General features: G+C 40.2%; 1 protein-coding gene across 1 annotated transcript; it reads right to left on the reverse strand.

Moving 5' to 3' along the window:
• Positions 1-7,454: 7,454 nt before the first annotated feature.
• Positions 7,455-60,637, reverse strand: MDFIC2 (MyoD family inhibitor domain containing 2). The gene is made up of 4 exons (XM_050957567.1): positions 60,550-60,637; positions 28,895-28,933; positions 13,568-13,789; positions 7,455-7,714 (listed from the first exon to the last, which is right to left on the reverse strand). Exons 1-4 carry the CDS (start codon positions 60,635-60,637, stop codon positions 7,455-7,457), a joined length of 609 nt encoding a protein of 202 aa, XP_050813524.1.
• Between the last annotated feature and the right edge of the window lie 8,623 nt (positions 60,638-69,260).

Genomic DNA, 69,260 nt, shown 5'->3' on the forward strand with positions numbered 1-69,260 from the left:
GGGAGCTTGGGGCTCAATTCCTGGCTCATCCCAGATTCCAGGCAAGTACCTTCGGGTGGAGTTCTCAAGTGCTCTGCGCATGTCTACACTGACCGGGGATCGATGCTGTGGTGATCGATGCACTGGGGGTTGATTTAGCGGGTCTAGTGAAGACCTGCTAAATTGACAGCAGGTTGCTCTCCCATGGACTCCCCCAGAAAAAGAATCATAAGGGAAGTTGACAGGAGACACACCCAACGTGGTGCAGACACCGCAGTAAGTCGACCTAAGTTACTAAGTTATTAACGTAGCTGCAGTTGCATAACTTTAAGTTGATTTAGCCCTGTAGTGTAGACAAGGCCTTAGTCTCATATTTTCATCTGTAAACTAAGAATAATAATTTATCCTTTGTCTATTTAGATGGTAAGTTCTTCAGGGCCGGGACAGTCTCTTCCTAGGTGTATATACGCTGCCTAGCACAATGGGGCCCTGATCTGTGTCGGAGCCTCCAGGTGCTACTGCAATACCAATAAGTAATAATAGTAAAGCAGCTTCTTAAAGTTATCAAATGACACTTATCTTGGCTCTGCCTGATTTCAACAGTTTCCTCATGCATAACCTTTATATGTGCCTTGGCTTCCAATCATTTCTTACAGGATTGACCCACTCAAAAGGAAAAATATGTAGCTCTTTAGTAAGAAAATACATTTTTCTGGCCCGACTAGGCAATCAAGGTGAAGCATCAAAGGTTAATTTATTTCCACCTGGAATATGTAAGGAGCAAGTTATATTTGACTTTACTGTGCCATGATAAACTTTGTGTAGTATAACTTTTATAAAGGTAAAACTCATTTTCCATGACTTAAACCTTTGTGGATCGGTGCTATGCTATGGGCAATTAGATTTAACTTCTCTGGAAGCTCTAAAGGCATTTTAAAGGACTCAGTCTTTTGTTCCAACTCTAGCTCTCAAAGAGACTGAGACATTTTTGGAATGAGTTTTGATGGACTTATATGAAAATTTATATAACTAAGAATTGGATTTGTTCCTCTGGAATATTATGGATTATTTTTTATGTTGGAATTATACAAGTGTTCAGAGCTGCATAGAGTTGGCTTAATGTAGCTAAAAATATGCCCTGTGCTTTCCAACTGGATGTTTCCAGTTTTCCCTCTTATATAATGACTTTATGGGTATGTATGGGTTATAGGCTATATGAAACTCTGATTTTTATATTAAAAGTGAGGGTTTGGAAATGGATTAATTGTTGGTTATTATATTTTTGAAAAGACGAATCTTGATGTGTGCCTCTGATTTTAAGCTCTGCTGAAATTAAATATTTAGAAAACTGTTAAAAACCGTAGCTACATGTAAACTCAGAAATGATTGAGCAGGTCATAAAATAAGATAGTGAGAGAAGAAAGTGAAAACTACAGGGGATAGTGAATAGTACATATCCACAGAATAAGACGTCTTTGCAAATTCTTCTCCAGCATATAGCATTGCACATTTGTCTCCAATATAGCAGAAAAGAGTGGAGATTATACCAGCAAGAGAATTCCAGGAAAATTAAAGATCACTTGCCATTTTTGTTACTGGCTAATATCCATCTATCTATCTGTCTGTCTAATGTGTTTGTGTATGTATATTTAGGAGAGTTGGCCAATACTTCGTTAACAATTTTTTTTGTCAAAATGTGGTGTTTTGGTAAAGGCAACATATTTTGCAGAGGCATTTTGATTTTAACAAAGTTTTTGACAAGAAAGTTCCTAAGGTTCAGGGTGGACTGTCCAGTCACTTCCAGAAAGAAAACCTGACCTTTTAAATCTGAAAAACAGATATTTTGATAGAATTTCATTTTGTGAAAACATTGGAAAAGTTTTGTTTTCATTCCAGTGCAGAAATAAAACAAAATTCAAAACCTGTAATTGTCATTCTCCAGCCAGCTATAATATTTAGAGACAGAGAGTGTGTGTGTGTATAATTACTTTATCTACTGATAAAGAATACTAAAACTTTGGGGAGATAGATGATACCCATTTACTGGAGTAAAGATGAACAAAGGATGTTCCTGTAACTTAGCTGTGCACTTATTACATAGCTACAGCAGGTACAGTATAAAATAGTAGCATTAACAGGACGTTCAAGCCAGGGAGTTGTAAATACTGTACAAGACAAAACATACATTTTAACAATATAAAACTAAATTCTCAGCTGTCTTCTTACTCCTTTCTCTGTGCTCTGTCTTTTCTAAACAGGACATGTCACTTCAGTTGTATAATTTTCTCGTATTTATATTAGACTTAAATCTTGTCCTTTCTCAACTGTGCCGTGCTAATGGAAGCCATTCATGCTTTTTATACGGTTGATCTAATAAAATCTCCCTCTCTTCTTTGCTGTTATTTTTATTTCATAGAAAAACATGGCAAAGTTGGCAATATATATTGTGTATACAGTTTAATGACATTGATGATCATTTTCTTGTGCACTCATATGATTCTTTTTCCTTTTGTGCCATGTTCGTTTTAGTATAATGCTGTCTGGGGATGAACATAACTATGTTTCAGTTGCAAGATTGTCTAAGACAGAAGCATAGTTTTTCAATATTATTTTGTCATTTAACACATTCTGTTCTGGCATGCCGTCCCTAGAATGTCTGTGAACATCTTTTTTTTTCCTTTCAATTTTATAAGGAGGCAGCATAATCCACCGGGTAGTGAACTGGCCTGAAAGTCAAAAGAACTGGGTTCTGTTTCCAGGCCTGGTGCCTGTGCAAATCACAATAACAGTTGTGCCTCAGTTTCCCCATCTGTAAAATTGGGATAATAATGGATGCTCAAGCATTTTGAGAGCTAGATGAATGCTGATGCATAAGTCCTAAATTATGTTCCCATTTGCCCCCAATCTATCCCATTCACTTTAGAGAGGAGGCAGAATTTGATCCCTAGATTTCAGAATTATATTATTACCCTTATTTTAAAGTGGACATCAGACACCAACTGATGTTTCTGGAGAATAAAGCCCTTTATTAAGGGAGCTGATGCACCACAGGCACTGCTCTTTACATTGTGCCTTGACCCAGGGCACAGAGGAGCTTCCGTAAGGGCCAGGAAGGGCTCTGCGTACACTCAATCCTTGGCATCTTTGCTCAGGGTGCCTATTATATTGGTGGTGCTTATGATGTAGGCATATGTCCATTAGAAGTTGGCCCAGGTCCACCAACTCATTTTATACAGGCCATGGAACACAGATCAGATGCCAATGTTTCTTACTCACATGCAAGATTTAGAAAATCCAGGTCATTATGTGGGGTCCATTATTTTGCTGTACTTGTTAGGCTGTACAATTTATATGCTGTATGATTAAAATAATGTGCAGTTTCTCAAAGAAACCTTATTTAAAAAAACAACACAGGAATGATATAATAATAATTAATAGTAATTTATCTATATTACAGCAGTGCCTAAGGATCCTAATTAGAGTCACGCCACCACTGTCAGCTTGAAAGACATTGGTCATCCTGGTTAAGCTGAGATTGTGTCAGAAGGTAAAAATCAGCCCTGGAGCTCTCAGAAGCTGGAGGATATTGAAGGGGGCCATATGCAGCCTGCTCTCCTCTCTATACCTGGCCATTTTCTTGGGTTGAGGATACTGGTCGTGGGTTCCTCTCCTGCACATCTTAAGGGATTCAGATTGCCATGGAGAAGCAGATGTCAGGCCTCTGGTCGGTGGGAACAGAACTTAGTTTCAGTGCAATTTTATTGTTTAACATTTATATTGCAGCAGCAGTGAGAGACCAATCCCGTCAGGACCAAACTGTGCTAGGAGCTGTAAAAATATATAGTGAATAGCAATCTCTGCCTTTAAAGTGATTACAAGCCTGATCCACGTTGTGCCCTAGGAGCCTTCTGTGAAGTGCAAGGCAATTTTCTCCAGGGTAGGGTAGGGGAGAGGAGGATGCAGAGGAACCTTCATGAGGAGACTTTCAGAAAGTTTGCAATGGATGTTATCCTTTTCTGTAGAAGGGGAACAAGTGGCTCATTGTGATTGGCTCTCTCCTCTACCCAATCTGTCAGTGTTCTATGGATTAAAAATAAAGTTGCTGAAGGAAGGCAGAGTATCAGGGAGATGTTCCCATTTACAAAATAGTGATATTTTATTCCTTGTCTTAAAGAGTTGAGGTTTCACACATTGCAGAGCTGACATTCACTTTGGCAGCACAGCTGATTCTGACAGCATGGACCAGTGATGCCACCCAAATGCCTCCCACTTGGGTGAGTAGGCCTTTCTCTAAGGTAAACAAAAAATGCAGCTCTGAATTGCTTCTAGTACGTGTGCTTAACCTGTCTGTACAATGTCTGTCTAAGTCTGAGCCTGATGAATGGTTTTTGTCTGACTTGTGAAAGTCAGGTATGTGTGGGAATAAGATGGATCTCTAAATAGAAAAGCTAATTTCTGGAATATTTTTTGGGGAAATTATTCTAGCCCACTTGCTCTGCTATCTGATCTCAATGTGCTAAATAGTTCCTCTGTGTCATGCACATGCAGTATGCTGTATTTTACAATTAACTGTTTTATGAGGGAAGACATGAGCTATTAGTCCTTTTGATGATTAAGGTAACATAAGGATGAAGAATATTTTCCAAGGTTTCTTAGTTCATGCTGTAGAGCACAAAAATATCCATCTGCATTATAAAACAAGAAACAAAATAGCATGCCCCCATAACCATTAGGTGAGGAGACACTTCTGTACTATTTAAAAGACCATCATTGATTGCTGCAGTGGTTCTCAACTTTTTCCACTTGCTGATCTGATGTAACAGCGGAAAGAAGTGTTGGGAGACCTGACCCACCTAGCCATTGTTGTGGTTGTGACTCTCCTGGTCCTCTTCTTGCCATTTCTCCACTTCCCCACCCACAGGTTGAGAACCTATGGATTCCAATATGAAGAAAAGCTGCCTTTGAAAGGTAATAGGAAATATGGGCCCAATTCTACAAAGGTTTAGTCAAATAAACCCCAATCTTGCTAGGCAATGCACGTGGACAGACCTCTTTGCTCCTGATGAATCTGACTGATGCCAACTGTGCAAAGGTCCTCTTGTATGCATCACATTGCAGTGTTAGGGTCATGAGTAGTCTTCCTTACCTTTTCACATATGTGCATTGAAATCAATGAATCTATTTGCATGAATAAGGAAAGGAGAACTAATGTGAATAAAGGTTTGAAGGATGCATAACTCTGTGTCCAGTTCTCCATACTGAAAATTTACTCCCAGTAGGACATCTGGCACAGGATAGACAATTTGGAAACACATATTTTAATCCTTAAACTGGCTGAAGTTGAGAAAAGCTTGACAATGTATGGCATGTAATACTACAACAAAATGTAAACAGACCTATTCTACTCCACCCCACATCCCCCAGCTCAACAAGAAGCACAGAAATCAGGTACAGTTGAGTCTACTGTGCCTTTTGCCAGATGCAATATATTTTTTATTATAATAAAAAGTGTTGAATTTGCAAAGGAGACTAAAAGGTCTTAAAATATTTATAAGAGTATTACAATCTAACATTTTTACTGTATGGTCTTTTTTTAAGAAAAGAAATATAGGTCTGTCGCATCGATTTCAGCTTTACATGGTTAGCAAAAACAAAAAAAAGATAAAATAACAATTTAAATGCTGTTTCTGTAGTGCAGGCGATTCCATTACACTCAATGTAATTTTGACCATACGTGATTTTTGCTTTACGCGCCAACTGCAGAACGTAACCCCAGCGTAAGATGAGACAGACCTGTACACGAGTAGTTGTTGCATCTTTTTGAATCTTTTATAAATTTCAGGGTTGATGCTCACATGGTATAAATCAAGGTATGTCTATATTGTAATCCCAGGTGGTATCTGTACTGCCATGGGTGTGATCGCAGCTCTAGTTGACCTACCCAAATTAGCTTTTACTGGAATGGAACCCGGGGTAATTATTTGTGGAGCTAGCCTCCACGGAAGCATGTGCTTCCAGAGCATCACTGCTCTGGGATCTGAGCTAGCTAGATTAAAGCTAGTTAGGATACGTCTACTTGAGTTGCAATCACAACCCCTGTAGTACAGACATACTGTGCATTATAGCCGCACTGTTTTCAAGAACTATGTTGATTTGTACCCGATGAGGGTCTGATCTTGTACACTTGCCACAAGGATGCCTGTTTTGGACCCTATAGGCACTGTATTTCTTCTGTACTGAAATCAGTGGGCCTGCTTGGAAATCTGTGAGCGCACATAGAAGGCAAATGCTGCCACAGAGCAGGCCAGCTTCAGTATGTAAACCTCCCACACGAACGAGGAACTGATTGTATTTTCCTTTTTGCTCAATATGCAGATTCTCCACCCCTTGGTAGCTGAATTTCCATCCTTTTGTAGTCACACGTGTAATGTATAATGTTCATTTCATTTTTATTAATCAGACCCATTATCAGAAAAGAATAATACAGAGAGTGTTACAGACTATAGTAAGTGCCTCCAAGTTGGATACTGTCATTTTTTATCTTTTGTGCATTTTTTTTTATCTTTTGTGCACTTATGTCTGTTTTCCAACACTGTTATTGCTTACAGTATTCTGCTCTTTACAAAAAATCACACAAACAAAAATTGGGAAAAAGCGTTACTGGCTATCCGTAGGGAAATTCTCCTCTAGAAGTGTGCATTCAATTTCTATTAATGTTAATTAGAATGAAGGAGCTCTTTCCTATAACTAATGAACAAAAGAAATAACCTGATATTACATAATGATAAGCACACACATTAATACACCTTTGAATTGCAGTACCTGTTAAAATGCATCATCTTACCCTGTTAAAATGCATCCTTTTCAACATTCACTGGAGATTTTTTAGAGACCTTTATTGTAATTACATCTAGCATGGTTTCTAATTCACTTAATTTTCTTTTCTACCTAAACTGAGCATATAAGTGTGTTTTAAGAGATTGTATAAATACATTTTTATTTATAAAATGATGTTATAGCATACATTATTAATAATACCCAACAATGTGTAATACATGTTTATATATGAATCCATTAGGAAGATGACTTAATATATATAATACCTAAAAGAATATCCTAATTTGTCTTATGTTTGTGGATGGAGGGAAATCCATGTTGAATGCAATAGAGAGATTTATAAAAGCATGAGACTGACCCTGGGAAAAGCAATTATCACAGCTGGTATTTAGGAATTTTGTTTTCATCTGTTGCAAGGTAGGAAACAGGTTTTCATTCTTTATTGGCTGCAGCGGCATGTGAAATCATACAAACAGAATTTTCTTTGGTAATGCTACACAGTTCTTCCAAAGGGACATGAGAGAATACACACAGCCCTGGTTAGCAAACACTCCAATTATTTCAAAAAATCTTATATCCTTTTTACTGTGTCAGTTTCCATTCAGACAGTTTGTGGGAATTCTGTCAATTGTTTCCCATTAGCGATAACAGACTTCAGAAATCTCCAAGGCAAGTTCCAGACAGTCACTGGTTTCATGACAAGATTCCAAAATGCTGCAATCAATGTCGCAGTCACAGGTACAGTCATTGTTGGAGTGGTTTTCACTGGAGGTATGGTGATATCTATAGGATGGACAGCACATGTTTATCAACCAATTTTCACAGGTATTAGGCAGCATTATAAGAAAGTCCCAAAATTGGCAGAACAAGCAGGCCAGGATAAGAGATGCACATTCATCTAAGAAAAAAAAACAAGAGTGAGATACAGGAAAGAGAGACGGCTTGATTCACTACCATAGCACTCCAAATTTAGGCAGCGTGACTACATTTAAATGAGACCCAGAAGTCAGAGATCCCTGCAGACAACAAACTAAGCTTAAAATATAATTTTGAAAAATGACAACAGTAAAACATATTACATAAAATGATGTCCTGTGTTGTTTGGTCTGAATAGAAAAAACTCCACCGTCTTTTGGATGAAAGTATTCCATATGAGTGAAACTCACCTTTGTACAGAGGGGTTTTAGTAGGGTTGATGCCCTGGGCTGGTCCTCTGCATAGACGTGAATTTCACTCAGTGAGGATACTCTCCATTGTGCTACATTATTACAAAAAAGCACAATCATATCTCTAGTGTGATGCCAGTAATTCCACTCAAACACAGCATCTGCCATAGGCTACATAGCAGATTTTCATTTTTTCAGATAGGAATTTGTAATTCAATGTAGAAATCCTCAGTCCCAATCTTGTACCCCTTCTGCAGGCAAAACTTCCAGTGGAGATTTTGCCTGCATGTAAAGATTTCAGGATTGGGCTCTTGGAGTTGAAATAATATTTTTCTGGGCTGTCAGCCCATCAGAGCATTTTAGGGCCTTAACTAATGCTCACTAAAGCCGACAGAAAGAGTTCCACTGACTTCAGTGAGAGTTGGATCAGGCCCTTAAAGTCTACTAAATGCTTAATTATTAGTTGTTGATATGGAAAGGATCAATTAGGATGCATACGGTGATGTATAGCTGAATCACAGAATTAGACATGGCAGATGGATGAGGATTTCGATGAATTTATGCGAGAGAGCAGAACTCACTTGTGGAGTGGTGTAAAACAGCACAGATTAATCACGTGCTTCTAGGCTGATTTTTAGAAGGAGTCTGATTTAATAGATTCACAGATTCTAAGACTAGAAGGAACCATTGTGATCATCTAGTCTGACTTCCTGTATAAAACAGGCCAGAGAACTTCCCCAGAATAACTTTCTCTAGCAGATCTTTTGGAAAAACATCCAGTTTTGATTTAACAATTGTCAGTGATGCAGACACCAGTACAACCCTTGGTAAGTTGTTCCAATGGTTAATTATGCTTACTGTTAACAAATTATGCCTTTATTTCCAGTCTGCATTTGCCTAGCCTTCAACATTCAGTGAATACTAGTTTGCAACACTTACCAAAAAGGGGGCAGAAAAGGAACAGTACAGAGTAGAGTTAACACATTGCAGTTTGGTGTTCTATGCTCTGCCCAGCGTCACAGTTCACCTCTCTCTTAAATAGGCTTTTCACCTTCTAATTCACATGCTTGTTAATTTCTAAAAGGGGGAAACATGTGGAAAAAGAGTACCAAGTAGGAAAGATACATTTTAAAGGGAAATCTTTTTCTTTCCAGCATTGTGTAAGGAAGTAATTCTTGCATATCAGCAAGCATCAGCCCCAGAAGGACAAGCTCATGACTAGAGTAATTGTCCTGTAATGTTGCAGGTGCTTTAGCAGTCACTTCATATTTACAATATATATAAATGCCCTAGAAGGTTTCCTTAATGTGCTCACCCAGGCTTTGATTTCCCTGTGCTCGGCCCCTACAATTGGAGCCAGATTTTCCAAACAGCTCAGCTCCCATTTGTCAGTGTTGAAGCAAGATAAGGTGTTCAGAGGCAAATCTGAACTATTTTGAAATTGGCAGAGATGCAGTTTGAGGTGTGGTGGATTCTGCCAATGATTTGCTCTTCCAGTGCATTCACTTATTTCAGAAACCATAACCTGACCTTTTCCCTTGGGCATTCACCTTTTTGTTTCTCTTTCTCTGTTGGCTCTTATTCCTAAACTATACTTGTGGTGATACCATGTCAGAATCCACACTTGACCAGGGCCGCCCGGAGGATTCAGGGAACCTGGGGTGTTCAGTGGCGGGGGTCTCCTGCTGCCGAATTGCTGCCAAAGACCCAGGAAGGACCCCCCCCGCCGCTGAATTGCCACTGACAACCTGTCCCGGGACCCGCTGCCAAAGTGCGGGAAGAACCCTCTGCCACGGGTCTTAGGGGCACTTTGGCAGCGGGTCCCGGAGCGGAAGGACCCCCCCCCCCCCGCCGCTGAATTGCTGACGATGACCCGGAGCAGAAACTCTGGGAGCCCCCACAAGAGTTTTCCAGGGCCCCCGGAGTGAGTGAAGGACCCTGCTCCAAGGCCCAAAAAAAATCCCATGGGGGCCCCTGCGGGGTCCAGGGCCTGGGGCAAATTGCCCCTCTTGCCCCACCCCCCCGGGCAGCCCTGCACTTGACTGCACCCTGTAATGCCTAGCAACAAAGTTTTTTTTTCCTCCTGAAGGATCAACACAAGTAATTATCATGGCCCAAATCTTTTCAACTGTTTTTTTTTCCTTTATTTTTTTATGGAAAATATTTCTCAGTAGTGAGAATTGTTTTCACTGGTACTTTCAGGAAAAAATATTGAATGTTATCACATTTCTTGCTCTAGTATGACAAACTGTCAGATCTTATTCAGCTGCATTTGTTCTGTTGTGGCATGATATATATCATGTAACATAATGCAACGTGACCAGTGAAGTTAACTGAGAAGTTCACAGCCAGAAAGTTTCCAGAAGATTATTTTTAAAAGCTTTCTTAATAAAAAAAAGAACCATTCCAACTTCTTTATTTTTTTAAAAAAAGTCTATTCAGCAGGTAGAATAAAGAATAAATAGCATGTGATTGAAATTCTTTCCATAAGTAGCATATCATTGGCAATGTTATCAATTTTAATACTTATTTCAATATGTCAAGATCTATTTAAGTTCAGACAAGCACAACTAACTTCCCAGTCAGTTCTGGAGAATGAGAATGACTAGATTTTGGTGATACTTAGTAAATTCATGCTTATATTTTTTTCTGAGCAAATGAACTGAAATAATTAGAAAATTGAAACATTTTATAAGGTGACACTGCTGCATTTAATTGTATGAAATTTGCAGTGTAGAAAATGTAATCATTTTATCCAGTAGTCCATGGTGTAATTAAGACTATTCTTTTTAGGTATCTTATATTTATGAAATTTCCCCCTTGCACCTTGATAAGATATATCAAATTCAAAATAATACAGCAATTAGGGATCTTTTCAGCTTTTTCTAAAATAAAAAAATAAGATCTGTTTTCTAATAACACAGATTTTCCTGAATTTATTAACCTTACTGGTGATCACATAATCTTCTGAGAATAGATATAGTTCTTAAGGGTCTACCCAGGAAAGGGACCACACAAAAAGCACAAGACTTTAATAATAAAGTAATGTTTCAGCACAAAGTCTGTGATGTGCAGTAAAGATGCTTTTAAATTCCCATCAGAGCACACACCATGAACTGTGCTAATGGATGTAACACATCTTCCAAATTCTGCATGTGTGAGGCTTTTTTGTTCTGTTTTAAGTGGGGTAATGTATATAAATAATAGATATTAGCAATTAAGCATACATTCCTATGCATTCATTTATATATTTGAAAATAAATTAGCCACAAACTGCACAAAAGAAGATGCAATCTCCTGTTTTCTCTTCTGTTTTCCCTGATGCTTGTGAAAGGCATTATTGCATTTATCTCAGTGAGAACAATGACCTCAGCTCTCAATTTCTACATTACTAAATTAATTACCACAAAAGAACTATTTTGAATAGTGTTCCGGGTCTGCCTTTGCTCTACATTTTCTTGCTCTTCATGGCTTGTGGATGTCAATCCATCCTTAATTCGCACTGCTGAGTCTTGGTATGGGCCTGATCCAAATCTCATTGAAGTCATGGGCGTCTTCTCCATTGACATCAGTGGACTATGGATCAGACTCTCCTAGAGCAGTTTCTGCAAAGTCAGCCAAATTCTTCTCTCAGTTATAGCCAGGTAACACTGCTGGCTTCAGTGGGGTTCACTGGCTTTAGGGTGTTTCCATGGCTGTATCAGAGAATAGGAATTGGCCATATGTGTGCCTAATAATCAGCTACAATAACTAGTCAGAATAGATTGAATGAAGTGTTCAGTGACAAACACAAATCTTGAGTTTCCTTGGTTTTCTTGGCTTAGGTCCAGTTCTTAACATTCTTAATTGAGCACAGATTGTTTTCGTTAATTTCCTTTGCTTTTCATTTTTTAACTGTGTGAAATCTGTTATTTACTTCACATATGTACCACTCCTGTGTACCAGTAACAATTTACGAGACCTTTCCTGTAATCACTACACAGGTAAAGCACTCATTTGTGTTGGAACTGCTGGATCAGTCCCCCTTAATGGAATAACTACTTCACCTCTTTAAAGAAGATTGAATGCACTCCAATATCGCTAGAAGTATATGAAGCACTACAATTATTACAGAATCAGCAATACAATATATCATAATGGTTCCTTTGGAGCATTGTGGTTTATTGTGTTGATCTGTACTTAGTAGTTCTTAATTCAAGGATCATTAATGTGATACAGCTGACACGTTTCATTTATATTGAATAAAATCCTCCCCAACGCTTTATTATAAAATGTCCACATAAGGATCTTTAGTCTATGGAACAAGAGCATCACAGATATTTCATTGGGGTGTATCATGTCTATGAGCATATTTAGGACTAGAACCTCAGCTGCTGTAAATCAGCGTAACTTCATTGACTTCAATGTCGTTATGCTGGTTTACACAAGGTGTAGTCTGTACTAAGTCTACAGACCCTGGGTGTTCTGCTTTGGTGCCTGAATACATAAAGGATAGTGAAATTCTTATGAAAACCAATGATTGTGTTGGCACATTAATGACTTGTGTAATAATGAAAAAGAAAGAAATAATTTGTTTTCTTCATGTAAAAGAAAAACAACCCCAAATAATAGCCACATGCACATTTTGGACTAGCAGCCACATACATTTCCTTTTAGAAAATGTGAACATTTCTTTGGGTTAGAGGTGCACTCACAAAGTACGCAAAAACCAGGCAAGTTCTGTATTTTAACAGCCTTATATAGCATTTTGCTTTCATGTTGGGAGAAAACAAGTTTTTAAAAACCCAGTCATGTGACATACTGAGATAAACATTAGTATTTTGCATATATAGGGTCATATTGGTTAGCAAAGGCAGGCCAGAATCAAAAGCCTTAAGGCCATGCTTCACTTAGGTTCAGTAGCACATGCCTATATTGAAGCACATTGAAGTCAGTGGTGCTACTACCAGCCTTAGTTAGGCAAATGTCTAAACACCATGTCGAATCAGGGCTCAAAAGCAGCATAAGCAGGAGGCTGGATTCTGCATAAGTAGGGGCAGAATACGAAAAGGCCTCTTCACTGAGATCCTCTGTGAGTCTTTGCAGCAGGCTCACAGCAGCAGAATTGGGACTGGGTGGGGGGAAAGGAAGGGAGAAGGAATGGACCCACAACTATATGTATCCAGTAGGCAAGCCACTGTGCATAAGGGGTGTTCTGTGCTCATAGGTGCAGCTGCAGTAGCAATAACAATGCCATTCTGCTGCCTGGGGAGAAGGAGTCTGTTCCTCAAATGCCTACTGAGCATCCTTATGCAAAGACTATTTCCTAAGACCCACGCACAGGCACAGACATGTCCCCACTGGACTTAAATTCTTGTATTATGACCTGGCAATAAGAACCCTCATGTCATGGCCATTTTAAAGCAATCTTCCTTAGATTCCCAACTCTACTGTAAACAATCTCTAGGACATCTCATGATTGCTTTGTTTCAATTCTTGAACTTCCTGGCCAATGTTTAAGCAGGTGTTTCAACTGAAATAGGGCACTCTTTAAATGGATATTATCTAGAAATCTGCTTACACTTAATCTGTTTTACAAAACATACCATCACTGTCTCTCTGATGAACTGATGCATCATTTTCGATATAGGTGAACTGTGTCCTGCACTTCTCAAGGGAAGATAATGATGATGTACTACAGTCTGACAATTTCTTCTCATTTTTGGTGTCCTTGGATGGAGCATCTGTGGTGCTGAATTCCGACACTGAACTCATAATGCCTTTCATAGGTTTCTTGTCTTTATGTTTTTCACTTGTAAGCTGGATATCTGGGGGAAGGGAATAGAAGGTCTATATGTAGTGCTAAGACAATGGACCAAAGGAATGACATTTTCAGATTTTCCCAACCTGTGGACCCAATCCTATGAACCCTTATTCCCCAGCCTTGGCCTTACTCATCATAGTTGTCCCAATGACTTCAATGGGAGTATTTGCCTGGGAAAAGTGTATTAAAAAATTAAGGGTTTGCAGGCTTACAGTTTAAGGTATCCTCTTACATCCAGAGAATTCACTGGAAAAACGATCATGGACTTCAATGGGGCATGATCAAACTAGGCTATACAGACTTTTATTCAAATGGAATCAAATTGGAGTGGTAAGCTAGCCGTTGCAACTATGATTCTTGGTAGTAGACTAGGAGGCACAAAAGTTATCTTAGTACTTTTCAACTGCATCACTGTTTTCTTTAGACTGGCAGCCAGCTACATGATGTACAATGGCATGTAGGTGGTACCTTTGTGCAGCTGGGACAGCATGGATTGTTCTTTTGCCATGACTCATAATTTTGTTGCAAAGAGAGCCAGGTGGTTTCTGATTAGAACTCTTACGCTGTGTTTCAGGACTTCATTTTCATTTGTGCCTTGGATGTTCTAGTTCTGGGGACTAAAAGATGGGTTAATTCACATGCTACAATAATGTGAGAGATGCAGCTTAAAAACCAGGGGGAAAATTATGACTTTCCAAATAGGTCTTAATTTTAAGGACCAATTAGGGAATGGTTTAAGATAATTTTGAGCTCAGTCTAACCTTGAGGAATGTCTTGGGCACTAGTAAACTTGCTCTGATATCTGCTTTCTACTTGCTCTCCAAAATGACCGAAAGGCCAAGAAACATAACTAATAGTCAGTCTCACTGGTACTGGAATGATAAAACCTCATCAACTCTTATCTCCAGTCGATTAACACAGGCACCTCACATCACACAGATCCTTACTTTTTATCTAACCTAAATCTCATGATATGCTTCCTCTTAAGCTATATACAGAAAATCAATCTCTACAAACAGCTCAGTTTTGCAACATTTAATTCTAAGAAGAGCTGTAAAGGTTTTTGAGTAGCTGGGCTGCCTTCTGTGGCAAGGGTCCAGAAAGAGATCCTGCATATCATTTTCCCCCCACGTGCTTTTGCTCCGTACTGTATAATAAAGAGCAGCTAAGAAAAAGGTTGATAGCTAGAGAAACCTTGATGATTATAGAGATTGCAGTAGCTATTTACTTACAGAATTAATTAACAATCAGTTTAAATTATCACACATAGTCAGCCTGCATGTAATTTAAATTGCCTGTACATGAAGTAATTCGCAGAGACCAAAAAGTTGGCTAGAGGTTGGTGAAGTATAAGAACATGGGGAGAATATAAAGTTGAAGTACGGGGCTGTATATTTGACTTTTTAACTTTGATCCCTTTTTTAAAGTTTTTTTTTTTTTTAAAAAAGAAGACAAGGTACACTACGAAGGAACTCTGGAGTGAAAATCCCTCCTTTGTCCACATAGGCTTCTAAGGGAGCAGAGCTGTTGTTGATAAAACTATTTTCATTATTACCAAGGGGTGCACACTCCATAGCTTCGGTAGCTCCTTGCCTCCCTTCATTCCCTCCACCAAGTTTCCAGTATGCCACCCTCCTATCCCCTGCCATTTCAGGAACTTCCTGCAACTCTCCCCCCATCCTCTCTGCCAGAGGTTCTGTGTGCCCCTCATTGCCCCCTCCTGACATACCCAGGGTCCCCCATTTCCCCCCATACTAGCTGCTCTATGTATACCCCATTCCCACTTCACTCCATGGCAGGGGCTGTGTGCCTCCATGCCATGGGTTCTGTATGCCCCCCTTTCCCCATACCATGTCCCCCCAATCTCCTTCCCCCCAGAGGTTCTTCGTTCCCCTCATTCTCTCCTCCACCCTTTCCCGGGACCTCATTTCCCCGCATGACTTCATGTTAGCCCCATTCCCCTCTTTCCTGCTGTGCACCCCATTCCATCATGCTAGGCACTGTAGAAACAGAACAAAAACACGGTCTTGGCTCCAAAGGGCTTACAATTCAAGCAAACAACAAAAGACAACAGGCAAACAAAGGAGCACAAGGAAACAATAAGGCAGTATTGATCAGCATACTAGACAGTGCTCGCAGCACACCCACTGCTTAGCTGTTGTCAAGTTTTTTGCGAGCATCAGGGCAAAAGAAAACTTTAAGGAAGGACAATGAGGGAGCTTGGCAGGTGTTTAGGGGGGAGCTCCTCCCGAAGTTTGAGGGGCGGCTCAGGGGAGGGCTTGTTTGAAAATTTAACAAGTGGACAATGAAGACTGCATCATTGGCAGAGCAGAAACGGGATTTTGCTAGTTTAATAATATACTCTTCCTGAAGGTAACATCTCTTTCACATCACCTGCATAAAATCGAACATTTATCGATTCATTGTCCAGCCTGGGCAGTCTAGAATGCAGTAAAATTGACTATCTTGGAGTGTATTTATAAGTGCATGAACTGGCATTTTCCACTTTACACAGATGAGAGACTAATCAAAAATTTCTCTGCCATTTTTATTTGATGACACTGCACTATGCAGTATCTTCAAGTAGGAAAGGCTTTTAAAAAAAAAGAGGATGCACGAATAGCGCTATCAGATCTCGGGAGGAAGCAATTCATTTTTAATGTATTGGTAAACTTTTCTCCGACACGGGTTTTAGTGCATAGTCCACACCATAGTTATCTGACAAAGCAAGTAAAAGATGTGAGCCTCAATATTAGTCGATAAGTACTGTGATAAGTACTCTCTGGTATCCAGTGTGTTGACTTAAACTGGAGTTGCACAGGTGTATCTGAGCAGAATTTAGTTTTCTGTGGGTTACAGAAATGTTCTGAAATGTTAGAACATTCAGGAAAGTGAAAATGTTACAGGCAAATATGGAAGTCTCTACACCAGCAGCCTGATGGTGCTTCCATAAAAGTTAAAGGCAACGCTCCCATTGATTCCAGTCAAACTTAGAATCAGTGACTTTTCCCCTCAGTTCATATTTTGTTTCAACTGATGTGTTAATCCCAGTTACAAGTATTTCAAGAAGCAGGTTGGTTTACTACCATATACATCTTGTTCAAACTATAATGTAGATGTGCAGATATAGATACAGATATAGATATGGAAATGTGGAAGTAGGTACATATGCGTGTGAATCTATTTTGATGAGTTGCTGATGATAGACCCACCTACAAATGAAGAAATATTGGCTCTCTTACATTAAATTACATTTTGTTTCATTTGAATCTATAGCATCTTCTAAAATAAATTCTCATTTGAAAGCCTGGTTTTCAAAAAAGACCAGTAATCAGACACCATCAATGTTTCCCCCTCAGTTGATGGTCATGACCAATTGCAGTCACAAGGGATAGAATTTAGACAATTATCTGTATTGTGGGTGCAAAAGACATTCACTCTCACAGGTCACTCAGGCCCCAATCTTGCAAACAGATCCATATGGGCAGACCCCTCCATATCCACTCTGAGACCCACTGATTTCAGAATGTGCAGATCCAGAAGTCCATCCTATGCAGAGCTGCTTGCAAGACTGAGCCTAGTTAGAATTTTGATTTCTATCATTTGCACCAGCATTTGTTGGTGATTACAAATGAGTGTTTGACTGCAAATAATGCACTCACCCTCACAATACACTTATTCCTTCAATGGAACTAGACTGAAAAATCAGATGGAAATAGTCAATAAGTGCCAGTCTGACATTTATTGCATCCACAGATGGCTAGTATTCATGCTTCAAGTTTTATCCTTGAAGTGCGTTTGAGGAAAAATCAAAACCAGAAATATAAATGCATAGACACAACCTGAATTTCTCAGTACAGCACCATCAAACAAAAGAGTAACAAAAGATGCCACTCAAGGACTTCTCTGTTTTTTGAAGAATACGACATCTTTGAAAATACAGTACATTTTTGGTGTCAGTCTCTCCTCCTAAGTAATATTATACTTGTCTTGGACAGCTAGATCAAGTCATGATGCAATCACCATAGCAAGCAACTTGCTATGGCAAGCAGGATCCTTGCTTCCAGAAAACAGTGCAATGGGGGAGAATGCAGTGTACCATTATAGGTCTCCATTTCATTTTTATGTAATTACCTTAAGTCCATCTGTGGCTCTATCTGCATTATGTCTTTTATCAATTTAATGTTTGCACAAAGTGTCTAAAGAAATAAAGATTATGCTAGACCAGCATAAAAAAGTGGTTAGCATTTTTTTAATAGTTTGATACTATAATGGTCAGTAATGGGTTTAGTGCTTGGAAAAATAAATGAAGCCAAATAATCTTTAAAATATATTATGTGCAGTTGATATTATTTATTATCAATTTGAAATGTGAATATAAAATATAACTTACAATTAGAGATTGTCAGGAGGGCAAACCCCATTGCCACCTTCTAAATATGTGTGTAGCACAGCTATCATATACCCATATATGCCTGTGTTTTTAACAGTCAAATCAACTTCAACAAACTATCCACTAAAACAAATCAAGAGGGGGTGGGGAAAGAAACGCACCCTGATGAAGTCGTCTCTGTACCATATACCTCCTCCGGTCAATCTGTGCAGCCATAGACTGTACCAGAAGCTTCAGAGGAAAGTGTTAACCACCCCCACTACCAATGTGCAATCTTGCAATAACATCCCTATGGAGCAAGTTTCTTCCTAAGCCCAGGAAGTTAGTGGTTGGCCTCAGTCCTGAAGCATAAGGGTTGAAATCTCTCATACATTTTTAATATTAAAGCCGATGTTGTTTTTAATATCCCTATGGATGTCCAATCCTTTTTAGAATCAGACTAAGATCTTTGTCTTAATATCATGTGGCAAAGAGTTCCACTGGTTAATTATGTATTAGGTGAAAATTTTCCATCAATTTTAAATATTTTACTTTTTTATTTTATCAAGAGTCACCATGTTCTTGTATCAGGAGAAAAGGTAAAAAAGGGAATGCCTGGCTGATCTTCTTTATCCCAATTTGCATTACCTCTGTCATTCTGTCTATCTAATTTATCATTCACCCATCACTGTAGTAGCTATGTGCCATGTCCATTCAATCCCTAGATGAAGTAGGCAGGACTACATTGGACCTGAAGGAAAATAACTCTTGTATTTTTAATGTTTTGAACTGAGCTCAGTTGGCTTGAATAGAGTCACAGCAAAAGTAAAACCAAAAGCCAAGGTTTGTGTTGCCATGTGAAAAGGTGGAACTTTCTAGCTATTTTAACTGACTTCAGTTTGGTCTGTTTTCCCACCAGCCACTGCCTTACAGAGGTACAGGGAATTTGAAGGCTAGGAAAGGAGGGGAGTCTGCAGGATTACAATGAGAATATGGGAAGGCTATGGAGTCTTACCAAGAATCTAAACATATACATCCTCAGTACCAAACACTAGGTGAACTTCACTTGAAGTTCTGAAATGTTCAGCAAAGAAGCCTTTCAGAGGAGATGGGGGAGGTCCTGCAATTCTGCCACCAAGCCCCCTGCCTCCATATCTTACCTGCTGTGGCAGGTCTTCTGGGGGACTAGAGGAGCAGGCCCATTATCTCTGATGTCTTCCAGGGGCCAGTCACTGCAGGGGCAGCTGTATGGAACTCCTCCCACTCTGTGCTGGATTGTCATCATCTCCCACAGTGCAGTCTAAAGGCTGACTAGCGAGCATACTCCTCCCAGAGCAACAAGATCTTAGGTGAGGAGGTCCTGCTGTTATGGTCCTTTAAATCTCACTGTATTTTGGTGCATTAAGAACTCTGAAATTCCATATCTTCCACAAGATCATTCCCTGTTCCCTCAAAGTATTCACAGTGGCAATGAGTAAACACACCTTAATAGAACTGTTCTGATTAATTTCAAAGAAAGTGAGAGAGAGAGAGAGAGAGAGCTGCAACTGTTCTAAACCCAACTGTTAAAGAAAAGTATATTCTTGGCCATTTTTACTGTCTCATGCTGACCATATTTTACTGGGCTCAGGCTTTAGGATACAAGGGATTTAGAAACTGCTTATTTTTGCAGCATGGAAGCAAGGCTGAAAATACATGTTGGGCTTCTCATGATATCATGAAATTGTGAGAGCTCCTCTCTTCTGATTTATGATGATGGATTAGTAATTCACAGAACTTTGGGTTTACTGGTTTTTGCTGTGGGAAGGGTAAAGCTAATGGTGTGATCTCTGTAGGAGGGATTTTTGACCCCATCACATAAATTCTTGGTTCATGAATCAGTGACCTGATAGACTCTGAAGTCTTCTATTGACTCATTATAAGTCTATCACAGGGCTGGCCAAATATTTTGGCCCAGATCCTAAAGTCTGACAGGAATGTGTTGATTAACCTTATCCCATCCACTTCCATTAATACTACTTACAAATGATACAGATATTCTAAAAATTAATTAAGCCTATATATATATAGAACTTTAACTGGTTTTAACATCCCCCTCCCCCTCCCCAAAAAAACCCAGCAACAACATTTTTCCACCTTCAACATTTTTTATTCATTTTGAATTTTAATGTGATGAATGAAAATGAGGTTTGGGGGTTTTTTAAATATTGAAATCTGTTCAAAGAATGGTTTAATTTACTTCCCTTTACTAACCTAGATTCAGGAAGTGAGAACAGCTGGGCACAGAAACAGGAGGGAGGCAAATGTGGAATGCAAGAAATGTGTGAGGAATAGATGATATAGGAGGAAAATATAGAGGAAAGTCAATTGGGTTAGTACCAAAGCCTTCTCACCTAGTGAGATAAAAATACTTGTGCACCATGGGTCAGATGGATCACTCTTTATAATATATCCTTTTCCCCTCTCCCTGGCCTTTATTTTGCAGAGGCTTATTATGCATGTGCTTAACTTTATGCAGTGTGATTTGATGACAATGTCTTTGCAGGACTCCACCACCTCGCTGCAAGGCAGAGGCCCTGAGCTTCTCCTCCATCTGGTAGGTGGAGAATGGGGGTGTGGGGAAGGCTCTGTGAGATTCACTTTAATGGTAAAAGAGCTGAATATGGCTTGAAAGCCACACTTTGGCCACCTGCATTATATACCTTCATGGCTATCCACACTATATGAATATTTATACTGCCATCCTTACAGCGAGTAGTGCCTCTCTTCTGGAGCAATCCCCATTGAAGTCAATGGGACTACTCAAGGAATAAAGTATAACTCTCAGTGAGTAAAGGTGGCAGAAGCTGGTCCAAAGAGTGAAATTCACTAATTGGCACACCCTGCTACGATACAACAGGGGACTACTGCACTGTACTCCACACTAGCCCTGCCTATGCTGGCATGGTGGCATATACAGTTCCAATGGGCAGAAGGAGCCAGTTAATAGGGGTTTGGCAGGGCTCCCAAGCCAGTTCAGATATTGGAACTAATAGCCATGAAGGTACTTCCCTGCACCTTACTCTTGTATTGGGAATAGATTCTATGGCCAAGATCTTCAAAGTGGTTAGTGATTTTGAGTGTCCAAAATGAAACATGGAAGGGGTCTGATTTTCAGAAAGTGCTGCACACCCACCCTCTGAGATTTCTCAAGTTGGGCACCCAAAATCACTAGTCACTTTGAAAATCCTATTCTATGTCCCTAACTCCTTTAAATTGCCTGTGTTTAGCCTATTTACTCTGGCTCTGTGCAGGCTTAAAGATGGAAGAGGTGAAGGTCAAACTCTGGTCATGTGCGCAACTCCCTTTGAAGTAAATGGGAGCCATATGCATATATCTAAGCATAAAATTAGGCCCAAACTATAATTTTACAGCTGGCTCCCAGCTTCATGAATGCCAAGACAGTAAAAGGCTCCATCCGAGTGATCTAATCAACACTATATTTTTATTCTTAATTTAAGGCACACATGCAGTGGGAGCAGACTTTGTTTTCCTCACTCTCAAAATCACCCTCCTCCCCGGAGTTGATAACATCAGCATAAAATGTTGCTCTCATCCCACAAACGAGAGAGACAGCTGAAAATATATGTCAAATAAAATACACAACCTTATGTCTTTCTGACTCTTCAGTGGCTGTTTTTTAAAAATAGATTTGTTAATTTTGACTGAATAAAAGGTTCCTTTTAGGAATTTCAGTAGGTGACATGAAAAATGTTAATGCAAGTGATCAAGACAATGGAGGTTAAAACTGTTTTGAAAATATGTTTCTTTTATAGATCTCAGCTGTTGGAAGAGTTACAGAATAAATATATGGTAGTGCTGACATTCAGTGCTGTTTCATCTTAGCAAACGAGTTTTTTCATAAAGCAATTTCTTTTCAAGGAACATATTCTGCAGCCAGTCAAAAAAAAAAAAAAGGCGAGAGCGCGTTTCCCCCCATCTAGTTTAATAAAATTAAAGTAATTTATGTCATATTGATATGTCGATATGTTTTTCAATAAACTTTTTCACAGAGTTTTTTTAATTCTCTTCACTTTAAAAATTATAATTATACATCTTCCTCCCACTTTGAAAATGGCATAAGGTGCTCATTTGCCAAGTTCTACTGTTCAAATCTTCCCTGAGAATAGAAATGTCATGACTCAGTTAACAATGCTTTATTATTCACATTGATCTTTTTTTGTAGTGTTCTTTATCTCAAAAACATTGTAAATTAGATATCTTCCTCCCACTCTTTTGTTCATTTGCAAATTTTTATTATTCTAGTTTAAGAAAGCAATGGAGTGTCAAGAGTCAGTGTATATTGTTTATGTTCTTTTTTGCTTTAAAATTACTTTTAACTATAAAAAGTAAGGCTGTAAAGCCTGGAAAGAAAAAAAGCTGAATTTAAAGATGCTTCGAACCATGCTTTGAAGGAACAGTGTGTTTCTATTTTGTTTTCTTACACAAACGATAACTGTAGTTGTAACAGACCTTGAAAGAAGGTTGACCAAGCATTTTATAGAATATTTTTGGATGTGTTAATCCAAAAACACCCCTGTTTCATTACCTATCTTATCCACTTCAGTTCTTAGATGTAATTTGTCCTCAAAATATAGTTCTCAGCAAAACCGTCAAATGCATTTACAGTGTGTGAATCTGTCTACATGCATGTGTGTATTCAGAAGGCCACATTTTGAAATACTCAGCACTCACAATATGGGTCAGATTTTCAAAGTATTTAGTTCCCCGTCTGGCACCAAAATAAGTGCCAGATATTCATTCAATCAGAGAAATGGCTTGTGCAGACAATCATTCAATGGTGTTTGCCAATTTGGGGGTGGGGTGGAGGTTGAAAACACATCAGTGGTGATCATGTTTGAAAAGTTGGTCCTTTGAGTCCAACATTATGTACTTCACATGTACTTGGGCCTGAGACGCCGAGTTTTGTTTCTGGATCAGAACCTCTACACTGTGTGGAGGTTCTAATCTAGAATTCTGGCTCCAGTCCTCTAATTCCCACCAGATTTCTGTTTGGTTTGCCTTGTACATTTTGGTGGTTGTGGTGGTGGCCTGAGGTTTCTGACTATAAACTCTTCCACATAACAATGAATCTGGTCACCTCAAGACCCCCTCCAACTCCCTACATTTTTTTACCTTGAATTCTGTTTGGTTCAGCTGGTGGCAAGAAAATCTGTGTGAATTTTTCTATTTGCTAAGTCTTGAGAAGCAGATAAGCTCTTTGGGGCAGGGACTGTCTTTCTATTCCAGGTTTTCACAGGGACTCCTGGTCCTTGATTGGGGCTCCAGGTGCTACCATAGTAGACAATAATAATAATAAATAATGAATTAAAACTATCTTGCTTGGTCTTTTGGGTAATGATCTTGTTCTCCAATTTGTCTATTAAGCAACATCTATGTTTCTTTCACTTTCAAAAAATAAGCAAATAATTCTAATTTGGGGCTGGTGCAGAGAGCAGCAGTCTTTGTGGCATTTCACCTTTGTGGTAGCTAATCTTTTTTCCTTGTTTTTAATTAATTCCCTCCTGTCTGTGGCCAAGGCACACTGGCATCATGCCATAACTCCTTCTGCGTTTGAGAAGGTAAGAGTCCCCTCTCGGCAGGGCTGGTGCAACCATTTAGGCGACCTAGGCAGTCGCCTAGGGCACTAAGATTTGGGGGCACCATTTTCTTCGGCAGCGACCGTGGAGGCCATATCTTCGACCACCCCGGTCGCTGCCAGCATTTAGGCGGAGGGAGCTGGGACAGGGAAGCTTGGGGAGGGCCGCCTGCAGCACGCAGGGGAACTCCCTGCCCCAGTTCACCCAGCCCTGCCTCATCCCCGAGCACGCTGTGGCTGCTTCACTTCTCCCACCTCCCAGGCTTGTGGCACCTAAGCTGATTGGCGCTGCAAGCCTGGGAGGTGGGAAAAGTGAAGCAACGACAGCGTGCTCGGGGAGGAGGTGGGGCAGAGTGAGCTGCTTCACTTCTCCACAAGGGGGGTGCCACAAGGGGGGCGCCTCAGGGCAGAGGGGGGGAGCTGCCACGGGGGAGGGGGCATCTTGCGTGGGCCTCAGGGCAGAGCTGCTGTGGGGGGGCACCTCAGGGCAGGGGCGTGGGGCGAGGGGAAGGGTGCAAGCTGAAAGTTTCGCCTAGGGCGCAAAACATCCTTGCACCGGCACTGCATTTTGGAGACTCCTAGAAGGCACGTCTCTGTTTCTGAGCCTGAAGTTAAGCTCTAAATGGCATAGCTGGTATGTTCTGGGAGCAGCCCCACAGGGAGTTTGTAAAGAAGCTGTCCTGTTATTAGTTGTGGTCAGTGGTTTTTTTACACTGCTCTTTTCTGATCTTTTTGCCACTAGGGATGATTGAACCAGTTCGGATCAACCCGAGCCGTTGCCTGAAACCACAACACCATCTTCCCTTTTCTGAACAGAGAACTGAGGTTTTGTATTTATAGTTATTCTTATTAATGTGGCATGCTGTGGCCTGTCCTGGGCACCAGTGCAGGGGAGAAAGAGGGCATGAAGCAGTCCTCACTCTCCTGACCTGGCTACTCATATTGTGGGCAGCAGCATGGTCAGAATCACTATTACCCGTCTACTTAAGTGGGTCAGAGAGTGGGCTAGCAGGCACTGCCCCATAAATCTACCAGACCACACAGCTACACCAGTATGCCAGTGGACATATACTCCACTGAATATAGGGCTGAGGCCAGGGAGGTCTCCTTTTTGGAGCGCGGAAAACCAAGAGATGGATTCAGAGTCACAGTAATGCAGCTGTGTGCTGTCCCACACATGGGGCTTGTGGCAAACAGTGGTTTACTTTCTGAATGACAAAGTATCCAAACCTTTTGAATATGCAAAAATTGAGCTGGAAATCACAGGCAAATCAGCTTTTCTCAAAATAATTTAGCCCTTGAGGTTCCAAGTTGTAAGTTGAAAAGAGAAGTCATTTAAAAGAAAAAAATACCAAATCTCTTACTAATTAAAAAGCTTTGGTTTAACATTTGATCCTAGAAATGGATGAAGATTCTGTGGTGTTTTGTTCCTTCTGCACTGCCCAGTCCTAAATAATATTCTTATTTTTGCATTCTCAACTTCATACACTACTTGAACATATTCTATATTTGGGAGATGGGAGGAGGAAATTACTTTATTTTGAATACTGAAGCATATGACAGTAGCACCTGAACCAAAGCCCATTGAAGCCAATGGAAAGACTCCCATTAATTTCAGTTAATTTCATTAATTTCAATGGGCTCTGGATCAGGCTCCAAAACAACTTTTGCCATTGTCCTCTCCAACTGATGTTCTCATTCAGTTATAGTTCTTGTTATCAAGGGACTTAACAATTTTGTTATGGCTAGAACAGACAAGGATGAACCATGTTATTGAACTTTTTCCAAAACTCTCTTGTATTCTTACAAGCAGAAGTTCGATCATTGGGGCATTCTAAATCCATTTAATGGACTCATCTGTAGCGTTTTTTTAATAAATGCTTTACTACATAGTCCATCCATGTCTGCACTGATCAAGGAAAGCATCATAACACCCTGCAAGATCTCTGTTTAAGCAAGCTCCTGGCTAATGTGGTTCAAATACTATACTACAGTGTAAGAGTGTGGGTTTAATGACCTCCATTTTATGTAGAGGAGGGTAGAGGGAGGCCAAAGGAATGTAAGTTTAAGTGGGATTTCATGATGTATAAAAAAAACTCCATCAGGCTAAAAGAATGAAATAGGGAGCCATGAATCCCTGGCATCGGGTGCAAGCTTGTTTGATAACTACCTTGGAGGCTTTATCCAACTGTTGTTCATCCACGTGGAGGAATACAATATTTTGTTCTGATTAATTTGATACATCAAAGCGCCAGGAGTGTGTTTGGTGCTAGAGAAACAAACAAAAAAGACAACCCAACCGCAAGGAGGTTACAACTGAAATAAGAGCAATTCTTCCTCTTCCCATAATGCCTTTTGCTGCCCCTCTTCCTGCACAGTAATAGCACCAAAAGTACTATTGGCTTGATTTGTTAGCTGGGTGGGCTTTGAAAGGTGCTTAAGAGAGTAAGCTTCCCAAAATCTGACTGATATTCAGTGGAATTTGGGTGCCTATCTCATCTATAACTGCTATTTGTGCAAATTAAGGGCTTGATCCTGTAAAAAATTGCACACATGAGTACCTCCACTAACATATATAAGAGTTTGCATAATGACTACTGTTGGCCCTGCGGGCTGAACTCAGAACCACCATGACCAAAAACATGACCACAACCAATTTGGTGTCCATTAGCTGGTAGGTGTAGTAGACTAAATCTTGTTTGGACCAGCCACTTCTGAGGGACATGTAACACACAGAGAACAGAATCAGGCACACTCAAGTTTGTCAACATGCATCCAGCATCAGTATTCTATATTCACTTATATTGATGCCATTCTTCCTCTGTCACCCTTAGGACTTGTTCACCATTTTATGGATGTATTATAAGACTGTGTGTGAAAGATACAATCCAATCTGGAACCTAACTGTGAACCTAACCATGAACCCATGATTCACATGAGTAATCGCACTGAAGACTCATGTAAGTAACTCCTTCCCAGGGGGAGTAAGAAAGTCACAGCCTGGACCTTGGAGATGAATATTTAGACATCAACTAAATGAAAGAGGTGCCACCACTTTTACACCAAAATCAGGCAAATATCCAGCCCTAAGTCTGGCATTAATCCTTTCAGAACAGGGCCCCTGGTTTACTCCTCTTTGAATCTATTCTGTATTCAAAGCAAGTACGTTTTTTTCTGTCACCATACCGCTATTGTTAACAACTGTAAATGTATTAAAAACATAAGGGCATTTCAGTATGTGTATTGTGCATGAAAAATATTGTTACATGACAAGCTCCAATTGGCAAGTGAAAAGAGGTTTTATTGAAGGAAATAGCAGAAGCAAACAGTGAACTATGCAGAATAATGGTAATTGTTCCTTTAACATTGGCAGCACACGTTCACTTAATATGACTGCTCCTCTGTCTCTGCCTCATCCAGACCCAAAGGACCTGTTAGACAAGCAGGCAGCCACCTCTCTCTGGGATCAAGCTGTCAATGCAAACTTGCTTTCTTTCTGTTTCTCTGAGCTAAGCTATACCCCCAGAGCTCCAGAAGCTTTTCCTGAGTGAAAGCTTTAAAAAAGCTCTATGCTAAATTACATCACACGAGCTGTTCTCTTCAGACTGACAGAACAAAAGAGGGGGAAAAAATGCCAAAAGTGCAGTCTGAATTACTTCTTAGTTACACTGAACGATTTCCCTCATCGTGGTTTAGCAGCACAGATTAATGTCGCCTTGACCTTGCCCAACTAACCCTCAATGAGCTTCCTGCTAATTAGTTTCTGATCAAAGCAAGCTCAATCAGTGGGGATTGTGGGGAACAATAAAAAATGCAGCACAGAGCTATTGTATTCAGCTCAGTTCAGTGCAATAGCAGAACATTCTGAGACCTATTCCAATGGCTACTAGTATGATTTGTTTATTGAGTGCCAGAAGTGTGCCTGATGCTTTACAAATATGTTAGATGATGTGGTCCTTGCTGCAAGCAGCTTATTATAATAACATCCCAAAATGTGCTTGGTGCACAATCTTATAAACTCACAATCTAATGCAGAAACACAGAGAAGGCCAGGTCAGGGGTGGGGTGGAGTGAGTCATGGCAGTGATCCTAAAGGCATCAATAGCCAGCTTTGTCTGAGGCATCTCATGATAAAGGCTATTACAGAAGTAGAGGGATTGGCTAGACATTTCCTAATCCTGCTGCTGCTGAATGGGGAGAGGATAAGCAGGCAGACATCCCACTCCTTCAAGCGGCCTTAAATTGGATTAAAGAGGTAGAAAGTCCCCGTAAGCAGCAAGAAGTGGCCAGATGTGAGAGGAGTTCTTTTGCGATCCTTTCCACTCCAGCAGATAAATAAAGGTAGGGCAGAGGTGCGATCTTTTGGGATAAGAGGTAGTTAAATTCTGGTTTAAGCAAAAAACTGGCAAGGTTCATTAGGCAGCCAGCAATAGTTGCCCGGAATTTTCAGCTTTGCATTAACCCAAAGTAAATTGCTGGGTTTGGGCAGCTGAAATTCTGCAAACTGAAATAAGCTAGTTTCACGCAGCTCACATTCTGATCCATCCTTTATCAAAAGATCTGTCAAAAGGTGCTGTTGCAATAATCACAAGAGAAAGAGTATTTAACCTAGGCATCCAAGCAAAATGCCCAAATAAGGTAAAGTGGGTGAGATAATATCTTTTACTGGACCAGCAGTCTAATAAAAGGTGTTACCTCACCCACCTTGTCTCTCTCATATCCTGGGACCAACACAGCTACAACAATATTGCAAACAACTGACCTAAATACACTGTATGATGGCCTACATACATTCCCTTCTTACTTCTGAGTTGAATACGTTATTTTACACATATTAAACTGTTGCTGGTTCTAATAAATATGCACACACCCTCTAGCGATGGGCTGAAACTTGAATCAGATGACAGATCAATAAATAAAGCCAAATGATATGGAGTCCAGATTCCCTATGCAATAGTAAATTATATATCATTAAATTCTTTCTTCTGCATAACATTATAACCATGACATTATAACCATATATAAATGGTTATAATTACCGTAACATCATTTAATATTCCTCACACAAAGGTGTAACTTAGACAGGTGGGGAAGCTTACCTGAGTCTCCAAGAGGCTGTAAGATAGGACTGGCCAATTCTGAAAAACAAGAATTAAACAAAAATCATTGTGAGGCTGGATTTTGTAGCAGCACTAGTGTGGCCTGGATATCACTATTTTGGAAAACCAATGCATGTATCCTAAAGCCCTACTATTTTAACTGAAGAGACAGAGTCCTCTCTTGTACCACTGGCATGCCGTAGGTGCAGAATTCCCATTGGTCAGAACGTGCTCAATTGCATGTTGTAGGCTAAGTCTATAGTAACTTTCACCCTGAATGGTCCCAGAGCACTTTACCTACAGAGGGATCATTTCACTCACCAGTGGAAAACAAAGAGTTTTGCGGATGTGTTTAACCTTCACTCTACAACACTGTACAAAACTTTAGGACAGGTCTTCAAGAGGAATATCTTTTGAGATGGAGTATAGCTAGGCAGAATGAAATGATATTCGCCCAGGACACCTGCTCTAATACTCTGCGTGTGCATTGGGATCTCAGGGACCTAGGGAGAGGAACCACCATGAGCAGCAGGTAAGGCATGAGTATGAAAATGTAGCTTCCCCTTTCCTTCCTCAGTGACTCTAAAATGGTAGAAACAAGAGTGCCTCTAGCAAAGGATTACATAGCGAAGTCCATTTCCAAATGGATGCTGAGAGTCTTTTTAAAAGTACAATTGAGAATTATGATGTCTTAAACTCTGACAGTTCCTCAGACATTAAATGAATGTGGGCTATTTATTCAATTTCTTTGTGCCCCGATTTATCTTCTGTAAAACAGGGACAACTCCTGTCTATAAAGTGATGTTTTGGATATGCCAGTTCAGCTGCAGAAAGTTTAATCTGTGGTCAATTATGTTGCATGTAATTAAATCTCTGTAGTTATTCAGTTTATGGCCACTAGTTAGCTCCAATAGCTAGGGTAAACTTGACAGGCTCACAAATGTCTTTCCAGCCTGCAAGTTTCCTGTTTTTTTTTTGTCCTCAGTCTCATTTCTACACTTGCCAATACACCCCCTCTTGCTTCAGAGCATTAGTAATGCCAATAAAACTCAGCGTGCCCAGTATATTAGCTAAGTTGTTTCCATTTTAACCAGAGAAAAATCTATTTAATTTAGTATATTTGGCATGAGGGAGTTGTATTTGTATCTGGGTTGGGCCACAATAAGCCAATTGTCTGTCAGAGGCATAGCGCATTATGTTTAATTTTGCTTTTAGCAGTACATTTACTGGAATCTCCTGTTTGGAAAGTTGGTCTGAGCTTTGGTAATCTAATTTTGTTCTGGTGGGTGGCGATGGAAATATGAACTATGGGAAACAAAATGTTATTGCCACATGTGCTGGATTGTGGTTTGGTAGCAGGAGTTGCTTGTAATCGAGTGGTCATCAAAGCATTTCTCAGGGGATGCAAAAAAAAATATATATATATATATATATCAGTTTTCAAAGAGTAAAGAAAGATACAACAGTTATTGTGACATAGGTTTTCAGCATGTTTCTGATTATCCTCTTGGCTGGAGAGTTGGGATTTCTAATTGTAAGGTTAAGGGACCCTTTTTATCTATCTCTTGCCTCCTAATCCAATGCTAGACAGCATTGTTTTCTGTGCCTTTTGTCTTCTGCCGAAGGAGACAATCTCTGGCTCATGTGAACATCTTGTTAAAGTCTGTTGAGGCTTAGGGAGTGTGACAGTTTTCTTTCTGAGCCTTTTTATTGGGGATTTTTATGCCTGATTTTCAGAGAGGTCTTTGAAATGTCTTTTGTGTAGCAATCATTTCCCTGTTGTCCCAAGATGTTGAGGTTGTATTTTTCTCATCTGTTCCTGTTTATATTTTGTTCTGGTTGGTTGTAACACTTTGGCTTGAGACTCTGTGCTACGCTATCATTCTACACTGTTCTGAATCTCAAAATGTTGCTAACTGCCTTAGTACTGTAGCAGAGCCGATTTTTGCTTAGAGCAAATTGAGTTTTAAAATCCCTGTTGTCACTTTAAGAAAGGATTGAGTGAAAAGTCTGAAATGTTATGAAAGGATTCCCACAAAAGACTACTGAAGAGAAGAAATACAAAGAAACCAGACAGATTTTTAGTAGCGATCTGGGTCTGATTTTCAAGTAAGCCAGGTTTGCACAAGGGCTCCGCATCCAATAGCACTCATTGTAAGTGTGATGCTTATGACCAACTTATCAAAAGGCCTCAGTAAAAGGGTTGGTTGAAAAATTTCTAATTTGACATATTTCTTTGAAAACTAGAAACAAGTTTTTCTCACAAATTTTCATGACAGATTGAGCCAGGTTTTTTTGACTAGCTGTAGAGCTGGCCACAAAAATTTTCAATAAAAATGCATTTTTTGCTAAAATGTTCCCATCTTTTTTTTTTTAAAACCAGATCCACTCCGCATGTACCACATTTTTGAAAATTAGCCAACTAGTTTGATCTGAAATGACAGCTGAGCCCTTCTGAAAAATCTGGATCTGAATATGGAAGTTGATGTTGGGAAAATCTTGCCAATAGGGCACTTATTGCGTAATCCTGGTTTGCAGTGGTGAGCACTTACTCATTCTAGTAGTCCCAGAGCATTGATTATGGCTACAACCCCCAGGGATCCATGCAGACTCTGGGGTCCATCCATGCAGATTCAGGATCAGGGATTAAGTGCTCGCTGACGTGAGCCAGAGCTGCATGCTCTAGTCAATAATGAAAATGTATACAATGCTTCTCTGGTTTTCATAATGGGAAAATGACTGCACCACTTCTGCCTCGCAAAAGAACTGGTGTAAAATCTTGATTCTATTTGAGTCAATGGCAAAACTCCCATTGATTTCACTGGGGTCAAGATTTCAACTCAGATTTTTTTCTGTGCAACTTACTGCAGAACTCCCATTGATGTTAATAGGAGCAGGATCACATTCTTATAAACTGAAGAAAAGGCCACTGTTTAGCTGCTTTCCCTTTGCTCTAGTAATTAACTGTACCTATTTTTGTCTCCCCTACAAGCAACTTGGCCCATATCATACACTGTTTCTCCCTCATGTTTCGTTTCAGCTTCCCCAATTTTTTTCAAGGTGTTATACCTTAAATAATCTTGTTTCATTCCCCACTGCCCTTAAAACACTCTGTTCCAGATCTGATTTCATCTTAATTTATATTACCAACTGTGTGTGTTTTGTTAATGGGTTTTATATGCAGCATAATACATATTGGTATAGCACTAATGTTTATAAAAATCAAGTTTCATACTGTACTTATTTCTCTTTTGGTCATATAAAATGCTCAAACATGGCACTGTTGCAGATTAACAGTCATTTTAAAAATAGGCTTTATGTTTGTATTTTTTCTCACTCCCTTCGTTACAGCCACAACTTAGTTACTTGGATTAGAGTAATGGAAATCTTGTGGGACCATCAACAGGGCATTTATTTGCTATTGAAATATCAATTAAGATAACATGCAAACTAATATAGTAATCAAATAAACCTGATGGATAACATAAACTTTTTTTAAAGCTGCCGAGGCATGCTAACAAATCTATTTGATCAATATATGGGATGCAAAAAAAGGGAAGACAAGACTGACTGATGAATAAAATGAAACTGACACAAATAGGCTGACAGCCAGTTGTAAGTCTCTTTAGGGCAAATGCAATTAACTCAGAATAATAGACTCAAATTTGATGGTTAGAAATGCATTTTTATTAACAATCACAGCCTGAATCATTATGCACTTCTATGAATAAAATTGTACTTATATTGTGTATGTGTGTATATATATATATATATATATGTATGTATGTATGTACTTATATTGTGTATGTGTGTGTATATATATATATATATATACACACACATACACAATATAAGTGTATGTGTGTGTGTATATATATATATATATATATATATATATATATACACACACATACACAATTATATATATGTATGTATGTATGTATGTATGTATGTATATGTACAAAAATAGACCTCACTGGGTAAGAGTGTTGTTTTTGAGAGTCAAAGAGAATAACAGGATTTGATTTAAAATAGAAAAGCATAAACAACTGTAAATCTAAATATTTAAAACCATGACATAAAATCAAGTATACTACTTTTAAACATGAAGGCAATAAGCACCCATCTAAGGACTTCTGGTCCTTTTGGGATGTGAAATTGCAGTCAGGGATTTTCAGATTTCTTTTTGAAGAAGAGAAGTCATTACTAGAAACATAAGCTCATTCTCTTTACTTTAATAGCTATTTTAAACAGTTCATTTAGAAAATACATTAACAATTTATTGTATCAGCAATATGTTTCTATTGGCATTCAATCTCCATGCTTTTTTATTTCAAATTATTTCATTAAAAGCCTATTCGAATTAGCAAAATGATCCTACCAATTTCTGCAAATGCTACTCTTGAAAAAGATATTTTCCTGATTATTAACAGGTATGAAGTATTAACATTTTTAAGGGGAGGGGAGATACTCAATTGTTAATGTGTCCTTTTTTTTTGACCTTCATTACAGGGGTTGATTGCTATTTGTAAATTACTTTAAATATTATTAATCAAATTTTATTTCTGAATAAATATAATCTCTAGTTTTGCACGGATCCCATAGGACACAGATATGAAAAGAGATGCCTTGCAGATATGCATATAATGGCAAAGTGTCCTTTTTGTCAGAAATGGGTACAATATACAGTACCATTCAATACGTAGAGTCTATAGATGATATTAACAAGCATGGTGTAAAATGACTACACTACTGAGGAACCCACAGTGCTTGAGGGTTAAATCAATGTAAATATCATGACTGGATGACAAGAACAAGTGCTAATAGAAAAAAATAGGCTCCACACTAAAATTACTTTAGGTCAAATGCTGTTCTCTGCTGTGTGGTGTGGACAGGAGCAATGGAACAATGAATGGCCATGAAATCAACAGAAAGGGAAGTGACATATTCTCCACCCCACCGCAGGCTGTGGAAACCCTTTTGTACAAATGCCGTGCAGCTGGTCAGTGCAGCACAGGTTTGTTGGGGGTTGTTGGGTTGGAGCCAGGGAGTGGCTGCGCACAATTTATTCTTCTTTAAAAGTGGCTTTAACCCTCCGCATTCCCAGGAAGAAAGAGAGCAATGTATAGTTACACTGAGAGTCAGGGCTGCATGACCTCTGGTTGGAAGAGGCCAGTGAGAACCACAGATCCAGACTAACACGGCTACCCCTCTGATACTTGACAGAGAGCGGAGACTAGATTCCCCTGTAAATCTATAGGTTCAGACAGGTTTTAAAGCTGCCATTTTACATGCCTCCTCCATATAGCCATAAACTTCTTTGCCCTGAGGGAAGAATTTCTCAGAAACTCCAAAAGGTTAATCCTCATGGATGGGTTTTTTTCAAACACTTTTTCTCCTCGCATGATTTATGACAGGGATATTATGGCGGTCTATCCCAGGGTTTCTTAAACCTTCTTCTGAAGCAGTTGATACCGGCTATTGTCAGAGACTGGATGCCAGACTAGATGGACCACTAATCTGATCTTGTCTTGCAGTTCATATGTGGCTATAGCATCACCACATATCGTGTGCATATATATGTAGATAATAATGACAGTGTGGGGCGGTATAGCATAAAGTTGTTCTTTTCTGAAATGGAAGCTCTTAGAAACTATTCAGAGTTTGGAACATTAAGGAGTCCCTGTGGAGATGGATTTGTGGGCACAGTTCAGGTGAAGTGGTCACAGTTGCACAATCCATGCAATTTAAGATGTGGCTCTTCAACCTTACACACTTGATGATTATATCCATATATCTGTCACTGGATGCTAGTGGAAAAAAATCTTAATTCTTGGCTGTGATGTCATCAGAAATGCTGTATTTTGTGATTATAGCATAACTACTGTCAAATAAATCATTTTTAAATGAGGGAAATGCCCTAAAATAACTTACATGCAGTGCTTTAGGATGGAAACAAACTAAAGTTAAAGGGCCAGATCCTTAACTGGTGTAAATGGGTGCAGCTCCTATTGATCTCAGCAGAGGTGAACCCACTTACACCTGCTGAGAATCTGGCACTATAGGCTTGATCTCCTTTCATTTCATTGATTTTATACCAGTGTGACTCCATTGATCTCCATGCAGTTATTCCTGATCTACAATGGAGTAAGTAAGAGGAGAATCAGGCCCTGGATGCTGATTCTTCACTGGTGTAATCATCCTCCCACAAAATAAGAATGATTCATTTTATCCATAAATGCCTCGAAGCTTGATACGGGTCACATTTAAACTGGTTTCACAACAACCTCACTCCACTGATTTCAGTGTCACTCCTGAATCACATGGATAATGTGAGAGGAAAACCAGGCTCTTAAAATCATATCTTAAATAATTTGTCTCTTAATAGTCTCTTAAAAATCATCTCCTCCAAAAAATCAGCAAGCGAGAATGAGGCTGTTTTTAAGTGCATGCTATTTTTTTTCTTAATACAGTTGTCAGTAACAGCAATATACATCTTCAGTAAGTGAGCATTTTCCATAGTGTTTACATTTTCTGTTCCTCTCATTCATTTTAAAACTGTATTTAATCTCAGAGCTTTGCTGGGTACAATCTCTGATGCTCCTGAGAGTGTTTAAAAGGGGATTGCTGGTGTGTAGGAATGCCACAGCAACATCCTTTGTGCCCCAGTTGTATATAGATGGCACAGAAGTTTTTCTGTGCATTGGAAGACAACTGTGTAAAGGGGCAATCCTCATACTGGAATAGATTGCCTAGGGAAGTTATGGAATCTCCATCTCTGGAGATATTTAAGAGTAGGTTAGATAAATGTCTGTTAGGGATGGTCTAGACAGTATTTGGTCCTGCCATGAGGGCAGGGGACTGGACTTGATGACCTCTCGAGGTCCCTTCCAGCCCTAGAGTCTATGAGTCTATGTAAGCTGACATAAAGACTGCACCAAATAGCCAGACTGAATGGAGAATTTGGGCCAAGGACTGCAGAGTCTTCCTTTTAGGTCATTTCAAGCACTTATTTCGTTCCTTCTTCTCTCACCAGTGAGGTCCAGGAAGCAATGGCTAATTGTCCTGTGTTCAGAGCAATAAGGATTTATACCAATAATCCACCTTCCCCATCAGTTATCCCACTCCTTTCTCTGATTAGCATGCTGTGCATGTGACTGTGAAGCAATAAACAGGCAAACTGGTCAAAAAGGCCATTTATAGTAGTAGCTTCTGTTTAAGAGGCGCATCACTAATCAGATTCCCTGAGTCTGAGTCAGCATCAGCCCCTAGGCTGGCTTCTACTAGCCATCATGTTGACTTAGTGCTATAGACGTGAACTGAATGAGCCTGGGTTTTGAATCCGAAGAACAATGCCAACAAGAATCACAGTGGATGGAGTTGGAAAAGACCCCATGGGTCAACGAGCTAAACCCCTTGCATGGAGTGAAATTCTCCTGTAGGCTAATACCTTAGGTGTTTTCTCTAACCTCTTCTTAAACACCTTTGAGTGACAGTGCCTCAAACTCTTCCTTAGGCAGTTCATTCCATTGTCTAATCATCTCCGCTCTTAAGACATTGTTCTACCATCCAAGCTAAATTTTTCCTTTTCCTAAATAAGCAGCATGGCAGGTGTCCTGCTGTGGAAACAGAAAAAAACCTTAATGTAGTTTGGGGGGAAGAGTGTGGGAGGCAGAAAGGATTGTGAAGAAGTAAAGTGAAGCCTGCTCATTCTGGTGGATTCTGGATTTACTTATTTACTTATTTATTTTAAAATATTAAAGGGCTGAATTCTGTTCTCCCTCTCACATCTACCTAAATCTGGAGTAATGCATCAAGACACAAAAGGAGTTACTGTGGTTTCACACTGATGTAAACAAGATCTGGATTTGGTTCCAAGTTGCTAAGCTATGGTAGCTGTTTTATTTATATTAGGCAATGCTGTAGTAATAAAATAAGACGGAAATTACTTTAGTTATTAGAGTAGCTCTAATAAGACAGTTCTCTAGGGTACTCAGTAGCTGGGACGGGGTGAAAAAACATCTAACATGCCCAGTATTATAGTACATAAATGCCTCCAGCAATCACCTGATCTGTTTGATTTTCCAGTAAAACACAGTGACCCAGCATTTCATTAATAGTAGTATTAACAACAGTGGCTAGAGACCCCATGATTGGAGCTCCAGGTGCTCTACATAAACATAGATGGAGGCACTTCCAAAAAGTTTACAGTCTAAATAGACTATGGAGGTCTGAGGATTTTACACATGGGAACTGCAGCACAGAGAGATCATAGAATATCAGGGTTGGAAGGGACCTCAGGAGGTCATCTAGTCCAACCCCCTGCTCAAAGCAGGACCAATCCCCAACTAAATCATCCCAGCCAGGGCTTTGTCAAGCCTGACCTTAAAAACCTCTAAGGAAGGACATTCCACCACCTCCCTAGGTAACCCATTCCAGTGTTTCACCACCCTGCTAGTGAAAACGTTTTTCCTAATATCCAACTTAGACTTCTCCCACTGCAACTTGAGACCATTACTCCTTGTTCTGTCATTTGCTACCCCTGAGAACAGTCTAGCTCCATTCTCTTTGGAACCCCCTTCCAGGTAGGTGAAAGCAGCTATCAAATCCCCTCTAATTCTTCTCTTCTGCAGACTAAACAATCCCAGTTCCCGCAGCCTCTCTTCATAAGTCATGTGCTCCAACCCCCTAATCATTTTTGTTGCCCTCCGCTGGACTCTTTCCAATTTTTCCACATCCTTCTTGTAGTGTGGAGCCCAAAAATTGGACACAGGACTCCAGATGAGGCCTCACCAATGTCGAATAGAGGGAAATGATCACGTCCCTCAATCTGCTGGCAATGCCCCTACTTATAAAGCTCAAAATTCCGTTAGCCTTCTTGGCAACAAGAGCACACTGACTCATATCCAGCTTCTCATCCACTGTAACCCCCAGGTCCTTTTCTGCAGAACTGCTGCTTAGCCATTTGGTCCCTAGTCTGTAGAAGTGCATGGGATACTTCCATCCTAAGTGCAGGACTCTGCACTTGTCCTTGTTAAACCTCATCAGATTTCTTTTGGCCCATTCCTCTAATTTGTCTCGATCCCTCTGTATCCTATCCCTACCCTCCAGCGTATCTATCACTCTGCCCAGTTTAGTGTCATCTGCAAACTTGCTGAAGGTGCAGTCCATGCCATCCTCCAGATCATTAATGAAGATACTGTACAAAACCAGCCCCAGGACCGACCCTTGGGGTGCTCCGCTTGATACCGGCTGCCAACTAGACATGGAGTCATTGATCACTACCCGTTGAGCCCGATGACCTAGCCAACTTTCTATCTACCTTATAGTCCATTCATCCAGTCCATACTACTTTAACTTGCTGGCAAGAATACTGTGGGAGACCATATCAAAAGTTTGCTAAAGTCAAGGAATAACACATCCACTGCTTTCCCCTCATCCACAGAGCCAGTTATCTCATCATAGAAGGCAATTAGGTTAGTCAGGCATGACTTGCCTTTGGTGAATCCATGCTGACTGTTCCTGATCACTTTCCTTTCCTCTAAGTGCTTCAGAATTGATTCCTTGAGGACCTGGTCCATGATTTTTCCAGGGACTGAGATGAGGCTGACTGGCCTGTAGTTCCCCAGATCCTCCTTCTTCCCTTTTTAAAAGATGGGCACTACATTAGCCTTTTTCCAGTCATCTGGGACCTCCCTTGATCGCCATGAGTTTTCAAAAATAATGGCCAATGTCTCTGCAATCACAGCCACCAACTTCTTTAGCACCCTTGGACGCAGTGCATCCAGCCCCATGGACTTGTGCCCGTCCACCTTATCTAAATAGTCCCGAAACACTTCTTTCTCCCCAGAGGGCTGGTCACCACCTCCCCATGCTGTGCTGTCCAGTGCAGTAGTCTGGGAGCTGACCTTGTTCGTGAAGACAGAGGCAAAAAAAAAAACTGAGTACATTAGCTTTTTCCGCATCCTCTGTCATTAGGTTGCTTCCCTCATCAAATCATTTGTACAAGCTCACACAGGAATTCAGTGGCAGAGCCATGAACTGAATGTTGCTCATCTGTCCCATAGGCCAACGCTTTAACCACAAGCCATGATTCGCCAATTTTATATAGTCTTGAAAATTATCATCATCCTGCACTGGGTTTCCTGAAGTTATCATTTCACTTTATTCCCTGATCAAAGAAAGGGCTATGGTTTTACATTTCCTATGTATGATTTATGTTTGAAAATGTTGGAAACTCATTTCACTATCCTCAGCAATAATACTAGTCTCTTACAAGCTATGCTGTCTACAGTGACTGTGCATTCATGGCTTACTGAAGACCCTCACACATCACCTTATCTTTCATTTCAGCCTCTCTTTAGTTTAGTTTTTATTTTTGCAGGTAAATATTTGCCTAATTCCAGTGACACTCCTGAAATTATACTGAGAGAAGGTGAATTTGTGAAATTTCAAACTACACTGATCTTAAAACAAAATCCCAATGAAATCACCAGGAAGCAAAATTCCATTAAAATCAAAACAAAATATTGCTATAAATACTATTTTCCTGGGTTTTTTTTTTAAAAGGATAAAATTAGATAACTATTATTCTCTTGAAATTCACACTTGTCTACCTAGCTTCATAGATTTGTAAGGCCAGAAGAGACCATTTGATCATCTATCATGGCACAACACAAGCCATAGAATTTCACCCAGAAATTCTTTCAGTGAAGAGAATTATTCTTCTTTGCTACATAAGTGAATGCTGCAAAATCCAAATAGTAAGGTCAATTTAGGCCCCATATTTAGGGCTAGATCTTGCTTCCCTGGAAGTCAATAGTTTTGCCATTGATTTTGATGGGAGCAGGATCAAGTCTTTTATTTTCAACTTGAGGCATATAGGTTGGAATTATGAAGAATGATTATTTAAAATAGCAATGATGTAATATCAGTGTCAATTCCATTATTTTAACAGATGTAAATTTGCTCTGCTCTTGAACTCTGGTGAATTGTAATGGCAATATTAAAGAGATACTATTAAGACTACTTAAAAGAACTATTTGTAAAAATTGTCTCAGACAAAAAAACAGTATAAATTGCTTTTTTATTCAGTCTGCAATTATTTATTTGAATGGGTTTGTATATTATTACAAATTAATGGGAATAAGCCGCTAAAAGAGACATGCTAATAATACTAGTTGACATTGGATATAGGAGAGCATACACTGCCTCGAGGATGAAGATGGCCTTCCTCCAAAGCCACTGCTAGAATAATCTTAGCTGCAGAGCAAACACAGTTATCACAGTGCGCAGCATTATGGCTCGATGTTGTAGAGTGACGGTGTAACTGAAAATCATCAGGTTAAGTACGTTTAATTGATGGAGCATATTTGTGTGTGTGTGCAGGGCAAATGTCCTTTCTGCAAACACTTTGGGGCCCTTTAACTGCCCTCAGTTTTCCCAGCATTCAAAGCATGGGTGCTGAGCTCCTTGCAGGATTAGGCTCTTATATTATATAGTGTTTTTCATGGAACCTGTATACCAAAATATTCAAGAGTTAAATAATAGAAAGAGAGAGAAACAAACACTGAGAGGTATTAGCAAGGAGGAGAACGTGTAGCTACAGCAGAGGTTGGAAATGGACTTTTCCTAACCTGTATACATCTCTTACCCAGAGAGGGCTGTATTTTCATCCAGTTCATGTTGAAATAACCAAACTTTCCTTCCTGAAAGCACTAAGGGCCTGATCCAAAGCCCATTGAAGTAAATAAGAGTCCTTACTGAGATATGAGACTGAGAATCAGGAAACCGAGAATCTAATAATGCCATACTGACAGTAGGTCACTTTGGGCTTGATCCTGCTCCCGTTGAAGCCAGTGGCAGTTTTAGCTTCTTGTGCTGTTGGGCCACATTTTTCAAAAAAGGGCCAGTGATTTTGAGTGGCGCAAGTTTTGGTTGACAAACTTAAAACACAGAGGGCCTAACTGTCAGAGCATTTACAACTCCAAATGAAGTCCATGAGAGTTGCAATGCTCGACATCTCTGAAAATAAGGTGCAAGATGGGCACTCTGTAATGAGGTAAACAAGATCAGTGGCCACTTTTAAATGTTTGCATTTCTGTGCTTCAGTCTCTCAATCTATAAGATAAAGGTTATAGATGGGGTGAACCCAGTCTGCAAAAGTTTTGATCTGAACTTCCTCAGGGTTTGAGAAGGTTCACCTGTAAGGTTTGACTTGGTTCATTATAGAAATAGGATCCAGCCACACAGTTCAGATCTGGAACAGCCTTTCACTCAAGTTTCCAAAGTTTTGGTTCAGGCCAACCTTCAAAGGTATGAAGGTATGAGGCTTAGCTTATTAAAGTCAGCCAAGTACATTGACATCATGTAGTGGAAGGTGTAAAGCATTATTAGTGTCTTCTCACCTGTCTTATTGGAAAAGTCAATTGTTTAGAGTTCTCTACTCAGAGCTGTAAACTATTCAGTCAGTAGAACTATGCAAAATTACTACATGTTCCCCCTCACTGAGTATTCATGGGCACAACCTAAGATTTTCTTTTTCACAATTACTCATGAATTTGATCAAAGCTGAAATGCGTCTGTTTCCATTAGCAAAGCCTTCTCTTTTTTTGGCGCAGATAAAATGAAATATCACAAAGGGCAAAATTCTGAATCCCCTTCCCCCCCCCTTTGCCCCTCAGGGTGTAAAGCAGCTTTTTCATGGTAAAATGGCAGCCCTTTACTTGTGTAAAATTGCCTCTCATTTTTGTAAAAGCCAGCAAAAAACCCAAGGAAGTTAAAGGTATAGTTGAAAGCAGCAGATATAAAACAATAAGTGCTCTTCCTCTAGTAGTAGAACTCCACCTTGATTTAGTAAGTTGTCCCTCCTGAACCCCATTAACAGTTTATCTATTAAGCTGAAACCCCAAATGCCCAGTTGCTTCCAGTGCTTTTTTGTTTTTTAAGCGAATGGCCACAACTTCACCCTGATTTGATCTGACTGACCCAGAGCAGAGTGCTCAGTGATCTCAGCCTCTTTGTGACGCATGTTGCTGGAGCAATCAGAACTTGAGTCAGCACAAAGTTTTAAAGAGGAGCCAAACCAAGCCTGATGGGCACAGAGTAATGAGCTTGCAAGGGCTTATTTGCCAGACTCCAAGCCCTTGATCTGCAGTTTTGCTAGTGTCTTAATGGTACAGTGTACACGGTGCTCTTGAGAATAATGAATGTATAATCTCATACCACACTGTCTTTGAAAAAGTTCGCATTAACAAAACAAAATACTCATAGGTAAAAATATCAATATGTCTCATTAAAGAGGAAAAATGGAAAATATGGCCAAGTCCTGGGCTGCTGGGCAAAGCCACAATGGATTTACGCAGGTGGAGTCAGGGGAGGACAGATTTGTACCTAACCCCTCAGAAAATCAGAGGGATGGTGCTAAGGGCCACAGACTCTATTACAGCCTATTGGCAGAAGTAATGCCCACAACCTTCCTTATCTTTCTATCCTATTATGCCCAGATTCAGCAAAATGCTTAAGCATGTGCCTAACTTTAAATGCACAAATCCCACTGAATTAAGTATCTTTCTGAACTGGGGCATCTGCCATAAAACTCTGCTTAAAATCATATTCCATACTCATGTGGCCCTCCCACAACGCCTCTCTCAACACGCCTGCATCCAGTCATTATGGCCTTGTGGTGTGCAACAGGTAGTTGAATCTCTTGTGCTGACTCTTTTTCCTGCCACTGTAACAAAAATTCTGTATTTCCACTGCATTTGGGGCTTTGTATGTGGCCAGTGGTGTGATGCAGCTTTAGTTCTAGGGATGAAATTCACCATTGTGCCTAGCACAGAGTCTTCAAAACAGAGCTTAAAATGGGGCTTAAGTGTGCTTTGGAGTTGTGTTGTTCCTCTGCACTGGGATGAATTTCACCGTAAAAGAGAGAACCATGACTAATAGCTGAATACCAGCTAGTCACCTGATCAATGCGCACATCAAATTCATAAGATTAAATTCAAACTTCCCAAGCTCTCAAACCTTCACAGAGTTAGACTCGTCTCTTAACTCTTAACTTTGCAGTAACTTTTGAGATAGAGGAAGAGGTGATTAATCACTATTGGAGAGTGCTATTGAAGGTGACAGATAGGCGACACTGGTATTACCATCTGCAACAGGCAGCCTGCACTCCTCAGTCCTGAATTACTTTACCTCTGCTGGGCAGCTTATTCCTGGACATCGAACAGCAGGTGTTCAGTCTGTGGGCAGCGTTTGTAATGTGGATAAATGGTTACTAGGTACACTGAGATATTTGCATGAACTCAGAGAGCACTAAAAAGGATCAGACGCCTTACTGTTATTTATGAGTCAGTAAACTCTGTTTTAGCACCTTCCCTCCTCTCCACCTTCCTGTGAGGAGTCCTGCCTCCTTCCCTGAACCTGTTCCATTCCCTCTCCAATCCTGAAATAAAATGAAGTAAACATGGTGGTTTCAGTTGAGTTTCACTTTTTGTTTCTGGAGCTGTTTGAACTCAGGAGACACAAATCCACAAAAAGTGATACTGGGCAGAAAACTACATCTTTTCCTTTAGATTCTACCAAGCTATACAGCTCTGCCAATGGGGCCTAGTCCTTCAAAGCCAGTATTAACAGCTCTGTACTAGCACATTTCCAAGAGTAAGAGGTATGTTGGCTTCTTTTAAACCAGACAACAGGACGTACTTGGAAGTGATGCACCCTGCACTTGCTGTGCCTCACACTGAGTAAGAATCTTTCCCATGTTACCTCCAGACCAAGCCATCCTGGGAAGTGTCTTTCCCTGGATTTCCCTGGACCCGCAATGAGCACAATGAACTATGTTACCATCAGGCAGGCACCTGCCTTGGATCTTCTTATCGCACAAGTCAGAGAAAGACTAAGTGAGATGGGGCAACTAGATTGGTCTCCACTGTGATATTGTGCGTCAATAAGGGCCAATGTCAACTTCCCAGTGAATTTATGGGACATGAAGTGTACTTGAGAACTTATGCAGTTTGCATTTTTAACAATGAGGGTAACTTTATCACCTCCTTTGTTAATCGATTTAATTCTCTGTTTCTTGGAGTCTTTAAAATCGGTTGGAATGTCTTTCTAAAATATATGCTGTAGTTCAACCTGCTTTTGTTAGCCTAAATGAAGGAATTTCTGGATGAAATCTGTGGTCTATGTTCAACCTCCTACTGAACATAATAGGGAACATAATGGTCCCTTTAGGCCACAAAATCTGACTCTATGTGAATGACAATGTTCAGAAGAGAAAAAAATAAATGGATTAATCCTGGCTTCAGCTTGGTTCATTCTGCATAGAAACCTGCATGTAAACTGTACTCAATATCTTTATCTGATTGAACACGAGAGACTTCCAAAGCCCCTGCCACTTGGGATCATTCAAGTGTTTACTGGGATAGAGAGGGACCCCAACCAGCACCTATCAGTTTGGTATTTAAGTTGAAATTCACCTCCATGCAGAGGGCCTTCATGAGGAAAAACCTAACAAAACAAGAAGGGGAGCCTAGAGAGGAACCTGCAATGATGGCTCTGTCCAGCCAGGACCTCTGGCCTGATAAGGGTGTTGCTATGGTAACATGGCCTAGACCCAGACCCTTCGGGCTATGGGCTTGGCTGGGAGGCCTGTGCCTAGGGACTTAACCCACGCCCAGCAGACACTCTAGGCTGCTCCTCTAGACAGGGTCTCTATGATTAGAGTCCTCAAGGACTTTAGACTCTAAACCCTCCTTCCCCCCGCAAGGTTTTAACCACAGAGTGGAACTATGGCTACAGTGTCATGGATCAGCCATTTATCCCTGACGCCAGGGGCCTGTCAGCTATAACTAGGAGCAGTAGGCAGGACAGCTAGAGCCTCTAAGCAAGGGGTAACGAGCAGCCAGGGCTAGGTACCCAGCAAGGGGTAACGAGCAGCCAGAGCTTCCCCCAGCTGATTTCAAGTGCCAATCTACCCCTCCATGCCCCTGCCCAGGGCAAGCAGCAGCCCTAGCAACTTCACCACAGTTTTTTAGGAAAAACAGCAAGCAGGGGCAGAGCCTCTAGGGCACCAGGCGAGTCAGCAGGAGCACAGCAATTCCTGTGTCCTTAAAGCTCATTCCAGGCTGCAGCCTCATCCATCTTATATTCTGGTAAGTAGGACATTTGCTGCCATCTGTGTAAACAAGATGATGAATGCTAATCAACTAGGCAAATTAAGTCATGTGAGTAAAATCTCCAGATTTCTGAAACTTCAGGCTTAACAGCTGTGCACACCTAACCTGGTTACACAGTGATACAATCGTGTTAAGAAGCTATGCTATAGTCCCACGCTATGGTGGTCTGTAGAAGTGCAGTAGCATGGCTGTTTTCTGTGTCAAAACTGCTTAGGGAAATTGTGCTAGCAGTCATGCTAGCGACGGTTGTATTTGCAAGTCACTTGCAAGCACAGAACAAGATACATATTTTCAAGATAGGTACTGCACTTTGAGGTATAGTGTGGTCAGGGCTTCGAAGGCTAGAAATGACAAATGTAGATGGCTGAGACTGGGTCTGGTGGCGTTTCAATGAAATATGTAACAGCTTGTCTTATTCAGCGGCGTAGGGCAGCATGAAAGAGTAAATCTCCCATCCCTTTCTTAGGCCTACTCAGCTCTGCTCTTGGGATACTCCTCTCTTACAAGCAAATTGATAGAAAGTGGCTGGAGAGGGGTTGGTAGTTGTTGGACCCTTGGTTCTTCTCTTCCTTCTTGCTGGGCAGCTTAACCGGTCAGGTGTAAGGGAGGAAATACACTACACTCTTTCAAGGGTTGCAGTAGCATACTTTACCTCCTGGAGCAAGAAGAGGGCTGGGGAAGAGTGCCTCAGTGTAATGCTTGTGAGACAAAATGCCTCCTGGGGTTGTGTGCTACCCCTTGCTCAGGTTTGGGCCTAAAAGCACAATCTAGCCCTAAGCATTTTCCAGAGCTGATGAAGCTATGTCACAATATCCAGCTAAATGCCTCATTGTTGTCCTAGCTAAGCATTTTTGGTTGGCTGAAAATTATACGCAGATAAAAAATCTTGGGGAAATTATGGCATTTTATGTATAAAACTGTCTTATTTAAAATCTAACTGAAATTATCTTAATGAGTTATGTTAGGTGAAATATTGGGTTTTCCTTTTTCTTTCTTTCTTTGCCCTGGCCTCACACAGGCATATTAATGATTATTTGTCAAAGTCACACTGTTTGCTTACAAGGTATGAAGGCTTTTTAGACACTATAATGACAGCTTTTGATTCACTTGATAATATTTAGAATAAGCCATAAAAGCCAATCTCTGAACGAACAGACCGTTTTTATTGGCTTTTAGTGCTATTACTGCTATCATAAGTGGTAAATTGGCCTAATGCAAGTAATACTGCTGTGTCATACTGTAAAACTGCTGCTTAGTTTTATATTTTATTTATTTTACATGAAAACATTTTAAGGCATGGAGACTATACTATCCTTTCATGAGTACTGGAGGTTCCCTGCAGGTCAGGGCTGGAACAATGTGGAGAAGCTTGCACTGCTGCTTATGTTATATCTCTTTTGTGCACAAATTCTCCTCTGGGTGAGTGCAGATCACATTGCTCAAGGCAGAGCGCGTGAGACCCAGGGACAAAGCATTCTCATTTGAGGGGATCCAGCTGTGGAATGAACTTCCAGAGGAGATTAGACAAATCCAGAGTCTGAGCACTTTTAGGAAATGCTGCAAAGCTTTCCTATTTGATAAAACTTTATCACAATAGGGTGACATTCTCAACCACAACCAACTCACACTAGCAACTTAAAATCATCCCTACCCCAAGCAGATCTTTCCATAACCTGAACTAGAAAGACACAGACTCCCTGAACTCCCCTAGGGGCTTCACTATTGCTTATCTATTTAATGCAGATGCTCAGATAGTATTGATAATGGCTAGCAATTCACAGCTCCTGAAATTTGATACAATCCTTTAAATTATGGTGTTATAGAAGAATTCTCAAAATATAAGAATGGACTGCATAAACAATGAAAAAGTATTGGAGAGGATTGCAACTCAGCAAATGCTAGTCAGAATCTGAAGAAAAGAAAGATTCTATTTGCAGGCAATATGTAGGCAGTGTTGTTGAAGCCATGTTGGTCCCAGGATATTAGAGAGATAAGGTGGGTGAGGTAATATCTTTTATTGGACCAACTTCTGTTAGTGAGAGACGCAAGTTTTCAAGCTACACAGAGCTCTTCCTCAGGTCTGGGAAAGGTACTCCAAGAGTCACAGCAAAACACAAGATGGAACAGATTGTTTAATACAGACAGTTAGCACATAGTCTATAGGACCATTCAAGGTGGTGTGGCCTGTTAATAATAAAGTAGTGTAGGTTGTACCAGTTTGGCATTCAATGGGTATGCAAAATGAGTGTTAACTCACAAGGTGGAAGGGTCAAGATGGTCTCAGGAAAAGCAACTAATGGGTGTACATACATAAATCATGCTTGCCTTTGCATAATTGGAATAACATGAGAATGTATCCTAGGCTTTTATGCAGCACTATTAGTTTGGTATTTAAGCCCTATGTAGCTGAAATTCATTTCCATGCAGAGGCAGGACCAGCTCCAGGCACCAGCGAAGGAAGCAGGTGCTTGGGGCAGCCAATGGAAAGGGGCGGCACGTCCGGGTATTTGGTGGGAATTTGGCGGCAGGCCCCTCACTCCCTCTCGGAGGGAAGGACTTGCCGCTGAATTGCCGCCAAAGAATGAAGCGGAGCGGTAGAGCTGCCACCGAAGTGCCGCCAAGCGTGGCTTTATCTTTTTTTTTTTTTCCACTTCGCCACTTGGGGCGGCAGAAAAGCTGGAGCCAGCCCTATGCAGACGGCCTTCACGAAGGTTTAAGTGGGAATTAATTGATGCATGGACTTTGTGCTGGCTCTGAGCACACAGAGGTAAATTTCACCAACTGGAATAATACTTGGAAAAACAGAAATGGGAAATACCAGGATAATTTTGCATTTGGCTTTGGACAGTCTCATTGGGTCTTTTTTTCAGTTTGCAAAATAAGGGTGGTTGGAACTGGGATTCTGTATCTGAATAACCAAAGGTTGGAAGATAAATTATTCTGCTTTGGGCCAAAGGGATATTCTGTTTTAAATTAAATGAAAGTATGCAGGTCCAAAATCTCCCCCACGTTGCACAGAAAATTCATTTTTAAAAACCTTACTCATTAGTTGTAAAGACTGAATAGCAATTAACTGAAAAATATGCATGCAGCTAACACAGTGATTGTATTTAATATAATTTACTTGTTTTATATATGCTATGGAAATAGGAAGGAGTTTTGCAGATTCAAACTTTGGTTTTGGCATCCAAATGTCTGTGGGTTCCTGTAGGTTATGTGATCTCCTTTTTGCCCACACACATTGTCTGTTTTCCGTCGACATAAAGCTATTTTGTTTTTGTTTTTTGCCTCTAACTGCTTTTCAATGTGTTGTTTGATCCAATACTTTTTATTTAGAAAATTGCCCTCTATAAATTACCAAATAGACAGGACCTTTCTCTCCCTAAATTTTATTCCTGATTGGTTTGCTTCAATGGGAAGAGATTAATTGGCCCTGTATTATTTTACTCTCTAGACCCTACTTACATGATCATATTGAAGCAGAGTATATATTTTCCTTTTCATTATGGATGCAGTGATACTGCTAAATTGTGTACCCATTACATCGATTTAATCTCTAAAAACTTTAGAGAACTTGGCACCTGCATCTTCTGCAAATGTTGGAACAATATTTCCTTTCCTTTCAAATTGCTTAAGGGCATATTTCAGCAACAATGTAGGGAAGCTTAATTTGTGTTAGTAATCAGTTCAAAGATGCATCAGCAGCACTGAAACCTTTTCATTTGGCTGGAGGTGCTCAAAAGAGAAGAATTAATCTACTTTTTTATCTCAGCGTGTTCACACACAGGTTTTTGTTACACAGATTTCTGGAGTGTGTCTATGTAGAATGTGTGTGTAAGAATATATAACATTATTTTCTCAGACAATGCAGTCATAGGTGCATTAAGAAGATAATAAACTATCTGTCTGAATTTATCAATTACCTAATTTTGCATGTTGTTTGAATGTGTTCATTGGGATTAAATCCAGGAACTAGAAGGAAAATCGAGAAACCTGAAGAGGCTGCTGCCTTAGAGTAGTGTGAAAATCATCTTGTGGAGAGGGCCAGCCAAAGCTTGCCCACCACTTAAGTGGTATTTAAATCATGCATAGATCTTATGTTGGTCCTTTGCACAGGGATAAATTCCACCTGTAGTGAATAAGGCCCTACTTTATTAAAAGAAAAGTGGGAGACCTTTGAACCTCCATAAAAACCGATCAGTGCCTCAGCTCTAATTTATTTTTCATTTTGAGGAATTCAATCAGGTCTTGTTACTTTAACTGTCGCAGGGACACTCCTCCTAATGATGACACTGCCTGATTCATTCTACTTATCAATACGTAACCTGGAAAAGCTGAAAACAATTTTCTGAAAAGTGTAGCTGTGAAGAGAGAAACTTTTTAACTATGAAAAAAAATCTTAAATGATAAAAATGTGCAGGTGTGGCGCTGAAATATTTCCCTGCCAATGGATGAAAGTGGACTTCCATTGGAAAAGATGCATAATTTACTTTGGACAGTATTCATCTGAAGCCTATTTGCAGAAGGACGATAAACTCATTCATGAAATGGGGTCCATCACCAGGTACAGTAGTTTAGAGCAGGCTTTAGTTTGCTCTAAGCTATGCTGGCGTGATAAACACCAACTTATTTAGAATTCCCCTCAGGGTAGGTGCAGCTGAGAATCTGGCCTATACAGCAGATTATTTCTGAGGGGTTATCTCTTAAGTAATAGAAAAGATTTCTAAATGAGTTTTAGGAAAACTCAGTGAGACAGTGACAGTTCTTACTAACAAGAGTGCAGACTGCTTTTTCACAGTAGCAAGCCTCCAGATATACACACAAAATATGTGGCTTCGTCAAGCCTTATTCTCCCCTGAGACCAGCATAAATCGAAAGCCACCCACTGAAGTCCGTACAATTATCCCAAAGTACAACTGGTGCCAGTTATTATTATTTGTTTTTTGAGCCTTCAAAAATGTTTCCATTGGTTAAGGAAAGTAACTGTATGCTCCCCTTTACCTTAGAAGAAAAGCAAACAGCTTACTGGAAATGATAGATGTACTAGAGCAGGGGCGGGCAAACTTTTTGGCGTTAGGGCCGCATCAGGTTTTGGAAATTGTATGGAGAACTGGTTAAGAGAGGCTGTCCCTCCCCCAAACAGCCAGTCATAGCCCGGCCTCTGCCCCCTATCCAACTCCCTCTGCTTCTTGCCCCCGATAGCATCCCCCTCAGGACTCCTGCCCCATCCAACCCCCCTTGTTCCTTGATGGCTCCCCCAGGACCCCTGCTCCATCCATCCCCTGCTCCCTGTCTCCTGACTGCCTCTGGAACCCCTGCCCTGACTGCCCCCCACCCTGTCTAACCCCCCCTCCTTCCTGCCCCCCCAACGGACCCCTGCCCCATCCAACCACCCCGTCTCCCTGTCCCATGACTACCCCGGAACCCTGCTCCTGACTGACCCCCGCTTCCCTATCCAACCCCTCCTCTCCTTCATGACTGCCTCCCCAGGACCCCATTCAACCCCCCTGTTCCCTGCCCTCTGAGTGCCACGACCCCTATCCACCCCCGTGACCACCCCTCCAAACTCCCCTGCCCCCTCTCCAACCCCCCTGTTCCCTGCCCCCTTACTGCGCTGCCTGGAGCACCAGTGGCTGGCGGCACTACAGCTGCACTGCCCAGCTGGAACTAGCCACGCCACCATACAGCTCAGAACACCGAATCAGGCTGGGATCTGCAGCTGCACTGCCCCAGGAGCTCACAACCTGCCACCCAGAGCACTGTGCAGCAGAGGAGCGAGCTGAGGCTGTGGGGGAGGGGGAACAGCAGGGGAGGGGCCGTGGGCTAGCCTCCTGGGCCAGGAGCTATGGGGCCAGGGAAAACGGTCCCACAGGCTGTAGTTTGCCCACCTCTGTACTAGAGTCAAATACCAACAAATTCTTGTTAGAGAGAGGATTTATATTCAGGATCTTTAACAATTCTATTATGAGTCTTCTGAAATACTCACCACTTTTACTGGCAGTAAACGTTCTTTATAATCCAGCATAGTTATTGTGCCGAATCACATACGTGCATCTTTCTGGCTTCTACTGGAGTACAACAGACCTGTTTCACATTTAATAGGTCCTTAACCGAGGTGAGAGGGCTTATATTGAGACACCCTGTGAATGGAATGTTTGGCTCTCGTTGCCTCCTGAATGCCTGGCTGTCTCTCTGTCTGCAATGTACAGAGTCAAAAATAGTTTCTATTGGCTACTTTAAACATATTGGGGCAAATTTAGATCGCTGTAAGCCAGAACGACTCCGTTGCTTCAGTAAAATTGGTGACTGCTTCAGTAAGATCTTGGTCCAGCAGCTTGTAAGCGCACTTGAGCCAAATTCTGCAGCCTTTAATTGTTGACACCCAAGAGGACTAAGGAAATCTGAGTTGGAGTCTATTCTGGATTACACATCACCAAGAAAATTGTCAATTAAATTGTAGCTCTGGTGCAGAATTCCGCCCTTGGTTATACCTGTGCAACCAAGGGCAAAATTTAAAGACCAAAAAGTTGCACAGAGCAGAACTGGGACTGCAGAATCTTTAGTAATGCATGAGACAAAAAGAACGTAGCTTAGTGGTTTGAGCATTGGCCTTCTAACCCAGGTTTGTGCGTTCAGCCCTTGAGGGGGGCATTTGGAGATTGGTCCTGCCTTGAGCAGGAGGTTGGACTAGATGATCTCCTGAGGTCCCTTCCAAATCTAATGATCTATGATTCTAACATAGCCTGTTTTCAGATCCTGGCTTGTTTACCAAAATGCTAGTTAGAACAACTAGTTTTTCCTGGCTACTTAGCAAATGTGAACTGAAAGGAAACAATACTTAACAGACAGGGAACCATTTTCACAGTTGACTTTCAGACTTTTCAATATCTTCCTATTGCTGGAGAATAGTGTGCCTTTTTGTTCAGATACTGTACATTCATACTATATGACTGTAGTTGATTTTTTTTCATTTCCAAGGGGTCTGCAGTGCAGAGGTCAAGAACTACTCAGTTTATAAAACTGCCATTAGGAGCAGTGAACTGGAATCATTCTACATTTCATATACTCCATTTCCATTGGAGGAGAGTCTTTAAATCTACTGTTTTACAACTTAAAGGAAGGGTTGTCTTAATTAATTCATTTGGTCATAGTCCTGAAGCTGACATGGCACCTTCCAGGAATTCCAACCCTTTGGGATCAGTAGCATCAGTTTTAATATGTCTTCTTTTTCTTGTCATTCTTAGCTGGATTGCATCAGCTAAGATTACAGCATTCATTGTGTAGGTATTTGGCTGTTTTATTTGTTGCTGTATGAATAGGGCTGAAAGATCCTACTTCACCAGCAGTCTTTTATAAAACTGTCCAAACCCATTACCATAATTCATGCTGGAAAGAGAGAGTGAAAGCTTCTGGACCAAATCCCTGCCTTCAGCTTAATTTGGGAAGCCAGTTTATGGAGGTGTGAGCAGATTTGGGTCCACTGACTTCTGAATCTTTAAGGGTCCTAATCTGTTTAATTAACTCCTGAATTTAGGATATGTCTACACCTCAAACTAAGGTGTGATTGTAGTGTGGGTAGGCATACCTGCACTAGCTTTAATCTAGCATGGGTAACAACGGTAGAGACGTAGTGCACTGGGGGTGCACTCAGGCCATGGCTACACTAGAGAGTTGCAGCACTGGTGAGGGGGTTACAGCGCTGCAACTTAGGATGTGGCCACACTTGCAAAGCACGACCAGCGCTGCAACTCCCTGGTTGCAGCGCCGGCTGTACACCCAGTCGAGCCTCGGGTGTAGGGATTCCAGCGCTGGTGATCCAGCGCTGGTCAGCAAGTGTGGACGCCCACCAGCGCTTTTATTGACCTCCGGGGTATAAGGAGGTATCCCAGAATTCCTGTCCGCAACAAACCGGAAGAAAGGGAGAGCTCGGAGTTCAGCCAAACGGCTTATTTAAAAAACAAACACAGCTCCTGTTTGCTGAGCGAGCGGAGGCAGGCAGGGGAATTACTTTGGAATGTTCACAGCTGTTTGCTTGAAGAGAGAAACAGCACTCTCACACGGCAGAGTGGGAGGGGGAAGTCCATGTTGAGCAGTTGCTTATCTGGTCTGACGGGTATTTAGCAGTACATAATTTGCATTTAGTGAATGAGAGAGGAGTGGGGGTAGGGAGTTAGAACTTTTAAAATGATTGAAGGTAGGCACTGTGTATCTTCCAGTCCTTAGAACTTGCAAGGTAGGGAGCTGAAAACAGTGTCAACTCCAAAAATCCATTCTGTCTGTCTCCTCCACGCTCCCTGTCACATTCCACCCCACCCCCCTCTTTTGAAAAGCACGTTGCAGCCACTTGAATGCTGGGATAGCTGCCCACAATGCACCACTCCCAACAGCGCTGCAAGTGCTGCAAATGTGGCCACACTGCAGCGCTGGTAGCTGTCAGTGTGGCCACACTGCAGCGCTGGCCCTACACAGCCGTACGAACACAGCTGTAACTACCAGCGCTGCAAAACTGTAAGTGTAGACATGGCCTCAGATTGCTATTTGCAGTGAAGTTCACGTCACGACATCTTGACTCATATTGTTACCTCTTGTAGCTAGATTAAAGCTAGTATGGGTATGCCTACCCACAACACAATCACACCATAGTTTGCAGAGTAGCATACTCTCCCATCGGGAGGTAAATTAAATAGGTTTGGACTCTTGTAAAGAATTGGAGGTTGGTGGACCCTATTTACACTGTAGATATATGCTTAGACCCCCTAAGTTATAGTGAGGGCTGCTTAAACCTTCAGGAGCAGCCCAGAAAGCCATCTTAGCCCTGCTCCAGGCTAAGAATTCTGTATTGTGCCATTAAGAGATGTAGCACAGAACCTTCCCCCATGGCCATGGGACTACTTGTGGAGTAAGGTACTAGTTGGTGTGAACATCATTATTACAATCAGGTCCATAATATGAGCAAGACTCACTTTTAATGTGTACTGCCTTCTTTGGGAGGTTAAATTTACACCTGTGCAGAAGTCTTTATCTACTACCTAAACCCTATTTTGTGGTTAAGTGCTGACATTGTTCTGACCCACCGCACAGGGCTCAATTTCACTGTAGAGTGAAGATCTATTGGTTAGAGCAGGGGATTAAAAGTCAAGACTAGAGATGTACAAATTATTTGTAAGAAAATGAACCAAAAAAAGCTATTTTTTTGCCCAAATGTTACTAATATATAAGAACTTTAGAGTGTAAAGGAGATATTTTGGGGAAAGTTTGGAGAGCATTTTTTCATACTTTTGATGGAGGAGCGAGGAAGCCAGTTCATTCAGTTTTCACAGAAGTTGCATTTGGAGGGGGATGCATGTGTGCAGAGCTGAGCTGACTGAAACAGTACATTTTTGTGTGAAAATGTCATGGAATAAAATGTGAATTTTACACAAAGAAAATTGTTCTAGTGTCAGTTCCTGGGTTATAGTCCTCGCTCTAATCACTTTGGGTGAAACTGACTGCTGTGCTTGGAGCTGGCAGGAGGCTTACACACCTCTTACATCCCACAAGACCCACTGAAATCCTTACAACAGGCACATAAGTGATGCATAGACCTGTTCTGACCCCTGGCACAGGAGTCAGTTTTACCCTTTACTACTTTAAGCAAGTTTTGTAATCTCTCTCTGCCTTAGTTTATCCATACACATATAAATAACTCATGATGTGAGACTAAATTTAGTGTTTGTACAGAACTCCAAGGACTTCTTTTCAGTTGGAACTTTGAACCACGTCTTCAGCTGGTGTAATTTGGTACAGGTCTATTGACTCCCCTTTACCCCAGCTGAGGCTCTGACCACTACTGTGCTACCACTAGACCACTACAATGATGCAAGTGAGAGTTTGAGGGCCATTGATTGGTTAGTTTCCCCCCTGTAATCACATTTTCAGAAGTATCTCGGTGATGCTTTAATATTGTCTTGATTCAATTTAAATATTTAAAGGGTGTTCAATAGCCCTCAGTGCTGTTTCTTACCTGGGATGTGATGGTCTGGTGGTTGCACATCTGGCTGGAGTGTGAAACCGGTGGGAATGATGGGTTACGACCACTCAAAGGACATTTCTTTAACACTACCTGCAAGTTACATCAGCGTCTCTTTACTCATTCATATTTAGTACGCTAATAAAATAGATGAAATGATGGGGATACTGATCCAAATTCTATGTTGGCATAACTGGGCAAAACTCCACTTAATTTAGTGGAGCTGTATCCATTTATGCTAGCCGAGAATTTGACCTATCATATTTTTCAGAGAGAAGTAGATAAATGATTCTATACAGTAACATTCACTTGAGTTGAGATGTTACATATATGTTTCAATGTTTCACCTTGTGTAGTTTCATAGGCCTCCAGTTTTATAATAGCACAAAATACCTGGTTTCATTGTGAAAGCTGTTTGTGTTTAGGATATAGGTCCACTTCTCCTTATTATCAGGCCCATTTCAGTAGAAAATGAGCCAGTGTTTGCTTCACAAAACTGTCTGTGTACCTTAGCAAAATTTTTCTCACAAATGGAATGCAAAATTTTCCTCCAGTGAAATGCAAAAATCCTTGAATTTTGAGTTGTTTTGCATTTAATTACCAATATTTTATATACATAAGACCCTGATCTTGCAATCAGATCAGCACAGACCCATTGAGAGTCCCATTACCTTCAGTTTGCAGGAAATCCAATTTATTTCTAGGTGCATTGACCAATCTCTGCAGTCCCAATCCAATTGGAATGAATGTAACGGAGAGAGTAGTTCCAATTATGCGTGTTCTGAGACCAGCTGTCAGCCTCATCTGATGGGAAAAGCAATCAGAATAGCTCACTTGTGGGAATATGTGGGACCAGATCCTTGGCTCATCATTCTAGCTGTTTGGCACTGCATTGGGAGCACAAAGCAGTTGGAAAGCAACTCTAAAAGAGAGAGGGGCATCATTAGATGGCAAAAAGCCTACATACCAAACTCTACACACAGCTTTCCAGTGAAGTGAATATATTGGGAATGGGCTGCTGGCAGGAAGAGCTGTGGCTGAAGTCTCCAGTGATTCCTAGCTGGTGGAATGAGGCCATTAGTGCTGAATTAACTTACAGCAGCCCTTGCAGCAGTATTATGGTTCTAAACCTGTGGAGTCTTTCATACGGTGATCCAGTTCCAAGTCTACAAGCTTGACCCAAGAGGTATATAAATGTGCTAGGACCCTTTAACAGGCTAACAAGACAGGGTCACTCATTTTCTAGTTTAATTCTCTATAATTATTCTATTTATTTAAATTACAATAGTGCCCACAACTATACAGACATAAGAAGAGACAGTCGGTGCTTTGAAGACTGGCTTGTACGATGAGCAACCAACAAAGCAGGAGGTAAAGGGTTAAAACGTACCAATACAGTCAAAGTTTTCACTGGTGAGCAAAGCTCTGCAGGTCGGCTGACTGTGTTCGTCAAATGAACATAATATATTTTTATACCCATTTGATGGCTTTCTTGTTTTTATGGCCAGAGGTTTTACCCTCAGTATAGAGCTTTGACTCTTACCCAATGATGACGCTGTAATACAGAGTCAAAAAGACTCCTGTTAGCAGTGCCATACTTTGGAACTAATTTAATAGTAAGTAGAGAATAAATAAAGCTGATATTCGGGTCAACATTTCCTCTGTCAGTTAAACAGGTTCTTATATTCAAAGCCGATGAGCACATGATGGGTCTCTCATTTGCATACAGAGTCACTGCACTACAATACATAAGTTATTACTTTATAGAGCACTTTGGGAAACCTAGAGTATGACAGACACTGTATAAAATCAAATTCTATACTATATTTCCTATGCATATTTCTGCTACTATGTGGTTCATGATTGTTTTTTCAGAAGGAACAAATAATCAATACAAAACCATAAATAAAAATAGCTTGTCTTTAAAAGTGAATGCTAAAAGAACATACAGCTTTTACTCTGCCTAAAGAAAACTCATTGTTTATTGGGATGGCTGAAAGCTATGTTATTATTTTCAAAATGTTTAAACATAGAAGTCGAGCTACTGCTGCAGAATGTTTGGTTTGCTCCTAGCTTGAAAATCGAAAGTGATACACAAGTATTTAAAATTATGTTTGCACACACACAAAAAATGTAAAAACTATTAATAAAACATACAAAATCAATAGAAAAAATGGAAAAATAAAAAATATTTATCTCTTCCAAGAAATGTCACAACCAGTTATTAACTCAGCCATTGTGAAAAACTTTCAGGGCCCAATTCTACTCTGTTACCCTCCACAATAAATTGTCATCAGTGAGTAGAATTTGGCTCTTAGCCTCCAGAAGAGCCTGATAACCTTTGAAAAATGTTATTAATGCAAATGAAACATATGACCCTGGCTCTACCTATCATTTCATCAGTCAGGCATCCCTGAAACACACTCCTCAAGATAATGAAGTAGATACATAATGAAACCGATTCATAGATTCCAAGGCCAGAAGGAACCATTGTAATCATCCAGTCTACCTATATAACACAGAACTTCCCCAAAATAATTCCTAGAGCATATCTTTTAGAAAAAGAGCCAATCTTGATTTAAAAGTTGCCAGTGATGGAGAATCCACCCCGACCCTTGGTAAATTGGTCCAATGTTTAACAAATTTATGTATTATTTCCACTCTGAATTTGCCTAGCTCCAGCTCCCAACCGTTGGATCTTGTTATAACTTTCTCTGCTAGATTGAAGAGCCTGTTCTCCATATAGGTGCGTATAGACTGTAATCAATCACCTCTTAACCACTTTGTTAAGCTAAGAAAATAGAGCTCCTTGAGCCTATCATAAAGCATGTTTTCTAATCCTTTAATCATTCTCATAGACTTTAAGGTCAGAAGGGACCATCATGATCATCTAGTCTGACTTCCTGCACATTGCAGACCTGAGAACCTCACCCACCCACTCCTAAAATAGACTCCTAACTTCTGACTGACTTACTGAAATCCTCAAAGCATGGTTTAAAGACTTCAAGTTACAGAGAATTCATCATTTACACTAGTTTAAACCTGCATGTGACCTGTGCCCCATGCTGCAGAGGAACGTGAAAAAATCCCAGGGTCTCTGCCAATCTGGCCCAGGGGGAAATTCCTTCCTGCCCCCATGGTGATCCATTAGCCCCTGAGCAGGTGGGCAAGACCACCAGGCAGATACCTGGGAAAGAATTCGCTGTAATCGTTCGTGTGGCTCTTCTCTGAACTCTTTCCATTTAATCAACATCCTTCTTGAATTGTGGACCCCAGAACTGGACACAGTATTCCAGCAGTGGTCACACTAGTTCCAAATACAGAAGTTCCAAATAGCCTATCTGCTCCTACTTGAGATTTCCCTGTTTATGCATCCAAACATCATATTAGCCCTTTTAGCCTCAGCATTGCACTGGGAGCTCATGGTCAGCTGATTATCCATCATGTCCCGCAGATCTTTTTCAGAGTAACTCTTCGCAGGACAGAGTCCATCACCCTGTAAGTATGACCTATATTCTTTGGTCCTAGATGTATACATTAACATTCGTCATATCAAACACACATTGTTTTCTTGCACCCTGCTTGCCAAGCAATCCAGACCATTGCATCTCTTTGATCTATCCTCTTCATTATTGAACTCCACCAATTTTTGTGTCATCTGCAAACTTGATCAATGATGACTTTGTTTTCTTCTGGGTCATTGATAAAAATGTTAACTACCGTAGGACCAAGAACCAATCCCTGTGTGACCAAATAGAAATACACTTGCTCGATGATGATTCCCTGTTTACAGTTGGAAGACCTACTGCTTAGTCAATTGTTAATCCATTTAATAACAATTATAAATAATATAATTATAAAAATTATAAATAATATAATAATAATTACTTTGTGCTACGTTAATTTTATATCATTCTAGTTTTTTAATCAAAATGTCATATTACACCAACCAAGTCAAATGCCTTTGAAGGAAGTCTAAGTATATTATTTCAACACTTTTATCAGCCAAACTTGAAACTGCTTCAAAAAAGGATACCAAATTAGTTTGAAAAATACTGTTGATGAAATTCATCAGCCTATAATGCAAGGATCTGCAGATCTAAGAGACACAAAAAAACTATATCCTATTTGAGCCCGTGCAGACAAATGGATATGCTATGATTTTCATTCTTTGAAAATGCCACCTCTACAATGATCCTATCAGCACAGGGAGTGAGAAACAAGAAAAAACTCAAATCTGTTCTGTTTAATTGCAGGACCAATTACTCCCAATGACTAGACCTTAAAACTCAGTTAACATACAGTAGGAATAGCATAAATATAATTGTCTAGATTATAATATAATAATTAATATAAATGAGCTCTTCTTTCTTGCAAACCTATGCATCTAGTATTTCAGAATAACAGATCACTTCTTTTTAGCCTTCCTAAAAGTTGTTAGAATTAAAAAGTCATTTTATATAATACAAGCCATAAACACACTCCTGAGCATGGGGTATGTGAGAAATGCATTTCATAAATCTTGTAATATTTTGCCTTTAGAATCTCCACTCTTTGGTGCACATAGTTATCATATATACACTATATGAAGTATCATGAAATATCAAACTGTGACTCTACTAGTCAAAGTCTTTGTGTCTGTTTATATCTTGTAATTTGTTATGCATTAACCTGGAAGATCAATTTTTAGAGTGTAAAATATTGAAGAAACTTCCATCTTTAGAATTGTAGCTATGTGCAATTATGAAATAACATAATCTTATATGTATTTTTCCTCTCAAATGCTTTTAAACAAATCTTATACTTGATAAAATCTGAATGCTTTTAATAATGATTAGCAATTTCTTTCCTACAGAAGAAAAGTTTCTCAGTCTCCTACTGTGGTACTTCTCTTCACTTTTCTTAACGTTTGGTCATCTTCCTTATGCACAAAAAAGAAAACAATGCTAACAGATGAATATTGGAAGTAGATTATAATATTGTCTTCCCCTAACATAGATAATATAGGGCCAAACTCCAAGGTACTTGCTTAATTGCTATCCAACTCTGTATAGCCCTCACAAACTTTGATTCACTTCACTCGTAGTTTGAGTTAGTAAAACCTTGGAAAGGAGCTTTGGGTTTGGTCCATAATGCTTTGTGGACGTAGCAGGTTTATAACAATTATTATTGATAATTAATAAACAATACAATTAATAAATAATAAAGCTTCCTCTATGATTGCAAGCTCATTTATATCAAGAAGTCAAACCACTGAGCAGCTCTAATTTCTGACACCTTAGGCCATCTGGAAGACTAAAATCACTTGCACGTACTTCCAGCTAGAGGACTCTCAGGATGAAATCTGGGCCCTATTGAAGTTAATGGGAGTATTCTTTTGTCTTTCTGCTGCAATAAGTTTTAATAAACCAAAAGAATTATATCTGAATATAAATAGAAATTTAATAAATAACAATGCAACCTACCTTCATTCAACCAAGGAATATTTTGCTTGTCATTTTGAAAGCTTTCAGTTGCTCTGATTTTTACCTTGTCTGTCTTGTCTTCTGACATCTATTTGGGAGAAAAGAATTTGGGGTGTCAAAAGTTCCTCTTTAAACCAAGGTTCCAAACAAGAACTGTATTCTCTTCTTAGATTGCTGATATCATGCAATGAACTGTGAATATATATACTATTTTTTCTATCCCAGATATACTGTGTAATCTCTCACACAATACACTTATATAATGTTTCTAAATCAATATTAAATTATTGCTGATTGTAGATGCAGTCTTCAGTAATATTATTATAAATTATATTATGAAATGCATTAATAATAAATTCTTAACATGGTGGTAATACAAGTACATTATAACACATAGCATAGATACATTATGGCTAAAAATATCCACTCTGCCCATTTAATGCAGTTATAAAGAATGCTATCAAAGTAAGCGATAATTAAATAAATAACAATAAAGTATTTATGAAGGTAACTTTAGCAAAGTGTAACCAATAAAATCTTTACTATCACTTTCAGCAATTTATTTGCTCTAACGAGAATCATCCAACCCAAAGCATGCAAAGTTACAGTACCTGAGGGTATTATATATACAGTTACTATTAGACCATACATTGTAGTTTACTTCCATTGTTTGCTAGGAATAACATTAGGCTGTCTAGTCTTCCTCTAACTGTTTTTTTATTCACTAAGTCCAGTTACCTAAAGCATTTCAATATTTTTACCTGTATATTCCAACCAGAAGAGGTAAAAGTAGTGGGGTTTGGAAGCAGTTCAGCAGTTCTTCCTGCAGCCTCCTTTGTTGTCTGTTGATGTCCAGCACTCCTTTACACAGACAAAACTGAAAGGATGAGCAATGCGCTCTCTTCCTCCCTGACGTGTGGTGCTGGATTTGTCTTGCTGCCAGAATCAGCCAACTTACTGCTGGGTTGGTTTTGGTGGGTTTTTTTTTCAAGCACTATCAAATGTGGAGAGTTGGGGGTGGGGGATGGGGCAGAACAACATCCCAGCCCTATCAGAGTTGCATAAAAACATCTTTACAAACCAAGAACTGTTTTGAAACACATTCGTGTTGCAGTTCATAACTCAGTGACTCTGTAAAAGAAAGGGAAAGAGCCAGGAAATTAATAGTGACAAATCAGATAAACGTACTAGAATCTTTTGGTTAAATGCAAGTTAAAATAATAATGGATGTGTGCAAACTAGTCCAGAAGTGCCCCTTTAGGAAAGCTCTAACCTAATCCTGTGAAGTGCCATGCTTTCAAACTTCCAGTGAGTTTAGTGGGCCATTGTAGTGAAGGGTGCCAAAGGGAGCAGGCTGGATTAAGCAGGATTTATTTATAATTATTAATTGTATTGCAGTAGTGCCTAAGGGCCTCAATCAGGGACAGTCCCTGTCCCAAAGAGCTTACAGTCAGCACCTCATCGGTTCAGAGCTATTGTCTCTCTCTGGCCTGATCTTGTGAGGTGCAGTATGCTTTCATTAATGGGCTGTATAATACTCTCATTAGAGTCATTGGCAAAACTCCCATTGACATTACTGGAAGCAGGATCAAGTCCAATGCTAGTGGGATTTGAGGGTGCTCAGAAGCTCACAAGATCTTGTTTCCAAAAAGATGTGTAATATACAGCAAGAAAGAAAAAGGCACTCATTTCCAGGGCTGAATTTTGAAAATATTAATTGTGGAATAAATTCAGAGTTACCCATTTATCTTACCTTTTTGCAATATTTACAAAATTTCAAGCAGTATTTGTAACTAGATACTGTAATCCAAGATCCCAATGCTTAAGTGTGGCCAATAAATAATAACACATTCCCTTTGTTATGACAATATCTTCCTCTCCTCTCCCATCACATGTCATTCTTTCTCATAGGGAAAAAATATTGTTTCTTTCTCTTTTCAAATCTCCTGTGCCAACATGACTGAGATTCTTCTGCTATCCTTGGCTAATTGTGAAATGCATGTTAGGCTCTTATTATAGATCATCATGATGCAAGAATGAGACTTGCATTGGTTTAAAAAACGTAATTTAATCAGGGAAATTTGGGAATAACTGCAACCACTGGTTGGGTGGCAGAGCGATACAAAGGAGTATGTCCACACTGAATTTTAATATCCTGGGTGGAACTTCAGGAGTCAAGTATTCTCACCCCCTGGCTTCCCTCTTCAACACACACATATCTTTTTCATGTGGTTACACCTGTGACTTTGGGTGGGGAAGAGAGGCAAGTGCTTGGAATCCACAAACAGCGGTGCTGATACCACAATTGGATCCACATTGTTGCAAGTAGACTCCCATGTCTGTGTAGAGTTCCACTGACATCAGTTGGACTTGCACAGGTCTGCCTACATAGATCTGATTGTAAGATCAGGGCCAATGCTAGTATAATATCAAATGAAGAGATTGGTTGATTTAAAACATCTGAGAAACAGACCCATTTAGATGTATCCATTCAGGCCTTATCTTTTTTCCAGAGATTTTCTCAAGGTCCCTAAAGCCAAAACAACCCCCAGAAGTACCACAACTCAAAAGTGTTCCCTGGAAGGAGTCATCTTCTGGAATCCAAAAATATATGTATTGTGGCCAGTTATCGATATTCCATTGGTAAATGTCTCCCCGCACACCTGTAAAGATTCTGTTTGTCAAAAAATGATTAAATAAATTGGGGCATGTACTCTATAGCAGAAGAAAGAAAAGATTCTCCTCTGATCTTCTAAATAAAGATGGCTGTAGGATCCCTTTCAAAATAATAGAGCAATATATGTAGGACACGAAACTTATGTTATGGTTTAATATGAAGCAAAAGAAGGAACCTCCAAACTGGTTCAGAAGAAGGTCAGAAGAATTGCCTGGTCAAAGTGGTCTCCATTGCTGACTTTCAATGAATGGTCCTAGTATGTGTTCTATCCAGGAACATTAATTGAAAACTTTTATTATCTTGGTCAACTAGTTTTCAATGGAGACATGTTCCTGTATGCTATTTTTGGCATCATTTAATTATTTTGGATGAATGCATCAATATTTTTATTTCCTAATCAGTCTTAAAATAGTTAGAGGAAAGGCCGGCTGTCATGCATTCTCGGCAGTGTTAGGCTTTGAAGGCGAGAAAAAAATAACATTATGAAAGAAAGTAGTTAATATATTGATCAAACTTGTTTCTATTAAAAAGGTAATTGAATTTTTAAAGCCATGGCTCATTTTAAGCAACCGAACTTAGTTTATGGGTTCATAATTCATTTCATTTTTATTTTATAGGTTTTATTTTATAGCTATTAAATGGCTATGGGCCATCACTTGTTCCTTTTCTTCCAGATTGTGAAATAGGGCATTTATATGGAGGATAAAAAAAATGATCATGCCAAAATAGATGTGATATCAATCTGTTGCCAGATAAATGTACTGCATCAAATGCTTGTTGAAATTTAGGCGTATAAAGGAGTTTATTTTTCTGGTCTGTTCAACTAGGAATGCATTTAAGGACTTCATAGAAAAGGATCCTTTAACAGATTGTAATATCCATCAAATCCAGAGAAAAAATTCACCTCAATCCCAGTCCTAGCATATCTCCAAACTTTCAGGATTGGTTTGCACGCTTAGGGCATGGCTACACTTACCTCTGGAGTGATCCATCCAGCAGGGGTTGATTTATCACGTCAAGTGAAGAAGCAATAAATCAACTGCCAAGCACTCTCCCTTTGACTCTGATACTCCACCAGAGTAAGAAGAATAGGCAGAGTTGACGGGGGAGCATCAGCAGTTGACCTATCGCAGTGAAGACACCTCGGTGAGTAGATCTAAGGGTATGTCTACACTACCTGCCGGATCGACGGGTTGTGATCAATCTATTGGGGATCAATTTATCGCGTCTAGTGTAGACATGATAAATTGATCCCCGATCACTCTGCCATCGACTCCTGTACTCCACCATGGCAAGAGGCAGAAGTGGAGTCGACGGGGGAGTGGCAGCAGTTGACCCCGCGCCACAAGGACGCGAGGTAAATTGACCTAAGATAAGTCATCTTCAACTATGCTATTCTCATAGCTGAAGTTGCATATCTTAGGTTGATCCTCCCCCACACCCGCCAGTGTAGACCAAGCCTTAGTGTTAGGTCAAGAGTCCAGGACCATGTTCCGTATCTGAATCTAAGTGAGAAATAAAGATCTAAGAGAGTCCTAGGTATATCCAGATGGCACAGAGATCAACATTATATTTCTGTGTCTTAAGTGACTTTTATCTGAATATATGAAGTATATCCCTAGTGGTTTCATTTCCAAGAGAGGTCATGGTAAATGATGACTTTTGCATCAACAACCACATGAAATGTCCAAAGCACAGCATTCAGTCCAGCAGTTATATTTCTCTTTTACCTTATACTGACAGCATGTAGCCAGCTCAGTGTGTGCTGGCAAGTGGTGCTTTGTAGTTTTGGAAAATCCCATGCTACAGTAAATTTGCACAAGAAGCTCAATTCCTCTGCTCCTTTTTTTCCATGATCATTTCCAATAGTAATGTGTATAATGTGATGTGTCCTGTCAGAGTTAAGGACTCTCTTCTTGATCACACTTCTGTAGGTAGAATATTAAATTAGGGGAATATAAAAATGTACAGCCAAATTATTCTGGTGACTTCATGTACCATGTGTGATCTTTTCAGCCAGACTGTTCAGTCTTGTGAATGTTTCAAATGCAAAATAGCTTGTTTATATGGACCTCCTCAAATTTGAGATATCAAACAAATGTTCTCTATATTGCAACCACTCTGAGCAGTACAAAGAAAATAAGGACTTTGCAGAACTTCAGAAAGCTTATGAGAAGCTATCTTCTGTACAGTAGAGTTTTGCAGAAACTCTATGTACCACACTGAGAGCTGTGGAACTTTGTTTTACTTTGTTACTCACAGCACAGCAGACTGGTGATGTGTGGCACTGTGTTTAAAGAGGGGGAAATGGGGGAACAGATGTTTGTAGGGGCTTGCAGTAGAAGTGTAGCCAGAGGTTACTAATGTCATAGAGGAAGCAGTAGGAGAAAAATACTCCAAATGCTCCCATATTCCCACTGTAAAATTAAAAAGAAAAATACCAATGGCTTGTCTACCTGAACAGCTTGTTTACAGCAAGCTGGGATATAAATCTACCCCACACTAGCCTGCTGTGCACTGAGTGTCCACGTGACATGCACTAACAATTCCATAGTGCGCTGTGATCAGCTCCCATCTGAAAGCAAGGTAGATCAAAGTGCACTACTTTGGGCTGAAGCTGGAACATGGCTGTCCAAGTTAGCAATGCAGTGGGGACGCACCTGTCTGTGATGCTAATCCAGTTAGTTTCAGTGTTGTTTTGCAGTGCGGCTGCTTTCACTCGAGCTAGGCTAACAAGAGGAATTAGCGGAAGTGTAGATAACTTGAGCTAACGCTGAAGTGAAGACAAATCCTATGTCTTAGTCCCAATGAAGGCACTGTGATTTTAAACTGGAATAAAACCAGATCTAAGCATTTCCTTATCCCCTGACTTTTTACACTTCTATGTAAACTACTTTCCATCAGTCATCCTTAAAGAAACATGGCTTGATTGCAGAGCTACTGAGCTCCTACAACACCAACTGAAGTCAACAGGAGCTGTGGGAATTCAGCACTTCTAAAAATCAGGCCCAGTGTTTAAATGAAACTGAACTTCAAAAAGGGAAATAGTTTTCTGGTCCTTTTGGATCCCAGAATAGGTATTTATTCTAACATTTGATCAGCTATTCATAAATGATGCCTTTGTATCTTTAAAATAACTACAAACCAAATTTAAAACTGGAAGCTCTCATCTCTAATGTTATCTGCTGATAACATAAAGCTTTGAAGCACTAACAGAGAGTAATTAGAACAGAAGACCAATACAACCTCAAATTAATGGAAAACACAAGAACTGTGTGGGGGTCTGTTGCTTTAAGCTAGGACCATTTATTCTCAAATGCAATAGAATGTTTTTTTAAAAACTTCAGCTCATTCTCTGGAGTGTAGATGAAAGACCAGAATTTTCTGATTCAATGTATGATGCTGCATACTTCAAAAACAACCATGAGACATAAAAATACAATTAATAAAAAACAAAATAATTTTACATAACTATCAGCCTCTGTCAAAAATAAAATCAACTAGAGCTATATGAGAGAAAAAATGTGTGCTATAGGTGGCAATGGTACCAAATGTATATTTTTGTTAGTTTCTGAAAAGGTTTTTTTTTAGGTTTTTGATGATTTTGAGAGAGGATTTCTTCCATGAATAGGAACCACAATTGTCAAAAGTTTCTGCAAAAAACAAAATTCAAGAGCTGAATAGAAAAAGCATGCACCAAAGATGAAAATGGTGCAGAATATATTTGTTACCAACTCTAGGTCTTTGACTTCCTATAGATAGATAATTGAAGACATCAGAATGTTTCAGTGATATCAAGGAGACTAAACTCTGCCTCATGGCCCCAGCCTAAAACTCCATGGTTTGGCCATTTCTGGTCCCCCCGCTACAAGGGGTGTTCCAGGGGCAGTGAGCAGGTGTGTCAGGGCCAAGAAGGACTGGCACCAGAATATGATGCATTCTGGGGAGCCATTATACTTGGTTAAAGTTGGTGTAGCCCTGAGGGTGCTCTAACTTCCACGGGGGCTGTGTCAGCCAGTGGTCCTTCCTATGAGCATGCAGGCATTCACAAAGATGGGTGACCAATGTCCGCATTTCTAACCCCAAGTTGCATAAAGAACTGCTTTCCTCCTTTGGAAAAAGGTGTCACTTATAGCTACATGTAAATGTAGCTCTTTCCCTGTGCTTTCTCTCTAATTTAGACTATATTGTATAAAACAAAACCAACAAAACCCACTTGTGTTAAAAGAACATTTAGATTGCAAAGTCAAGCACTTGAAAGTAGGAAATGCCAAAATTAGGTTGCCCAAGCAACCTTATTTCTGCTCCCTGCTGCGTATGCATTATACTCAGTTTTTAAATTATATGAGCGCCTATAGTCTTTTCCACAGGACTCCTGCCATATGCTGGGTTCAAGTTGAGGGCCTGGTCTGACTCTATTCCCCCCACTTCCAGAAAGGCTATTTGCTCCCACTGCATATTGTGCTGCATTGATGGTGGCATGGGGCCAGCTCATTCGCGTGTTCATGTTGAGTTATTATTTTGACATGCTGTCAATATTTTGCTGACCATGAAAGTGACAGAAGGGAATTATCAAAAGTTTATATCTCTGTCAAACCTCCATGGAAACTAATAAAACAAAGGAAAGCATTTCTCTGGTCCAAACGCTCTCTCTGTGACAAATTTCAAAGGTTGGTTGCAAACAATGGCGATGTCAGAACTTCTTTTAAAAGGTTGCTGGATCCACCCTACAAAGTTTCTCTCTCTCACACACACTATATTAGTTTGCACACATTGAACATCATGCTGTATTTCAATATACTCAGTGTATTTTGGGGAGTTTTTGCCTCTCTCCTAGGTTATGAGATTTTGTTTAAATGATACATGTGGTTGATCAGACTTTAAGAAGGAAAACGTGATGTATGGCAGAGTGGAACTTTTGTTAAATCAGTGACAGCAAATTGCTTTTCTATCAAAATTATGGCATGCAGCATCCAATCGGTATACATCTCTTCACAAACAAAATGTTTATGTGGATTTAAAGATAGAATAGGGAACATAGTAACTTGCCATATGAAACCTGGATTAATCTTCTGAATCAACACTGAAGTATTCAGAACACATACAGTCATATTAAAAATTTTGAAAGCACCCCACAAGTATTGATTAGAACACAAAGAAGTTTCAAGAAAGGAATATCTCAGTAGTAATCTACATAGGAAGTAGAAGTAAAAAGTGTATGGAAGTAGCTAAGGTGGACAACTTAGGCACGGAAAATGTACTCCTACTATGGGCTTGTCTATACAGCAAAATTAACTCAAGTTATAACTTGAGTGTTGGGTCTAATCTGACTCCCATTCACATATAAAAACCTCTAGCTTGAGTGTGGTGGTGTTTTAAATTTGAGCCAGATGAACTGTCAGTGGGTCAAGGTTGAAACTGGAGTCCTTCTAATGCTCAAACTACTGCTAGCTGCCTAGATGCAGCTTGAGTCCATTTGTGTGCTGATAATCTCTTGATGCCTTCCCAAAACTCCCCCTGAAGCCTTTGTTCTGTCTATCTACCTACTCACTGGTTTTGGACCAGAAATGAACTCCAGCCAGTATGAAAAGCCTGCTTTGGCCTGTGGCTCTCTATACATGTAGAATTTTTTACAGCAGTTGTATTGCGCTTGTCAGATCAAAGGGCATCATACAGCTAGCAGGCCTGAGGCTGACACCAAAGTTCTGGTGGACCTGTGACACGAGGCCACCAAATCTACAATGTTGGGTTTAGGACCAGAAATCAAAAGCCTTACGATGCTATGTGTGTGAAACAAACTTGGGAAGGAATCCACTGGACTGGAGAAGAGTCAGGAGAAGAGCATCAATAGGTGCCCTTCCAACAGTGAGTCATCACTCAGGCATATGGCAACAACTCAGCTGCACTGGCTTACCCTTCCCACAGAGCCTGCAGTGACTCAGCCTCCAGGCACGCAACACCAGCCTATCCCTAAGCAGAGCCTGGGTCAGGTGACCCTCAGGGTCAGGCTTTTCTCCAACTCCGCCAGAGCTGC

The sequence above is a fragment of the Gopherus flavomarginatus genome, chromosome 6, assembly GCF_025201925.1.
Source record: "Gopherus flavomarginatus isolate rGopFla2 chromosome 6, rGopFla2.mat.asm, whole genome shotgun sequence".
Lineage (NCBI taxonomy): Eukaryota > Metazoa > Chordata > Testudines > Testudinidae > Gopherus > Gopherus flavomarginatus.

Bases quoted from the DNA above. Each gene is read 5' to 3' on its own strand.
- MDFIC2 (XM_050957567.1), bottom strand. From the start codon at position 60,637: ATGTCAGAAGACAAGACAGACAAGGTAAAAATCAGAGCAACTGAAAGC. The intron at 28,934-60,549 runs GTAGGTTGCATT...CTTGTTTTTCAG, and splicing joins TATTCCTTGGTTGAATGAAG to AATTGGCCAGTCCTATCTTA. The intron at 13,790-28,894 runs GTAAGCTTCCCC...CCCTTCCCCCAG, and splicing joins ACAGCCTCTTGGAGACTCAG to ATATCCAGCTTACAAGTGAA.